Source organism: Odocoileus virginianus, chromosome 2 (assembly GCF_023699985.2).
Source record: "Odocoileus virginianus isolate 20LAN1187 ecotype Illinois chromosome 2, Ovbor_1.2, whole genome shotgun sequence".
Lineage (NCBI taxonomy): Eukaryota > Metazoa > Chordata > Mammalia > Artiodactyla > Cervidae > Odocoileus > Odocoileus virginianus.
This window is the reverse complement of record NC_069675.1, coordinates 73,406,439-73,467,386: the sequence shown is the minus strand read 5'-3', so window position 1 is coordinate 73,467,386 and position 60,948 is coordinate 73,406,439. Positions and strand designations below refer to the sequence as shown.

Below are 60,948 nucleotides of genomic sequence, written 5' to 3'. Positions count from 1 at the left end.
CCCACATCATGGCTGGCATGCAATATATATGAGAATAACAGAAGCAGAAGATATTAAGAAGAGGTGGCAAGAATACACAGAAGAACTGTACAAAAAAGGTCTTCACAACCCAGATAATCAAGATGGTGTGATCACTCACCTAGAGCCAGACATCCTGGAATGTGAAGTCAAGTGGGCCTTAGGAAGCATCACTACGAACAAAGCTAGTGGAGGTGATGGAATTCCAGTTGAGCTATTTCAAATCCTAAAAGATGATACTGTGAAAGTGCTGCACTCAATATGTCAGCAAATTTGGAAAACTTAGCAGTGGCCACAGGACTGGAAAAGGTCAGTTTTCATTCCAATCCCTAAGAAAGGCAGTGCCAAAAAATATTCAAACTACTGCACAATTGCACTCATCTCACATGCTAGGAAAGTAATGCTCAAAATTCTCCAAGCCAAGCTTCAGCAATACGTGAACTGTGAACTTCCAGAAGTTCAAGCTGATTTTAGAAAAGGCAGAGGAACCAGAGATCAAATTGCCAACATCCGCTGGATCATCAAAAAAGCAAGAGAGTTCCAGAAAAACATCTATCTCTGTTTTATTGACTATGCCAAAGCATTTGACTGTGTGGATCACAATAAACTGTGGAAAATTCTGAAAGAGATCGGAATACCAGATCACCTGACCTGCTTCTTGAGAAGCCTGTATGCAGGTCAGGAAGCAACAGTTAGAACTGGACATGGAACAACTGACTGGTTCCAAATAGGAAAAGGAGTACGTCAAGGCTGTATACTGTCACCCTGCTTATTTAACTTATAGGCAGACTACATCATGAGAAATGCTGGGCTGGAAGAAGCAGAAGCTGGAATCAAGATTGCTGGGAGAAATATCAATAACCTCAGATATGCAGATGACACCACCCTTATGGCAGAAAGTGAACAGGAACTAAAGAGCCTCTTGATGAAAGTGAAAGAGGAGAGTGAAAAAGTTGGCTTAAAGCTTAACATTCAGAAAACTAAGATCATCCATCCGGTCCCATCACTTCATGGTAAGTAGATGGAGAAACAGTGGAAACAGTGGCTGTATTTATTTTTCTGGGCTCCAGAAACACTGCAGATGGTGATTGTAGCCATGAAATTAAAAGACATTTACTCCTTGGGAGGAAAGTCATGACCAACCTAGAGAGCATATTAAAAAGCGGAGACTACTTTGCCAACAAACGTCCGTCTAGTCAAGGCTGTGGTTTTTCTAGTGGTCATGTATGTATGTGAGAGTTGGACTATAAAGAAAGATGAGGACCGAAGAAGTGATGCTTTTGAACTGTGTTGTTGGAGAAGACCCTTCAGAGTCCCTTGGACTGCAATAAAATCCAACCATTTCATCCTAAAAGAGATCAGTCCTGGGTGTTCATTGGAAGGACTGTTGTTGAAGCTGAAACTCCAATCCTTTGGCCACCTTATGTGAAGAACTGACTCTTTTGAAAAGACCCTGATGCTGGGAAAGATTGAGGGTGGGAGGAGAAGGGGACGACAGAGGATGAGATGGTTGGATGGTATCACCGACTTGATGGACATGGGTTTGGGTGGACTCCAGGAGTTGGTGATGGACAGGGAGGCCTGACGTGCTGCAGTTCATTGGGTTGCAAAGAGTCAGACATGACTGAGCAACTGATTTGAACTGAACTGAATGAGTAAAATCAAACACATAACAAATATTTTTTTAAAAATCTCTGTGTGATCTTTATAGAAAGCTTTTCAATAGAGCAGAAATTAGCTTCACATGATGAAAGAACTAAGACCCAAGTAGGTGAAATGATTTGCTTAGCAGGAGTAAAAGGGAGAATCATGAGCAAGACTGTGGGCTAGACCCAGGTCTCAGTATCTCCCATCACCAGTCCTGTATTCTTTCAATTCTATTTTGTTGCTAGATAAGTTGCCTGAAATTTGTGTTTTGTGCTGCAGTAATACTTTAGGGATCTGCAGTATTGTCTTGAGCCAGATATAGGCCCTTGATGTCATGAAGTGGTAATTATTGCAACATAGGAAAAAAAGAAGTGCACTGTGTTTTTGGAGGCTTGCTCCTTGTTATTAATTCAGGTGTTGAAGGTTGTGACACTTGTCATCTGAAAGATAATTTTCCTCAGATTTAATAATCGCAGTTAAGTCTCAGATTTGATTTTAATTTCAGACCTTGATGTCATGAAGTATTAATTATCTCCATTACCTACTGGTAATATTCCTGCAAACATGCACATGTTTGATTGGCAGGAATTTTTATTAATTTACAAGGATGAACTCAATTAGAAGAGCTCAGTTATTGGCACAATTCCACTTACCTACCTGCTATTTCAAATGGAGTAAAATCCTAGCCAACTCCGAATTCCGAGCATAGAGGGTCAAATTGTGTAAGAAGTGTAGCTGACTCTAGCAGAGATTGATTGACATGTATTTCATTGTCTGATCTACCCGAGTTTGCTTTAAAATAAGTGAGAGAGAAACCTTTGGGACTAATTAAGATTCTTAAAGTCAAGTAATGAGAGATATTTTCCATGTCTACTTGGCTTTCGCCCCTTCTCCATCACCATGCCTAGGGTTTTTCTTGGGGCTGACACAGTCATACCTCATTTAAGGAACTACATTTGTTTCCACAGTGCTTTAATCACATACAGTGAAAAAATTCTTATGAATGCTAATATTTTATGTTAAGTGAATGATTTTCTCTTAGCTACCCACCATACAGCCAAGCAGTAAGGAAAAACTGCCTCAGTAAAACGACATGTCGTCATTTGACAGAGTAGGAACCTTGGGATTTGAGGAAGCCAACCCTGTGTCCTATGTCACATACAAGAGTGCAACATAGTTTGACTTGGATAAATTCCTTCCAATGAAATGAATATTTATGAAATTAAGGAAAAGTGATTTAGCTTGAGCTTGATTCTTCAACATAAGAATACAATAGGAATCATTTCTTGACCCTCAAGTTGAAGCATATCTTTGCCAAATGACTTTGTAAGAACTGCATTCTGGTTCCACATCAGCAGAGAAAAACCCTCTGTTTAGTTTTGGGGAATAGCAGGGCAGAATAATAAAACAAAGAAAATTCCAACAACGCCTTTTACTTACATAGCCATCCCCTAAGGGCTGTAGCTGCATGGCATGCTTCCACAGAACCGAGCCATACAACCTTAGTGCTCAGAAAGAAAAACAAAAATAATAGTAATTCAGTCCTGCTCAGTCAACTCCAGGGCAAACTGGGGTTTGGGGAATAAAGTCCAACTACAGTAAAAATGCTGTCATAGAGAAACCCAAATCAATTTAAAAAGAGAAAGGATGACTGTTTGTGATTTGGAACTAAGGCAAACAGCATATTTTTACTTGAAATATTTGTCTTCAGAATTATTTTAGCCTCCTCCATAATGAAAGGACCCAAACCATTTTCATCCAAAGGAAACTCTGTAGGCCTTTCTGAAAAACAGCACACGTCCCTACCAGACCTTTTCAAGACCATTCAAGATATCTAAAAGGGATTTGCTGGAAACCAAGAGTCTCTGGCCCCTGAACACAGTCTTGCTCTCCTCCATTCCTTCCTGGTTTCTGTCTGCTCCCTCTCCTGGCCAGACAGCTGCTCAGGCCTATCAGATACTGGTCAAGAGCTCCGTGGGACTCGGTGGTCAGCCCAGCAAAAGAACATGTTCAGGGCTGGATATATGGTGATATATGCTTCTCTAAGGTCTTACAATAGTCAATCACTACTCAGGTAGTCAAATTCAGTTTTACATTTTGACTCTATCTTTACCCTCTATCTTGCATGGGCAGTATCCCATCTTTAGCCTGTGTTTGATTTTCTGGAACAGTGCTGTCAGAAATATAATGTGAGCCATGCACGTCATTTTAAACTTTCTAGGAGCCATATTTAAAAATGAAACAACTGAAGTTAATTTTAGTAGTATGCTACACTTAATATAGGCTTCCCTGGCGGCTCAGTTGGTAAAGAATCCATCTGCAATGCAGGAGACCCAAGTTTGATCCGTGAGTCAGGAAAATCCATGGAGAAGAATATGACAACCCACTCCAGTATTCTTGCCTGGGAAATCCCACTGACAGAGGAGCCTGGCGGACTATCACCCATGGAGTCACAAGAGTTGGACACAACTTAGCAACTAAACTACCATAATATCTAATAATGTTATCATTTTGTGATATAATCCTATGCAAATTAATATTGCATGTTTTACTACTGTTAAAGGTCTTAGAAATCCTATATGTATTTTTACACTCATGGCATATCTCAGTTTATACCAGCCACATTTTCACACCCTCAGTAGCCACATGCAGATGTGATTAGTAGCTACATTACTGAACAGCAAAACTTTGTAACAATGGCTGTCAAACTTGGTGCCTGAACTAGCAACATCAGAATCACTTGGGAGTGCTTTGTAAATATATGTTTAGTGGTCCCCAACCCACTGAATAAGAAACTTCAGAGGTGGGGCCCAGCAATCTGTGTTTTTATAGACTCCCATCGACTTGTGATTACTTGTGAAAATTTGAAAACCACTGTTCTAAAAATTGAGGAAAAACCATTGTACATAGAGTGCTTAAGAAAGCTTTATGGAGAGAAATCATTTCCATATCATATTGCCTCACTGTATATATAGTCCACAAAAATAAGTAAATAATGGAGGCTCTTCATAATTTACAGAAAAGTAAATGGAATTCATAATAGCATTTTTTCATGTTAATCCTCTTCCACCCATAATTTTTTAAATATTGGTGCTACAGCATGGGTCTCTGTTTTGAATGAGAATCAAGTCCAGCTCAAGAGCAAAGAGGGCTTCCCAATAGTGGTAAAGAACCCGCTTGCCAATGCAGGAGACATAAGAGACACTGGTTTGATTCCCTAAGTCAGGAAAATCCCCTGGAGGAGGGCATGACAATCCACTCCAGTATTCTTGCCTGAGGAATCCCATGGACAGAGGAGCCTGGAGGACTCAGTGCCAGGGGTTGCAAAAGAGTCATCACAACTGAAGTGACTTAGCATGCATGCAAGGGCAAAGAACATCTTGGGCATTTGTGAAGTGAGTGAAATTGGACAGGGTCACACATGGAAGGATGGGCCTGCCAGGTCAAAGCTTTTAGAATCGGTCTTGCAAAGAATGTGGTACTATTTCCATTCTAGTCAATAGTTTCTTGCTCTCTGCCTGACACTAGCTTCCTCAAAGGGGCAGATTGTCTCCTGGTGAACGCAAACAGTTTTGTTTACTTTGGGATAATTGCTTATTTTGAATAATATATACTGTGCATAAGTAATGAGTGGAGCACAGTGAGCAAACATTCCTGTCTTCATTGCCTCCCATTTACGCATTAGGGAAGTGATTCCGGGGTGGACAAGCCCATCAGCCCCACAAAAGTCCCTTTAGTCTTTACACTAGCACATTAGCATGGCGGCCACAGTCTCTGCTGGGCCTGGGAGTGGCCGGCTTCAACCTGCTGCCTTGTTTACTAAATGGAATCAGCAGATAATTTCACGGTGGTATAGACAGCATGAAAATCCAGCTTGGGATTCATAAATCCTGCCTCAAACTTGGCCGGTTTAGACACAGCCTGCCCCCTCAGCCCTGTCGAATTGGAAGCTACACAATCACCCCAGGAGGGAGGTGGATTTGGGGGAAGAGAAAGCCAGGCCTCGTCTCCTCACCAGCCCAGGGAAGGATGCTGAGGGCTTTGGGACCAGATGAGTGGGAAGAGAGGTATTAATCACAATCCACAGTCAGTGAGTGAAGGAAATGCAAGTCAGAGGGTGAAAGACTGCCCCAGTCCGAGAACAAGGGTCACTGAGTTCGTACTGGATGAGCCTTCACCGGCCAGGTGTCTCAGGCTGAGAACAGGCTACATTCACCCCCTGCTCCACACTTATTTTTATTTGGGTATTCTTGATTAAAATTCTCATCATTCAGGGCATGTCCAGAGGTTTAGCTGAAAGTGCTAAATTTGGGAAGGAGAGAGGAGTGAGGAATAAGGGCACTGAAGGAGACCCCCGTGAGAAGGGAGAAATCTCACACTGACTGAGCTCCTAAGGTGTTTGGGGGGCTCCCTTCACTCTGTTTTGGGTCTTCGACTCTCCTCAGTTTTCAGTATACAGGATGTTTCCTGTGTGCCTAAAAATTATAATTCCATGAAAAGCCTCCTAGACCACGTGAAACACACCCAGAGAGACACACAGACACACACCCCTAAAAAAGAGATGAAGCTATATGTCTTTTTTTCTTTTTACTGACTAATTTATTTTTGACTGCACTGGGTCTTTGTTACTGTGTGCGGGCTTTCTCTAATTGTGGGGAGTGGGGGCTACTCTGTGGTTGCGGTGAGTGGGCTTCTCTTGCTGCTAAACACAGGCTCTAGGGCATGCAGGCTTCGGCAGCTGCAGCACTCGGGCTCAGTCGTGCTCTCAGGCTTAGTTCCCCTGCGGCATGGGGAATCTTCCCAGACCAGAGATCAAATATGTGTCCCATGCATTGGCAGGTGGATTCTTAGCCAATGGGCCACCAAGGAAGTCTGAAGCTATATATCTTGAATCTATATTAATCTGTTAGGCAAAGTTTCCCAGTTATTTTCCTGAAAGTAAAATTATTTATTAGCCAACATGAGTCACTTTTGCTGGAGAAGATGGATGACTTGAATGGATGACTTCTTAAATGACTATGGACCAAGTGGCCACAAGAGGGTCATCCTCAACCAGCAATGTCTGGGGATCTATTCTGTGTGCTCACTGCATCCTCACATGCTCTTTCTTCTGTTGCCTGTGTGCTGGGAGAGAGAATTCTCTGGTGTATTTTCTTATAAGTATGCTAAACCTATAGGATCAGGCCATGCTTATGCCCCCTTTAACCTTCATTACTTCTTTTTTTCAATTAAAAATTTTAGAGCTGTATAAAAATTTTAAGATAAGAATTGCACATATTTAAGGAGTACAACATGATATTATTGTGTACAGCATGGTGACTGTCATTAATAATACTGTATTGTGTACTGGAAATTTATTAAGAGAGTAGATTCCAAGTGCTCATACCACACACACACACACACACACACACACACACAGAATGGTGACCTTAATTACTGTTCAAAGATCCCATCTCCAAATACAGTCACACTCTGGGTTATGTCTTCACCATATGCATTGGAGTTGGGCACACTCTCTGTGATAGAGTATATCCAAGTGTTGAGCTGCAGGTAGATTTGAAGGGAGCATTATTCCATAGAATGATGATAATAAACATTTATCTGGTGCCACAGTTTCACAAATCTGAGTGATGAAGTATAACGACATGAGATCTGCTGACTATGGCAAGTGATTTCCAGTGGGAAATGCCTCCATCTGACCACAGAGAAAAGGCTGCTTCAGACTGGATTTTAGAGTTTCTCTCCACTCTGTCTTGGGATCATGTCTTATTGATCATGTAAACCTTTCTAGGAGAAGCATCATTAAGTCCTAGCAAGTCTGCAAAACTCTAATCATCAGGGAATGTATTAAAGGTAACAGATGAAGCTTAAAAGAGAGCATTACCATTCTTACAGAATCTTGGATAAATTACAAAATTCGATTCTGAGGGATTCAAGGGAGGATTGTCATATGCCTAATGGGTACTGAGCACTCATCTTTGTGGTAAGGGAGCTTTCACCTTGCCTCCAGGGGACAGAGTAAATCATGTATGTCCAAATAGGGTTGTGCAGTTCACAGGCAGTACATTTGTCTGCTTTCATCTGCCTGGATTAGAACGAGTGATTGACTCGTTTACACAGCAGTGGGAAACAGTGAGAGTGTCTATAGAAGACTGGAATTACTGCCCAGATCTGAGTGCAATAGACAAGGAAGAGATGTGGCTAGTGATGAGAAATGATGGATTCTAGAATTAAAAAAAAAAAAGTATTTATTTAGAAAATGCTCACTTTCTGCAGAAAGGTTAGTTTAAACATCTGAGTTAATGTACTGTAAACTGTTAAACTATTTCCTAAACAAAGGGAGTGCATAAATGGCACATTGATTGTTTTTGGTGGGTGCATTGTGTGTTTTGGGTTACAGCTTGTTTGTTACTGAAAGCAAACGGTAGCGGTGTGATGGATTTGCCTATGTGTGAAATGGATCTGCAACAAGGGAATCACAAAACGTTTACACTTCTAGACATGAGCACTCCCAACGCAGCACAGTCTGCCTTTCCAATTTCATCCAACTGTGATGGAAGGAAGAAAAAATTCCATAACATCAATGTGCACTTAATTGTCAGAGAGAAATAAAATTACAAAGTTTAGTAATACCATAAAAATCTGTGCTGTTATGCAAGAACCTAAAATTACATGCTCTCTAAAGGAAAATCATTATACTACAGGGACTCACAAAAGCTTTCCAAACAGAGCTGCATAATCTCACAGTTAAGAGCAGTTACTTCTGGTTGAAAGAGACTAAAAACAAAAAAGCAATCACTGTCAGGTTGTAAGGGTGGATAAATGCAAGGTGACTTTGGGTCATTCTGCTGTTTCGAGCCTGTGGAGTTAGGGGTGCCAAGGTAAGGATAATTCATTTTACAAGTATAAATTTAAGCTGTGTCTTATTTGATTTGAACTCCAATTAGTACATTCTTTTACATTCTAATAGATGGTTCAATCTTCTGTTTAAAAAAGCAATTGGATTCCCTTAAAGGTAGCTATAATTTAGGGGGAAAAGAAAGAGAAACAGCACAGATAATTAGCTCCTGTAATTTGGGTGATTTTCCTAAAGGTGGGTAGCTTGAGTCTTCCCAGTGGAGGAGGGCAGGTGGAAGAAAGGGCACTGGGTTTTGTAAATGGATCCTTCGCTTTAGAATCTGGGCCTTGTTTTGTTCTATACAGGGTGATTAAAGCAAGAAGATGTAGGATGACTTATTGTGGGCCTCCAGGTAGAGGGAAAAGTAAACAGGATTTCAAGTTATTGCTTTGAGTTTTTCTTCTCTCTGCCTGTTGAAGGTGGGTCTTCAGTGTTGGGATGCTAGGACTTGACCTGCTAGAAGCAGCACCACTGTGAGCTGAGCTATGCAACTTACAGAGGTGCCAGCACCATTCCTGTGGGGCAGCCTGGGATCCCAGGGTCATAATCTGTTTCTTTGAGAACATGTCCCCCTTGGGTCGAAATCCTTTAATCAGTGCAAAAATACTGCCCTCTGCCCCCAGCCCAATGCACTGCCACATCTCTGACTTTTTCTCCTTGATTCTTCCTAGTAGGCAGTATGGTTAAGTGGAAAGTGAATGACTTGTGACTAAGGCTACCCTGATTTCCAGACTCCACTTGCTAGCTATGTGATCCCAGGTGCAGTTTTAAACATATGTGAACCTCAGTTTTCTTCTCTGTAATTTGGAGGTAATAATACTTACATCATAATTTTATTGGAATTAAGAAAATTGCATGTTTGTTTCTTTCATCTTGGCAGCAGATTTCAGGCTTATGGGCAATGAAAAAGTTAACAGAAAAATGAGACTCAGTTCAAGCAGAAGTGAATAGAAAGAAGAAAATGCTAAATAGAAACAACAATGATGTTTAAGTCCAGGTTAATGCAGAAATACAAGCAGAATTGCCAGTTAGTATAAATATATCTCATGCCATTTTGGGGATATACTTAGACATTTTAAGGTTCCTTATCTGAAATTTAGATTCAACTGGAGGTTTTGAATTTTATCTGGCAACAGTAATCACAAAGTGTCATGAATATGTGGCAAAAAGGATGTGTATCTATGTGAAGGTCACTAGGCAAGGCTAATAATGCACATGGGGAAACTGCTGACTGATTATAACTGAGTTGGAAAGGCATTACATGAAGAGGTACTGCTGAGGTTTTGTAAGAATCAGGTTTAACTAATCATTATGATGTGTTAGCACTTAGCCAATCAAATAATAAGTAACTGCTACCAGATCATAGTTATATTGTGTTTAATCAGCAGTTAATTTCTTGTAAGAGGTTACCATTGTTGATATGTTCTATTTAGTTACATGATGGATGTGGTTATCTTGAGCTGGGTATTTGCTGCTTAGGAAGAGAGGAACCACCACCTTCAGGGTTTACTGTCATCAGAGGAAATGAAACAGGGGGAGAACAAGCCAGTCACCCCTAGGGCATTGCTGGACAGCACAGGAGAGCGCAGACTCCCAGGAGGACAGGTCCTGAGATACTGAAGATACTCAGCCCCTGGGGCAACCATGGGGTGAAAAGGGGGGCCTGCCATAACCTCTCTCCTGCAGGGACTGGCACGTGTATCTTTTCTCTCTTATAGTCCTCTTTGTTTTTTTCTAGATTTAAAGTAAAGCACAGTCTGAATGCCAGCCCAGATTGCCCAGGACAAACTGCTTTGGAGATTTGTACACTTACTTTCTGCTGGCATAGCTTCTGGCTGAGACCATGCCCTCATTAGAGACTGCTGCTAGTGCCAAGGGAGCCTGGGTCTCTTTGGGACGTTGCTTTGCCACTTGCAGTACAAAGTGTGCACATCTTTTCTGATGTGTCATAGTCATTAAAATTTTATTTCTTGGCCTTTCTTATTGATAGAAAATAGTATCTCATTATTTTCATTTGCATTTCTCTGCTTGCTAGTGAGTTTGACAGCTTCTTCTTACGATTATTAGTCATCTTGTCCTCTTCTTCTATAACCTATTAATGTTTTTGGTCACATTTCTATTGGTTTTCCTAACTTTATAGACATTGTCTTAAAAGTTTTAAGCGTGACACCTATTCTCTCCCTGGTATATTTCTCTTTCTAATTTGTGCCAATGTTGTCCTTCAATGAACTGAAGTTCTTAATTCCTGTGTAACCACATCCATTAATATCCCCACATTGCATATGCTTCTGATATCTTTTTTAATTGAAATATAATTGATGTACAATGTCATGTTAGTTTCAAGTGCACAGCACAGTGATTCAGTTATGTACACACATACACACATGTGTGTCACATATGTCCCACATATGTGTGTGTGTGTGTGTATATATTCATTTTCAGATTCTTTTCTCTTATTTGTTATTAAAAAATACGGACTATAGTTCCCTGTGTTATGTAGTAATTCCTTGTTTGTTATCTATTTTATGTATAGTATTATGTATATGTTAATCTCAACCTCCTAATTTATTCCTCCTCTGCCTTTCCTCCTTGGTAGCCATAAGTTTGTTTTCTATGTCTGTGGGTCTATTTCTGTTTTGTAAATAAGTTTGTCTTTTTTTTTTTTAAATTCCACATGTAAGCAACATCATATTTGTCTCTGTCTAGCTTACTTCACTTAGTATGATAATCTCTAGGTCCATCCATGTTGCTGCAAAAGACATTATTTCATTCTTGTTTACGGCTGAGTAACATCCCCTTGTTCTACAAAGCTATAGTAGTCAAAACAGTATGGTGCTGGCATAAAAAGAGGCATATAGATCAATGGAACAGACTAGAAAGCCCAGAAATAAACCCACACACCCATGATCAATTAGTCTATGACAAAGGGAGCAAGAATATACAATGGAAAAAAGACACTCCTTTAATCAGTAGTTCTGGGAAAACTGGACAGCTACATGAAAAAGAATGAAATTAGAACATTCTCTAACACCATATACAGTAATAAATTCAAAATTTATTAAAGACCTCTATGTATGACTAGATACTATAAAACTCCTAGAGGAAGAGATAGGTAGAACACTTTTTAACATATATCTCAGTAATATCTTTTTGGATTTGTCTCCTAGAGTAATAACATTTTTTTAACATGTTTTTCCCCCACTCTTAGATATCACAATTATTTTTCAACATTTTTCTATCATCTGCTTAGATCCCCATCCAGCATTTAGTTCCTTTTTTACAATTAGATTAAATTAGCTCTATTTATTTTTCTAGCTTTTTTGGAGATAAATTATTTTGGCATTAAATGCTGTGTAAGTTTAAGAAGTATAATATTATGATTTAATATATGTATATATTGCAAAATGATTAGAACAATAAGGTTAACCAATCCATCACCTCATATAATTATGTATATATGTGTGTGTGTGTGAACTTGTAATATCTCATATTTAGATTTTTAATTCATCTGACTCCACCTTTGTATGTGATGTGAGTTAGGGCACATGATTCTATTTTCCCTTATTGTGAGTTTCCATTACATTATTTCTGTAAACAATATGTTTTCAGTTTTACTCTTTATTGATTAAACATGCTATTTCTGAGTGCTATTTAACACATTGGTCTATTTCTTTCTCTCTGGGCTAACAGAAGTTTACTTATTTATTTATTTTTTAGTAAGTCTTAGTAACTGGTATAGTTAGTATTCTCTTATTGAAATAGCTATTCATGGGATTTTATTCTTCCAGAACATTTTTTGAATAAGTTTCAAAAATCCCTAAAAAATTCTACCTTAACATTTTAATATAATTGTTTTTGTATTAATACTTATAGTGTAATTTGGAGCATTTTTCTATTTTGTGAGACTATTTGTTTAAAATAAGACTTAACTTTTTTCACAGAGACTTGATAGAGTTTACCTATAAAACTAGTTGGACTGAAATTTTTTAGGGAGATTGTATTTAACTACTATTTCATTTTTTAAATGTTTATATAATACTGAAGGTTTTCATTTTTTTTTTCTCCTTAAGATATTCATTGTAGGAGTTTATTTAATCTAAGATTTAGTTTTTAACTACTATGCTATTTTTTAATATGTTATTATCTGTGTCCTTCATGATTTATTCTTTTTAATACATATATATTTTTAAACTATCTTTTTTTATTGCATTATCATATTAGGGCTGTGCATTATGAATGTTTTCCAAAATTCAATTTGGAATATTATTTAACTTTTCTGTGTTTATAAATGCCACATTTATAGGCATTTATAGATTGAAATCTATCCTTACATTTCTTTTTTCTGATTTCTTTGACTTTATCTTTGTTCGAACTTCTTGAGTTTTAATCTTAGCTCATTTATAAAACATGTGCTTTCTGATCATTGTAATTAAATCTGGCACTTAAAATCCTAAAAATCCATTTAGTTTTCATTGTCCAGTCCTAATTTTTTCATAATAGTCTCTCTATATATAGGGTTATTTACCAGCATGAGATTTTGCTTTCAAACCCATGGAATTTTTAAAGTTATTTTTGTTATTAATTAATTTTTTCTTGAATTTTGGGTGTAAAATCTATTATGCATGATATTTATTTCTGTTTTCTTTTGTTCTCACCTTCATTCTTTCTTTTCATCTTATTCTTTTCTTTATCTACTTATTACTTTAAGAATTTTAGTTTTCCTATTTTTTTAAACACAGTTATTCTAAATATTGTATCTACACTCAAAAAGAATATGTACTCTGTTGTTGGATGCTGAATTCCAAATTATCCCATAGATTAATTAAATTTATTTGTTTTATTATCTAGACTTTTCCATATTTCTGTTTATTTTGCCTTCTAGGTCTATCTATTTCTGAGAGTAGTGTGATAAAATCTGCAGCAACTATTGGTAATTTGTCTTTTTCTCTCTTCAGTCTTTCCCATTTTGGCTTTATATATTTTGTGATTTTATTGTAGAAGTGATAGCTGTTTCTAATGGTTTTATTTCTTTGATCAACTGTACTCTTTACCAATATAATCAGCCGTGCTATCTCTGTGGAGTTTTTTGTCTTAATTATATTTTGATATTAAGAATACTTCCTCAGATTTCTTTTGGTTAATATTTTCATATCTTTTTTCCATCCTTTATTCTCACCTTTTATTTTATTTGCAAATATTACAGATGTTGTACTGTTACACAATTTTATTTTCAACCTGAGTTTTTCATTGGTGAATTTAATCCAATATTATTGTGATTATATTGGCAATTTTTTGGTTATATGATTTAGTATTTTCCCTTTAATATCCTTCCTTTTTGTTTACTTTGGTAAACACTTCTTACTTTAAGTTTTCTTGTCCTAATTTCAAAATTACACACTCTACTTTTGTTTTTACATTAGAAATCTTTAAATAAAGAATCCTCATGTTTATATCCATATTGATTTCTTAAATTTATTATTACCTCTATTCTTTCCCTAAAAAATCAGCAAGTTTTGAACATCCTCGGGGCCTTTTGGCCTTTTCTGCCCCTTTATCTTCATGAAATTTTAGTTCTGAGTTTATTGCAAAATGTGGAGCACTATAGATTTTGCCCTTTTATCCTTGTTTCAAGAGGTAACTTTAATCTGTGCTAGAAAAGTTAATCACCCTTACTTCTCATATGGGTTGCTGCAGCCCAGGGATATACTTTTCACCTTGTTTGATTGTTTCACCCGAGAGTGTTTTCTAAGTGTTTGTATGGCAAGTCTTCTGAGGCTTATATGCCTGGGGATATTTTTCTCACCCTCGCATTTTAATGGTAATTCTGTTAAACAAAGAATTTTAGGGTCTGATGTCAATTTCTGCCTGTTGAGTGTTTCTAACAGGTGTAGGTGTGCGTGTTTTTTCACCTTTCCTATCTACCACTCTGGGCTCTTTCAGTCCAAGGTCTCTCATTGATAATTCTAGGAATTTTGTCTCCATTCTTTTTTGCAAATATCTCCTTTCTTTAGTTTATTACTTTTGTCTTTTGAAACTATTCTATTTCTAGCCTCTGTATTCCCCAGCTTTTCTCTTACATCTTCTAGTTCTTTGTCTGTTTTTGGTGTCTTCTGAGAGAACTCTTTGATCCTTCAGCTTGTTCACTCACCCTTCAGCTGTACTCATCTCTTTTGGTGATTTAAAAAATTTTAGCTACTCTATTCTGCACACTTAATATTTATAACTTTCTTATAACTTCTTGCTCCTGCTTTATGTTATAGTACATTCCCTTCTATTTTGAGTTTATGAACTTATAATTGTAGATCATCTATTTCAATAATTTTGCTTCATATAGCATATGTTCTTTGGTTTGTAGTCTTTCTTGAAATAATGATTTTGCCCTGTAGGTATGTGAAAATTGGGCATGTCAGCTCATAGTTTCCTGAAGGTCAGTTATCTCTTGTGATAATGGACACGCACAAGTTTGAGCCTACCTTGGCAATCTAATGGGAGAGGTGAAAACCCTAGGCACCTGTGGTGGACACACTTTTAGGTCACCTATAATAAGTCTTGTTCTTTTATAATTTCCTCTTCTTCAGTGCCAGCAAAGCCTCTGACTTGCTTCTAAGCAATAGACCTTGGCAAGGGTGATGGACTATGTTTCATTATATATAACTTCATCTTTGCTGGCTAGAAGGAGAGATTCTCCTGCTGGTCTTGAAGAAGCAAGCAGACCTGTGTAATTGCCTCTGGAAAAGGCCACGTAACAAGGAATCAACAGGCAACCTCTAGGAATGGAAAGCAGCCCTTCCTGACAGCCAGCAAGAAAATGGGAACCTCAGTCCTACAACCTTCAGGAGATTATATGAAACCACCTGAGGGAGACTGGAAGCATATCTTTCCCTAGTCAAGCCTCTGATGAGGCTGTAATCCCAGTTAGCCCTGGATTGCCTCCTGATGAGAATCTAAAGCAAAGGGCCCAGTTAAGCTATGGGCTTTCTGACCTACAGAAATTGGAAAATGATGCATGCTTGATGTTTTAAGCATATAAGTTTGTGGCAATTGGTTAAATAGCAATAGAAAAACTAGTATATCTTCAATTCTCTGTTGAGTACTCCTGTTGGCTCCCATACCACCTGGCTACACTTCTGGACAGATTTTGCCTTTAAATGGTTACAGGATATAAGTATTGGGAGGAGGCAATTGGTTTAGATTTTTATTCAGTAGCTGAAAAAATTTGAGAGAGATGGAATGGATGTCCCCACATAATTAGTAACCACCTATCTATTTTCATTTTCACCTCTTCTAAGTTTTCATCATATTCTTCATTTATAGGCAATAGTCAGCTTTACTAAAATATTTGACTATACTTATTTCCCATATTTCCCATAGCATAGTATAGGATTAGTTTCTTGGTATTTTCAAAGAAGGATTTTATTACTCAACAAATAATCTGAACTCTAATTAAAAAAAAAACTGTAGATATAGAGCTCTTTTTTTAAACACTTTGAAAATGTTAGCCTTCTGTTGATAGTGAAAAATTTGGTAACAATCTGAAACTTTTTTGTTTAACATAACTTCACTCACTGGAAGTATTTAGAATATTATTAAAATATTCCCTATCACACATGTGTGTGGATCTTCCATTATTTATACTGTTTTGTACATTTTAAAGTACTTTCTCTTAGGTGTTTATATTTTTAAATCTTGAGAAATTCTGGTGCGTTATCTGTTTCCACTTCTTCATTTGTTTTCTTTGTGGTACTGTTACAAATGGTTGGTGATGTTATATTTTTATCATCTATGTTTATTAACTTCTGTGTTTTCCATTACTTAATGACTTTCTGCTGCCTTCTAAATAAGTTCCTGTGTCTGATTTTCTGTTCACTCATTTATTTTGTGGCTCTATCATTTCTGTTAATTTGTCTATCATTTGTGATTTTTAAAATATATTTATATTATTATAGCCAAAAAATCTATTTGCTTCTTATTTATAACTGTTTATTGCTGCCTAATGTCATCAACACATCCTATCCTAGCTCTTTTAAGAGATTCATTCTATTTACTCTTTAAATGTTAACCTCTGTTTTCTGTCTTTCTCAATCACAGTGTATACATTGTTCTGTACATTGATATTCTATTTTAAAAATTGTACTCAGATGACTTCTTAGTTTTCTCTTTAAGCTCATATACCTTAGCTAGTCATGTTTACCAGAGGATAAGAGCTTCTGTTCATCCTGGTGAATTTAATGCTGGATAGCCTGATTTGCTGTGTCACTACCAATCTTTTATTCCTTTCAGGAAAACCCTGGGACTTTTCTTAGTATTTCTTTCTCTTGGCTGTAACTGGCTATACTTAGGGTTTAGAGCAGAAGATGGAAATACTCAGCAGCTGCCATTTTACAGAAACTTTTTAATCCATTCCTCACTCAGCCAGGCTTCTGCTTTGCCCTGTTATCTTGGGAACAGAAAAATGCTTAGCATAGTTTCTGCAATTCAAGAGCCTGGTTTGGAAGTCCAGCTCTGCCACATTCTAGCTGAGGGAACTTGGACAAGCTTCTCAACTTCTCTAGGCTTTGGAATCCATATAAGTAATGTAGTCTATTACTATTCACTGACTGCTACCATTGCTATGATATTTTGATAAAATAATGTGTATAAAGTGATTAAGACAGTACCTGATACAAGGTAGGGCCTACTAAATATTTGCTATTTATATCATTACAGTGTCTAGCTGTTGTATATGTTCAGCAAATGTCATCTATTACTGTGTCCTAGTTACACATATCCAGAGAGACCTATCTGAATCTTTGCACAGGTTACTATCAAAAGGTACCCATTCTTCAAATCTCGAGGATTCCTGTGTGCTTCCTGCCTTGACCTACACCTCTTTCCATCCTAGTGATCTGGTATTTTTTTGACAGGGGGCACTCTTTAGGCAAGAGTATGAGATCAAATGTTGATGGAATGGAAACAATATTTAAAATCTGTAGTATCTTATATCCATTATTTCCATCCTTTAAATCTTTGCCTCGTAGACAATATGTGAACTGACTTCTCTTGTATGCACACAGACATTCACAGATTTTAAAGAAGTTTTACATTCATTATCACATTTAATTTTGCATGACTTCAAAAAACATAAGAAACACTGAACCTATTTTCAAGAGGAAAACAATTCTCAAACTGATGGAGAATAGGAACAAAATTCCAACAGGTTGAGCATAGTGAACCTGAAGTCAGCCCAGTTGTTCTAGCTTCTTTGAGCACAGTCCCCCCTCCACACAGTTTGCAGAGGGGCCCAGGAAAAACAGAAACCTAGGATTTCTTCAGGAAGTGGATGTGGAAATAAAAGTGAATGGAATTTTAGATATTCATGATTTTGTCCTATCCCATTATACATTGAGCTCCGGGTCATGGCACACCCTACCCTTTCAGTGAAGAGGCCTCCTTATGCTTTTATTTACCCTTAGCTGATTGGGGTTGGTGCTGGGCACTACAAAGAACATCAGGTTTCAGAGTCTCTTCCTGTAGTTCAAGCTCTGACCAAAGCATCTAAAAATGTCGACCCTGTGAATCACTTACAGTATATTGTTAAGACTTTTCAGGAGCTTTGGGAAATGAATGCTTAAATTTACAATTTCTCAGGTAATAAGAATGAATCCTCAGAGCTAAACCATTCTGTTACCATCGCATAAGTTGACCTATTAGATTTTATACACAGTTCACAATAGAGTGTTCTATCTGTTTACTAGAGAGGCAGCTTGTGAACTTATGCCAAGCAAACATACTAGTGACCAGAAAACGTGGTACATATATGCAATGGAATATTATTCAGCTATTAAAAAGAATGGAATATCATTTGCAGCAACATGGATGGACCTAGAGATTGTCATGCTGAGTGAAGTGGGTCAGAGAAAGAGAAATGTCATATGATTTCACTTATATACATAATCTTCAAAAAGAAAAGTGATGCAAATAAATTATTTATAGGATGGAGACAGACTCATTGGAAAAGACTGATGCTGGAAAAGATTGAAGAGGAAAAGAGGAGACAGAATGAGATGGTTGTATCGCATCACTGACTGCATGGATATGAGTTCCAGCAAACTCAGGGAAATAGTGAAGGACAGGGAAGCCTGGTGTGCTGCAGTTCGTGGTATCATAAAGAGTTGGACATGACTTAGCATCTGAACAACAGACTTAGGGAACAAACTTGTGGTTCCCAGCAACTATCCCAGTAGGGGGAGGGATAGTTGGGGAGTTTGGGGTTGACATATATGCACTGCTCTATTTCAGTGGAAAACCAGCAAAGGACCTATTGTATAATACAGGGAACTCTTCTCAATATTGTGTAACAAGATAATTGGGAAAATAATTTGAAAAAGAATATATATTTCCTTGGTGGCTCAGGCAATGAAGAATCCACCTGCAATGCAAGAGACCTGGATCCAATCCCTGGGTCTGGAAGATCTCCTGGAGGAGAAAATGGCTACCCACTCCCTTATTCTTGCCTGGAGAATTCCACAGACAAAGGAGCCTGGTGGGCTATAGTTCATGGAGTTGCAAAGAGTTGGACACAACTGACTGACTAACACTTTCAACTTCAACTTTCATGTATATGTGTGTGTTTGTGTGTTAAAAAAGAAAAAACAACAACAACTCTGTGATGACCTATATGGGAATAGAATCTAAAAACATAAAAGAGTGGATATATGTATATGTGTGACTGACTCACTATGCTATACAGCAGAAATTAGCACAACATTGCAAATCAATTATACTGAAACAAAAATTTAATTTAAAAATGTGTATTGAGTACTAACTCTGGCCCAATCTTATGTGAAACATTGTAGAGGAGACTAAAAGGGAATAAGACACATGAAGCAATTAGTGAATATGTATATGAGAAATCGTGTTTCTCAATGCATGTGACATGTACAAGAAAGTCAAACAAGGTATAGCTCATAACCCTGATCACTTAGTCAACAGCTTGTCACATGTAGTCATCAACGCATATTTGTAGAATAAAGAAGGCAAGATCAGGGTAGGCAGATATTTGTGCTTGTGTCAGGCTTTTTACAAGAGATATGATCTGAGATATTTTCAAAATACATGGGGGAAAGGGCAGACATCCTAAGTGAGGTACAGACATAAAAGCAAGAAGAGAGTTTAGAGAGGAGAAAGGTGGAAAATGTGGGAATATCATCCATTATTAGAAAATAGACATTGTATAAAGCCCCATTAAGTTTACAATAGTCACATAATAACCTCCTAGAATCTTTAAGTCATATCTCCTCCACTTTGATATTTGAATGAATAACTAAGTCTTTTCATGCTGGTAAAATATGGTCATTTCTTTTTTTCTTTTTATCTCTTTTCTGTCTCGCTCCTTTTATTAAGGTATGATTTATGGCCCAGAATGTGTTCTTTTTTTAAAAAAGAAATGTTGATGATATAAGGTTCTTTCATCTTTATTGTATATGATTTTAAAGTTACATATGGTTAAAAAAATCAGAATGAAGCACCTGAAGCGTTCATTGATGGACCAATAGGTAAACAAAATGTGGTATATACATACAATGAAATGTTGTTCAGCATTTTATAAAAAAGAAAGTAACTTCTGACACGCTACAACATGAGTGAACCTTGACAGCATGCTAGGTGAAAAAAAAGTCACAAAGACAATATTATATGATTCTACTTACATGAGGTACCTGGAAAGTTGTCCAGTCTCTAACTCGTGTCAGACTCTTTGGTAACCCCATGGACTGTAGCCCACCAAACTTTTCTGCCTATGGAATTTTCCAGGCAAGAATACTGGAGTGGGTTGCCATTTCCAAATAATCAAATTCACAAAGACAGAAAGTAGAAGGGTGGTTGTCAGAGACTGGGGGAGGGTGGATGGGTACAGAGTTCACTTGTGGACGATTGCAGCATTCTGGAGATGGATACGGTAATGGTTGCACAACAACATGAATACACTTAATGCCGTAGAACTGTGTGTGTATCTGTCTGTTAGTGGCTCAGTCGTGTCCGACTCTTTGTGACCCAATAGACTGTAGCCCACCAGACTCCTTTGTCCGTGGAATTCTCCACGCAAGAGTACTGGAGTGGGTTGCCATTCCCTTCTCCAGGAGATCTTCCTGACCCAGGGATGGAACCTGGATCCACAAATCTGCCCACAAATTGCAGGCACATTTGTTACAATCTAAACCACCAGGACAGCCCAACAGACAGTAGAGCTGTACACTTAAAAAATAGTTAAGGTGGTAAATTTTTAAAAAATTTACCAGATTAAAGCAATGGGAAAAAAAATTAAAAATCAGAATAGTATTCAGAGAGAAAAGGTTATTTTTTAAATTTACATTTTATTTCAAATGTTTTTATTATTTTAGGACCAGTTTGATTTTCTTAATATACTTTATTTTTTGGATAAGTTTAAGTTTTAGCAGTATTGAGCAGAAGGGAAGCATGTGGGTGGCGGGAGGTCTGCTTAACGATCTCCAAGAGCATTTCAGCCAGAGCCCCCTGGTTTATTCACGTCATCTCACTGGCTTTAACTGATGAAAAGTGTCTGAGACAAAACACAGGTAGAAAGCCAGGGCTGTTGTAAAATCGTTTGTTGATTCAGACATTATCGATTCAAGCATACAATGTGTCTGATACAAATTTTTTTTTCTTTTAATTGAGAAAACTGACCACTTCATTTGACAGTGTTTAGGAAATGTGTGTATACACAGTGTCTGGATGCAATCTGTAAAGATTTGGAAACAGAATGAAGGGAAGGCTGGAGGTGGCCCTTTAAACTTGGGGTGTATTTTGCCAATAACAATAAGAGTGGACAAAGGTGCAGAAGCATTCTCTTTTTAGTTTAAGCATTGTAGCATGCACCCATGGCAGTTTACAGTGACAATGTACCCAGACTGGGTTCCCCCCCCATCCCACCCCACCCGCCGAGTCCTGAAAAAGGTTGACTCCAGGCCTGGAATCTCTGCAGTTTTTCATGTTCTGGAAAGAGAAGAGAAGAGAAGGTATTTTGCAACTCAGCCTAGTTGTTTCTTAATGTTTGGAGAGAAATATGTCTTCTTGTACATTGTTTTTTCAGTTGAAAAGAAACAGACTTTCTCATTGTACTGAAATGCCTCTTCCATATGCTTACTGTATTTGCATCTGAGCCCAAAAGGAGTACAAAGATTTTGTTCCCTGATTATTCTCAAGCTCAGAAATTAGGGTGAGCCACACTCCTAATGGGATTCCAATGAAAATTTGATTTGCGGTAACTAGTGGGGAGCACAATAAAACTCTCAGTGTAGAAAGACACGATTTATGCTCTCTGTTGACCTTGATTTTATGTCCTAGGGAATAATCATCTTTGACATTTGTAAACGGCCCTTCCTACCACAGTCCCCCAGGTCTCCCTCATTCAAGAGCTGCTCTCAGAATGTCACTTTCCTACTCAGTGACATGCTAGTGTACCACAGTGGGAGGCCAGGACCTTCAAACAGGAGGGAGCAGCATGATGCGGTTAAAGCAAAACCTGAAACATATCCCTCAGGGAAGGAAACTCTGGGGTTCAGAGTTCCTGTGCATGTAAACTATACTGCCAGTGTGTGTGGCTAGTTGGGGAAATGTGCTTTGCAGAGCAGCTTCACTCCAGGGAAATTGGGAAGGGTACCTTTGAGTGATTTCAAGCCTTTGGGAAGAGTCCCTTGAAACCTTGGTTTAGGTAAGCTTCAGTGTTGTTGGTAGGAGACCAACAGACTGTGGACCATAATAGGGCCAGAATTTCTCAAAATTATAACATCTTGAACACACAAATCAGACATGGTAACTATTTCCAGTAGTTCTATTTTGGGAGCAGCTTCCAAAGTGATGAATACAAATGACAACTATCATTATCCTAGCTTATTCATGGAATCACACTGTCCTGGGAAACTACAGTTATGGAAATCAAGGGAATATTGCTTAATATTACTATTAATAAATTACATGCTAGAGCAGCAGTGGCAGTAGCTGAGCAAGTTGATGCAACAGAACAAGTGTTCACATGGCTTCATATTTCACAGAACTCAATCTTACTTTTAAGTAATTTGTGATAAAAGATGTCCAATTACAATTTTGCCTTTCACATACCTTGAATTATAAAAATTTAACCAAATGCTAGCCAATTCATAATGCTTCAAATATGTGTATGTGTGTCTCTCTTTCCTTCTATCTCTATCTGTCACCTATCTATCCATCCATCCATCCATTTCCCTTCAGTTGCTTTAACTGAACAACCAAACTAGAATTATCTACTTTTAGGAACTCATTTTTTTCACTCTACAGCTCTTAAGATGGCTCAACTATTCTCTCTTGCCTGTGGTTTCAGTGTATGGAGAAAGAACCAGTTTTCATCTTTTGCTCAAATTCTCCAAGTTTTTAAGGAGGGAAATTCACATTCTTTTTTCTTTTAGAAAAAGCACTCTTTAAGGATGTCTTTTCCACAACTTCTTCTAAATATGAAATGTGTACCATTATCCCCCTTAAAATTTCTAGTCAGTACCAGTCCAGATTTATAGCAAAGTTTGATTTGAGACTTAATGAATAAATCCAAGCATCTTATATTTTGTTATACTACAGTGAACACAAAAAATTGTTAATTAAAAGAATTAAAAGCATGTTAACTGCATTAATATTTATACAGTTCAATTAATTTTAATACCTGAATTCAGAAATTTATAATCATTTTAACTTAATTTGATTCAACTGCTTTTTAATCTTTGAAGGTATTTTTCAGATTAATGTTACTGTTTTAAAAATCCTGACTAATTGAGACAGGTCAAGTTGCTCATCTGATTCTATACTGTGCCATGTTTGGGATTTGGAAAGGCTAAGACCAGTATTTCAGAATCCAGTGCAATGACTGTGCATGGCAGATACTCCTTTTTTCTCTCCAGTATCAACAGTATTTATGCAGCTTATAGTAAGCATCTTATTCTGCAAGAGAAGAAGTAATCAGACAAATAACTGATGCTAGTTTTCTCTCTTACATCCTGTTGAAAAATACATCTGATGCCCTAACACTCTCACTGGAATACCTGTGGTACATTTGATAAAAAATCTCTTCTAATAATATATCGATTCAAATCCAAGTATTCCCCCTACCCATCTCACCCTCCCAGTATGGCTCTAAAGTTAAAAGTAGAGTCTGAGACCACAGATTAGAAACACTCTTTCAAACCCAGATGATGTTTATGGTCTTTCAATGAGAAGTTAACTTTAGTATAAAGCATTCATTTGGAATGGATCCTCCCAGGTTAAAAATTAATAAATTAATGTATTCATTCCATTATTTGCTACACAATTATAGCCACTTTTAGATTCTAGTTATGAAGTTCTAATAATATCAAAAGTGCAAGAAAGATTAATAAAGAATTTTCTGCTCTTAATGTGTTAATGACTTCAAGTATGAGGTAGAAATGTAAACATGCAATTAAAATCCAGTGAAATAACTTCCACATCTGGTCAAGATGGAGTAAAAGGAAACTGAATTTATCTTCCAAATACTCAAAAGGTAGATAAAGTATATGCAAGAATTACTTTTTCAAGGTGTTAGACCTAAACTTAATTATAACAAAATCATGTTGAATGTGAATGGTTGAAAAATCCCAATTAAAATGCAGAGATTATCAGTTTGAATAAGACCCATTACACTTTAAATATAATGACATAAATAAGTTGAAAATAAAAGGATAGAATGAGGTATATCATAATAACATTAACCAGAAGAAAGCTCTAGTAGCTGTGTTAGCATCACATGAATTTGACCAAAGAGCCAAACAAATATTATTGGGGGAACAGAGGTTATTTCATAATGGCAAAAGGATCAATCAATTCATTGAGAGGTTGTAACAGTCCCAAACATTTATGTTCCAAAAAATAGAGCGTCAAAATGAACGTGTAAACATGATAGAACTGAAAGAGGAAATAGACACACCACAATTATATTTAAATGTTTCAGTATTCCTACTTCAACAGTAGATTTTAAAAAGTAAAAAGAAAATCATTATGTATATAAAAGATTTCAATAATGCAATTATATTAGAATTATCCATGGAAATAGAAGCAATATATATGTGTAGATATATAGAAAAGACTTACCGTGCGTGATTGGCTCACACAGTTATGGAGTCTGGAAGTCCCATAATCTGCCATCTTCAGGATGGAGGCCTGGGAAAGCCAGTACTCTAGTTTCAGTCCAAATATAAAGGCTTAAGAACCAGGGGAGTTGCTAATGGTCTAAGTCCCATTCTGAAGTCAAAAGGCCAGAGAAACAGAAGTGCTGAAGTCCAAGGACAGGAGAAGCTGGATGTCCTGGTTCAAGCAAAGAGCAGCTTTGTCCTTTCTTCAACTTTTTATTCTATTCAGGCTGTCAATGGATTGGTTGATGCTTATCTGAATCGAGAAGTCCATCTTTCAGTTCAGTTCAGTCGCTCAGTCATGTCCGACTCTTTGCAACCCTGTGAATCGCAGCACGCCAGGCCTCCCTGTCCATCACCAGCTCCCGGAGTTTACTCAAACTCATGCCCATTGAGTCGGTGATGCCATCCAGCCATCTCACCCTCTGTTGTCCCCTTCTCCTCCTGCCCTCCATCCCTCCAAGCATCAGGGTCTTTTCCAATGAGTCAACTCTTCGCATGAGGTGGCCAAAGTACTAGAGTTTCAGTTTCAGCATCAGTCCTTCCAATGAACACCCAGGACTGATCTCCTTTAGGATGGACTGGTTGGATCTCCTTGCAGTCCAAGGGATTCTCAAGAGTCTTCTCCAACACCACAGTTCAATAGCATCAATTTTTCAGTGCTCAGCTTTCTTCACAGTCCAACTCTCACATCCATACATGACCACTGGAAAAACCATAGCCTTGACCAGATGAACATTTGTTGGCAAAGTAATGTCTCTGCTTTTTAATATGCTGTCTAGGTTGGTCATAACTTTCCTTCCAAGGAGTAAGTGTATTTTAATTTCATGGCTGCAGTCACCGTCTGCAGTGATTTTGGAGCCCCCCAAAATAAAGTCTGACACTGTTTCCACTGTCTCCCCATCTATTTCCCATGAGGTGATGGGACCAGATGCCATGATCTTAGTTTTCTGAATGTAAAGCTTTAAGCCAACTTTTTCACTCTCCTCTTTCACTTTCATCAAGAGGCTCTTTAGTTCTTCTTCCCTTTCTGCCATAAGGGTGGTGTCATCCACATATCTGAGGTTCTTGATATTTCTCCCAGCAATCTTGATTCCAGCTTGTGCTTCTTCTAGCCCAGCGTTTCTCATGATGTACTCTGCATATCAGTTAAATAAGCAGGGTGACAATATACAGCCTTGACGTACTCCTTTTCCTATTTGGAACCAGTTTGTTGTTCCATGTCCAGTTCTAACTGTTGCTTTCTGACCTGCATACAGGTTTCTCAAGAAGCAGGTCAGGTGGTCTGGTATTCCCATCTCTTTCAGAATTTTCCACAGTTTATTGTGATCTACACAGTCAAAGGCTTTGGCATAGTCAATAAAGCAGAAATAGATGTTTTTTCTGGAACTCTCTTGCTTTCTTGATGATACAGCAGATGTTGGCAATTTGATCTCTGGTTCCTCTGCATTTTCTAAAATCAGCTTGAACATCTGGAAGTTCACAATTCACGTATTGCTGAAGCCTGGCTTGGAGAATTTTGAGCATTACTTTACTAGCATGTGAGATGAGTGCAATTGTGCAGTAGTTTGAGCATTCTTTCGGATTGCCTTTCTTAGGGATTGGTATGAAAACTGACCTTTTCCAGTCCTGTGGCCACTGCTAAGTTTTCCAAATTTGCTGGCATATTGAGTCCAGCACTTTCACAGCATCATCTTTCAGGATTTGAAATAGCTCAACTGGAATTCCATCACCTCCACTAGCTTTGTTCGTAGTGATGCTTTCTAAGGCCCACTTGACTTCACATTCCAGGATGTCTAGCTCTAGGTGAGTGATCACCTCATTGTGATTATCTGGCTTGTGAAGATCTCTTTTGTACAGTTCTTTGTTTATTCTTGCCACCTCTTCTTAATATCTTCTGCTTCTGTTAGGTCCATACCATTTCTGTCCTTTATTGAACCCATCTTTGCCTGACATTTTCCCTTGATATCTCTAATTTTCTTGAAGAGATCTCTAGTCTTTCCCATTCTGTTGTTTTCCTCTATTTCTTTGCATTGATTGCTGAGGAATGCTTTCTTATCTCTCCTGGCTATTCTTTGGAACTCTGCATTCAAATGGGAATGTCTTTCCTTTTGTCCTTTGCTTTTTGCTTCTCTTCTTTTCACAGCTATTAGTAAGGCCTTCTCAGACAACCATTTTGCCTTTTTCATTTCTTTTCCGTGGGGATGGTCTTGATCCCTGTCTCCTGTACAATGTCACAAACCTCCATCCATAGTTCATCAGGCACTCTGTCTATCAGATCTAGTCCCTTTAATCTATTTCTCACTTCCACTGTATAGTCATAAAGGATTTGATTTAGGTCATACCTGAATGGTCTAGTGGTTTTCCCTACTTTCTTCAGTTTAAGTCTGAATTTGGCAATACAGAGTTCATGATGTGGGCCACAGTCAGCTCCTGGTCTTGTTTTTGCTGACTGTATAGAGCTTCTCCATCTTTGGCTGCAAAGAATATAATCAGTCTGATTTCGGTGTTGAACATCTGGTGATGTCCATGTGTAGAGTCTTTTCTTGTGTTTTTGGAAGAGGGTGTTTGCTATGATCAGTGCATTCTCTTGGCAGAACTCTATTAGCCTTTGCCTTGCTTCATTCCGTACTCCAAGGCCAAATTTGCCTGCTACTCCAGGTGTTTCCTGACTTCCTATTTTTGCATTCCAGTCCCCTATAATGAAAAGGAGCTTCCCCACGTCCGAGGTCAGGGACGGTGGCCAAGAGGAGGAACCCCACCTCCAAGGAGAGGCTGCTGTGGGGCGCAGGATGGCTGAGAGGAGCTACTCCATGTTCAAGGTCAGGAGGGGTGGCTGTGAGAAGATACCCCTCGTCCAAGGTAAGGAGCAGCAGCTGCGCTTTGCTGGAGCAGCCGTGAAGAGATACCCCACGTCCGAGGTAAGAGAAACCCAAGTAAGACGGTAGGTGCTGCGAGAGGGCATCAGAGGGCAGACACACTAAAACCATAATCACAGAAAAGTAGACAATCTGATCACAGGACCACAGCTTGTCTAAGTCAGTGAAACTAAGCCATGCCGTGTGGGGCCACCCAAGACGGACAAGTCATGGTGGACAGGTCTGACAGAATGTGGTCCACTGGAGAAGGGAATGGCAAACCACTTCAGTATTCTTGCCTTGAGAACCCCATGAACAGTATAAAAAGGTAAAATGATAGGATACTGAAAGAGGAACTCCCCAGGTCAGTGGGTGCCAAATATGCTACTGGAGATCAGTGGAGAAATAACTCCAGAAAGAATGAAGGGATGGAGCCAAAGCAAAAACAATACCCAGTTGTGGATGTGACTGGTGACAGAAGCAAGGTCCGATGCTGTAAAGAGCACTGTTCCATAGGAACCTGTATTGTTAGGTCCATGATCAAAGCAAATTGGAAGTGGTCAAACAGGAGATGGCAAGAATGAATGTCAACATTCTAGGAATCAGCAAACTAAAATGGACTGGAATGGATGATTTAACTCAGATGACCATTATATCTACTACTGTGGGCAGGAATCCCTTAGAAGAAATGGAGTAGCCATCATGGTCAACAAAAGAGTCCGAAATGCAGTACTTGGATGGAATCTCAAAAACAACAGAATGATCTCTGTTCGTTTCCAAGGCAAACCATTCAATATCACGGTAATCCAAGCCTATGCCCCAACCAGTAATGCTGAAGAAGCTGAAGTTGAACAGTTCTATGAAGACCTACAAGACCTTTTAGAACTAACATCAAAAAAAAAAAAAAAAGTCCATCTTTAGTCTGTCGGTTTTGAAAGTTTTCCAGAAACACCCTCATAGATATACCTGATGTACATAATACTTCACCAGTTCTCTGGACATCTCTTTACCCAGTCAAGCTGATGCATAAAATTAGCCATCACAACAGTCAACCAACCTGAAGTTTACAGAACACTCCACCTTACAACAGCAGAACATGCTTTCTTTTCAGATGCACATGGAGTATTTACTAGGGAAAAGCATATTCTGGTTTTAGATAGGTCTGATTAATTTAAAAGAATTAAAGTCATACAAAATATGGTTTCTGACCAAAGAAACTAAATCAGAATTCAGAAATAGAAAGATCTCTAGAAAATATCTAAATATTAGGAAACTCAATACCATGCTTTTTATAAGGTATGTCAGAAAAGGAGCAAGTAAGAAATTAGAAAACATTTTGACCTAAATGCAAATAAAAGTACAACATATCAAAATGTATATAAATAAATATACACATAATTTATATATAAAGTTTAAGCAATAGAAGAGAATTTATAGTGTTAATATCTCTGTTGAAAAAGAGAGATGTATAAAGTCAATGACCTTAATTTCAAACTTAAGGAACTAGGAAATTAAGAGCAAACAAAGTGCAGAGTAAGTTATAAAAAGAAAAAGGATGGAATACATATTGGAGCAGAGGTCAGTATACTAGAATACCGAGAAAAATAGAGGAAGCAATTAAAGCCAAATGTTTCTTTCTTTCTGGTCCTTGAAAAAATTTTCAAAATTGACAAATCTTTAACCAGACTAATCAGAAAAGTAAAAGAAAGGATACAAAATTGTCAATATTGGATTTGAGAGAAGTGACATTGGCACACATTCTACACATATTAAAATGTTAATACAATAATATTTTGAACAACTTCATGCCAATGGTTTCTACGACTTAGAATAAATGGACACATTCCTTAAATGACTCAATCTAGAAAACCTAATTGAAGAAGAAATATAATAGCTCTATCTCAACCGCAGTAATGTGATTTCTACTAAAAACATATTACTAAACAGAAAATTCTACTCCCAGTTGGACTCGTTGGTGAATTCCACTGAACATTTATAAGGAAGAGATACTGCCAATTCTACAAAACTCTTCCAAAAAGAAGAGAGAACAGCTCTTAACTCATGTTTTAAGGCCAGAATTACCCTGATAAAAAGACCAGACAAAGATACTGCAAGAAAATAAAGCTGCAGACCAATATTCTTTGTGATAACGATGCAAATATTATTAAAAATAAATATCAGCATACTGAATTTAACAATATATAAAATGAATAACACATCACACATGTGACTAGTGGGTCATTCAACTCTGGTTGGAAAGACAACCATCATATTGTTTAATATCCTGAATCTGTGTCTGTAAGATTACACTTTGCTTGATATGAGGCTTACATAAACATTATCACTTTTCCACTACACTTCCCTCTACCACAGAAGACCCTTTAAGTATTAGACACCCAACAACTTTCTTCATTTCCAAAAGAGTGGGAATCAATTGTCATGGGCTCTCTTTTCCATGTCACTATCAGTTTTAGCCTCCTTGGAGCTAATTCATTTCTTAGGGAATACGCCTCTTTCCTTGGAAATAGTCTTGCTAGTGTCACATGCAAAGATTCAACCATTCTTCTGATATCAGCATCTCAGACTAACTCTCTGTATTCTTCCTCTGGAGATAAGTCATTATTTTTTAAATATTCAACTTTCCAAAAACTGACTCTGAATATCTTAGCCTCACACATGCAACATTTATTAAAATTGCTGAGACATTTAGTGTTGAATATTCTTGAAATTGCTCCAGAAAAACATGCTGGGCTTCCATCTTTTTGTATCATGCATTCTTGTGGGTTGTACACTGAGATATTTTTTTCCAGGTAACATGCTTTAAATGATATAACTTTCTTTTATCTGTGGAAGATTTGTCTCCAGTTTGTATTAATGCTTCACTGTGAGTATTACATTCTAGGTATTCTTATTTCTATTCCATTGCTTGGACTCACCAACACACCTATCCTGAAATGTTGCTTGTGGCGCTTCTTGCCTCTTTTTCCTTTCTCTCTGGTCATCACATGAAATGACATTATTACAGTCAACATAAAAGATCTGTTCCTGTGAATCATAGGCACTCAGAGAAGTCCTAGTCCTCCTTTTCTTTCATCTTGAGTCTAATTCTTCAGAGAGTCAGTTAGAAACATTAAAAAAAATAGGGCATAAATTTGGGATCCCTGTATTTTAGGGGCTCTAATTTCTTGTAGTCCATAAATAATATTTTAATTGTCATCACCCATTGTGTTTCAAAAAAGAAAATAGAAAGAGTTGACAAACACACATCCCTGTATACACAACTCACAAACATTAATCACATATGTGATGCATTAGCCAAATATGTAAAGGAAAGGTCATAATATCTTACTAAACTGCTGTACTAAACACCAAGTTCAATTCATAGACACTCAGTTGTATCTGAACCCATTAAAATGTGGCCATTTTGGAATCACACCTCATCAAATATCTCTACTGTTAAACTGGAAGAGAAAAATCTTCTAATTTTCATAACTTTATATCTTCCTCTTCAATGTATTTTCCAGTTAAGGAATTTAATTGTTATAAGAAGAAGTGGAAGGATTTTTTTTAACTCTACTGCTAAATAACAAGACACTGACAGGGTGACTCATTATAGGAATCCATTAATCTCAGCTGAATAGAAAGATCCAGATGGAATCGAGAGGAAATGGGCTATTCCTTTCCAAGAGTTAGCATAAGGACTACTCAGCTCAGGGTGGCAGATTTTATATTTAGTTTTGGCTAAGGAAGTATAGGTCACATTTTATGTTTCTTTGGAGGATTACTAAAGAAGTCAACACTGTAGAGACCATTTTCTTTCTCTCAATTCCTAAGGATAGAAAAGCAATAAAAATCTCTTAAAATCTATTTTAAAAAGTACACAAATATTTTCAAATTATTTATAGTATAAGAGGGACAGTAATTTATAGGGACCTCAGATTTAGCACATGCCTATACACATACACATCTCAAACCTTTTTTTCCCCTATAAAATATTTGCTGATTCCCTAGCAAAGTTCTCACAATAAAATTTTATAGCCTTTCTTTAAGAGAATTGAATCTGCCGTACCCAAGATTGGCAGTTTCATCTTCTCATGAGGAACAAAGGGTCTGAGGTAGGTTTAATGTAAACAAAATACTGTTGGGTTTGATACAATTTGGTTGAAAGCTTGAATGGTTGGTTTCATTCAGAATTGCTTGGGCAATCACTTAATCTCTCTGAAACTCTGACCTGTTATCTGCACATAAGGAGAATAACAGCTGATTCAGTTTTGTGAGGATTATTCTAGATAACATCTATAAACGACTAGCCCCTGCTTGATCCTTATGGTAGATACCCAAAGATACCTACCTAGCCTTTTGTTTATTTTTCCATTTTTCCATCACCGATGGAAAAGAACATGAAGCTGAAAGACTGAGCCTTTGAATGAAAAATATTGAGTCTCTGAAAAGCAAGATTTTTCAAGGTGTATTAAATCAGTTTTCATCTCCTGGAGGTAGTAGAGATCATTGAAAGGATAGAGAGTTATTATAAAAGAGAATTGACTGCTGTATGGAGGAACTTAAAAGGCTGATGGTAGTGAAAGTAAAGTGAAACTATTAGGTGTTCAGTCATGTCCGACTCTGCAACACCCCAGACTATAGCCTCCAGACTCCTCTGTCCGTGAAATTCTCCAGTCAAGAATACTGGAGTGGGTTGCCATTCCCCCCTCCAGGGGATCTTCCCAACCCAGAGATCGAATCCAGGTCTCCCTCATTGCAGGCTGATTCTTTACTAGCTGAGCCACTGGCAGGAAAGGAAGGAAGAAAGGAAACAGGATGTTGGGTTTTCTGTAGTAAAGATGATTGAGAGTTGAAGGACTCTACTATGATTATCCACTAAGCCCTGTGCATTCTGAGAAAGCTGCAGGAAAGTATCCTATTCCCTGCTCTTCTGTTTTTCCACATCTGGTCTCTCAGACCTATTGCAATTCTTTAGATAGTGATCCAGGCATGGTTGGTGGTCCTCACAGGGCAATTCTGACTAGTAGTCTACTTCATGCTAATTCAATAGTCTACTTCATGCTAATTCAGCTAATTCAGCTACTTCATGTCCAGAAACATCTGAATTCAGGCTAAGGGAAGAAGTCTGAGTTCGGTAGATAGTGGACAACAATACCCTAGATGCATTAGTCATAATCTGCTTAAATAAATATGCATAATATATGCATAAAATCATGACTTTGCTCTATGCAATTCTAAAGCCATTCTAATACCAGAAATATTTTAATATCAGAAACTGTTTACCAACTTCTTCTCCATATACACATCTGCCAAAATCCTCTAAGCACACTTACACTGAGCACAGAACCTGTTCAAAGCATCGCTGTAGATTCTATTGAGAGACAGTGAAAAAAAAGAAACCTTGATAGCTATTCAAAATATCTGTAAGAATAAGTTTCCCCACATAATTCAGTCTTATGTCCGGTGCCAAACAGAATGCTGTATACATCATAGGTGTTCAGTAATATTTGTAATTGAATAGAGGAGCCTCTTTATGTTATTTACTGTTATTTACTCAAAATCGGTTCTACTTAATTCACCTAGGCATATATGAAAACAAATGAGCTTCCCTTGTGGCTTACCTGGTGAAGAATCTGCCTGCAATGTGGGAGACCTGGGTTCGATCCCTGGGTTGGGAAGATCCCCTGGAGAAGGGAAATGCTACCCACTCCAATATTCTGGCCTGGGGATTTCCATGGACTGTATAGTCCATTGGGTTGCAAAGAGTTGGACATGACTGAGAAACTTTCACTTTCATGTATGAAAACACAATCTTTTCCATTCTCATAACTATTACTGAACAAAATAGCTAACATGTTTGAATATACATAGATGCCAAGTACAGTTCTAAGCAAGTACATTCTTTATCTCACTTAATCTTTATCCCACCTCTGTATGGTCACAGCTCCTTTTCATCCTACTCTTCTTCTGCTTTTTTTTCACATGATGAAATAGCCGAGGCACAGAAATGTTTTTTAACAGAGATCCACTCTGCAATGTAATTTGTAAATCAAAATAAATTTTAATAAAATTCATCAAAAATAAATTTTTAAAACTTAGGTAAATACACAATGGCTTCAACTCATTTATTTTCCAGCTATGCTTATACATAAATATATAATAAATTGTCCAAGATCACTATAAGAAGAAGAATCTAAATTTGAGCTGAAGCAATGTACTCCAGAGCTAGTACTCCTAATTTAAGAGTTTACTTACATATTTTACCTTATTTAATTTTTAGCCCTAGAGGATATTTATCATTGTCTTCAAACTACTGTGTATTTCCTGCCTTAAATATGTCTCAGAACAAGTCACAATTGCTTGTGCTCCTGAGTTTAGAGACTTTCTGAATTTTAGGGAGGAGACTGAAATCATGACCACTGGGAACAGATGTGCCCATGAGATGTTTCTACAACCCAGAAATCCAGCTTTCTGAGGGGCAAAGGGAATCTTATAATTCTGGAGATAATATGCTGGAAGAGAGTAAGGGAAAGCTAGGGTTTGGGAGAGGAGCTTGTAAAAAATAGAACAATTTCATGGCAAATAGTAAGGAAGAAAGTCGGAGCAGTGACAGATTTTATTTTCTTGGACTCTCACATCACTGCAGACAGTGACTGCAGCCATGAAATTAAAAAATGCTTACTCCTTGTAAGGAAAGCTATGACAAACCTAGACAGCATATTAAGAAGCAGAGACATCATTTTGCCAACAAAGGTTTGTATAGTCAAGGCTATGGTTTTTCCAGTGGTCAAGTACAGATGTGAGAGTTGAACCATAAAGAAGACTGAGCAAAGAAGGACTGATACATTCAAACTGTGCTGGAGAAGACACTTGAGAGGCCCTTGGACTGCAAAGAGATCAAGCTAGTAAATCCTAAAGGAAGTCAACCCTGAATATTCACTGCAAGGACCGATGCTGAAGTTCGAACACTTTGGCCATCTGATGCGAAGCACCAATTCACTGGAAAAGACCCCGATGCTGGGAAAGGTTGAGGGCAGGAGGAGAAGAGGATGACAGAAGATGAGATGGTTGGATGGCATCACTGACTCAATGGACATGAATTTGAGCAAACAATGGGATATCGTGGAGGACAAAAGAGCCTGGTGTACAGCAGTTCATGGGGTCACAAAGAATGGGATACAACTTAGCGACTGAACAATCACAACATGTGAAAAGGAAAATAATACAGTTGTGAGGGGAAGAGCATGCAACCAAACCAACATAAAACCTTCTAGATAACAAATGCTAGTGAGTTTGTTAAGTGACAGTTTTTTCAGAATGCATAAATTGTATGTTTTGCCTCCCACATGCAGATGGTATAACTTTTAATTACTGAGAAGTTGATGTAGCAATATTAAAGATAATGTTTGACTTTTAAAAATTACCTGTCACTTCACCACCCCAATAAAGCAATTACTTTCATTGGCTATGTGTATTATATATAGTCTATGTGAAAGAAACAGCTCCCTGTCTACTTGTACTAAAATAGTGACATAAATATTTCCATCTTCCAACCTAGTGTAGTTTTAATAATTCTGTCACACCCCATCAGTAAATGTAAGGTTATTATTGGACAGTTTGGCTATTTCTAATTTTTTTAACTATTGTAGCTGATTCTGCAATAAGCATTTTGATTTATATAACATTCTGCTTCCACTGAATGATTTCTTTAGGATAAATTCTCGTGAAAATGATGATGATGACTGGATTGTTTTTGCTACAGACTAAGCACTTAGGTTTAATTTTTTTAATTCAATGTATTTTAAGCGTTCTTCCTTCTTTTATTTGCTCTTGGGCAGATCCACAATATATACTTCTTGTGCGAGACCAAGAGATAAAAATTCAAAGGCAAACTGTTGTCACAAAAGACTTTCTGAGACTAAAACAGAAATGAAGAAGAATCTAAAAGAAGTTGCACTTTTTTATGCTCTTGCTTCCACCATAATGCATTCCTCTGTTTATTGTTTCCCCTTCCACACACACCTGTCCAGTAACCTAGATGCTCTTGGACAAGAAGAAGGGGATGCTGAGGCTCAACTCTAGCTCTGAGGATATGAAACAGACTAGGTGCACAATGTGGAAGTCAATGGATGATGGAGACTGGATGGATGGGGCGAAACCTTTTACTTTCGAATTGTCCTTGTTGAAACTATGATTTCCTTTGGGAATTTTGTCACGTATTCTACCATTATCCCTATGTTCTCCTATGCAATCTCCCCTTTTAACTAAAACACAATCAATCAGTCTATGTATTATAGGAGAGACCTACCCATCAATCTGTTTTCTCTTGTCCCAAGATAGTATCAATGCATACTCTTTTTATTAGTTGGCTGAGTGAATGTAAATACTTCAGTGAAGGACTAAGAGAAGACCTCAAATATGGTGGTGCCACAAGATGGAAAGAACTGGAATTCTGCCTGATGAAAAGCCAAGTGGATTGTGTACTGAACAGGAAAAGTTAAAATTTTACATAGCCTCCTGCTCGTTCTGCCTCTGTAACTCAGCTTGCTCCTTGTAAAATCTGGATCACGTAGGTCACACAGCCTCAGAAAGTGGGGGCTTACAATACTAGGAACTGGAGCTTATCTCACTCACCCTTGTCCTGCTCTTTGCAATTGCCCAGCTCCTGCAAACCTGCTTAATCATGCCTGTCCGTGTAAAGGTCAGGCATCCCCAGCCCTTTCTTGATTGCTGTTCCCGCGTGCATGAAACCCCTTAGTTTAAACCAGCCTGTTAACAGCTAGTGTTGCCCACTGTAGCCTGTCTATAAAAACTCTGTAACCCCTTTGTTCAGCCCTCAGAGCTGGGAGTGTTAACTCCTCTGGGCCCGCCAGCGTAATAAACCTGAGCTCGCCAACTCTCCGAGTCTGGTGCTTGGTTTCTCGAGTACTGGTTTCTGCAACACTAAGAGTGGGAATGTGCCTGCAATGTGTTACACTGCAGAGCTTGGAAGTTGCTAGTTTCTGTAGCTGGGTATTCCCCGTCCTAACAAATACACTTTCCATAATGATGATAATAAATCCACAGGACTTTACTGAGCACCTCATGATTCTCATCATTAGACTGGATAGTTGAACACAATCTTTAAGGGACTCAGAGTCTGGAATTGAGACTCTGGCTTTGTTGCTGTGAGTGTGGAGGGCACAGGACTGTAAGCTTCTTTGCCTAATGAGGTTGTCATTTATTTTCAAACTACCTGACGAATCTGGGCTGTAGTATTCTGAATATAAATTGACAATTCTGCTTAGGGAAAAAGGCTTGGCAGCCTTGTTCAGAAATAAGTCTTATTCTAGGAAGTGTCTTTTTTCCTTTAATATCAGCACTCTTCAGTGCTGTTACACGGCCAAAGTGATTAGGTGTTAGGAGTGTGGACATGGCCTCCAGATCATTAAACCACCCGTTTTGCAACATGAATAATCTGAACTCAATATCTGTAATGCTGTGAGAGATAAATGACTGTGAAATCCCCCGTGCGTGGCTGTTCAGATGGGACCCTGGGGGAAAGCCACCTCACTGGGAAAGATATCTGCCTGAGGTGATTAGGCTAGAATTTAATTTTATTTAAATGTGTGAACACTTTTAATAAGGCTCTCGAGGTATTACGAAGTTTGCCGAATCTTTATATTTGAAAAATGTTTTATTTTGCTCGATAACATGTAGAAAAGCCCTTATTGTGATTAGCATTTGAATAGGAGGATCATCTTAATACTCTTGTTATTAATATGACAGATTTGATTTTCCCAAAGGTGACAATTGAACCCAATTCTCAGATCAGTTAATCCATGTATTTATGTGAATTGAACTTTTTCTACCTTGTAATTTGGTTCTGGAGTACATTGGATTTTTTTTCTGCCCTGTGGGGTTCATGCACCAATTTAAATACCTAAGTTAACGGCCTACTTTTTGCTTGAAAGGAAGACTTAGGTTTCTTCCTTGAGTTCTGATCCTTGTCCACATGCTTTATGCAGGCAACAGACCTTCTGTTTTGTCATTTGATTGCTCCTAAACCTCTGTGAAGATACATTTGCTTCAGAGATGGAAGTTTCAGATTGGTCCACAACTGTTTTTAAAGACATTTGTAATTTAATGATGGTATCTGAGCACTAGCTGATGCCCTTTATATGGAAATGGAAAATAGAGCCTAGGGGAGGAGGAAGATAAGATGATTTTTTTTAAACTTCTCTTTCTATTCATCTGTAGTGCTGGACCCCTCAAGTTCCCTCTCTATAAGTGTATCACTGGTTCTTTCCTTGCTAAAAGTAGTCCTGCTTGTTTTCATGGTCCTTGGCATTTCCTTCCATTGATCCGTGATATGTTACTTCCTCTTTCTCCTGTGACCATAGTCCAGATCAGCTGTGAGGCCGAATCCATGGTCCCAGAGTCAGCGCTGTGTGCTATGTACTGCTCAGTGCATATTGGCTCTCAGAATAACCACATTCAAGCTTTGTTTTAGAAGTCACGGGGCATGTGCATCTCCTTCTGAGTACAGCAGGAGACTATGAATCCCTATTGCAAGTATGTGTCAGATATGAGGCTGGAAATTCAGATTCTTGAAAAATTCCAAGATCTCTTTCATTGCCATCCATTTTTGTGCCTTATATATTTATCCAGGCTAGCTTTCACTTGAGTCAGTTACACTTAGCCAGCATTTCCTCTCCAGTAAGTTTCCAAGAGTCCCACATTTCTTTCTCCTGATTTGTTGTGCAGTATTTTTTCTGTACGTACTAATATACTTACTCCATAGGGTCACAAAGAGTTGGACATGACTGAGCAGCTGAGTTGAGTATACTTACTACTCTGCAAATGTTCCCACCTTTTTCTCTTCTGGGACCGTTCACTTGGTTGCTGTTCTTCTCTTGGTTGCCTGAATCTTCAAAGCGCACTTCAAGCCCCACCCTCTCCAAACCAGTTGTAGAAACATGAAACCTCCTGACAAGTGGTTCCCAGCTACTCTGGGAACACATCTAGGAATGTAAAACACATCTAGGAATATAATACCGAGATATACTCATTACTACATTGTTAAGAGGGCTTCCCTGGTGGTTCAGTCAGTAAAGAATCCCCTGCAATGCATGAGACACAGGTTTGATCCCTGGGTTGGGAACATCCCCCATAAAGGAAATGGCAAGCCAGTCCAGTATTCTTGTCTGGGAAATCCCATGGACAGAGGAGCCTGGTAGGCTACAGTCTATGAGGTCACAAGGGTAGGACATGATTTTGTGACTAAACCACCACCTTCACCACATTGTTAAGAACCAGAGTGTATCAGAGGGTTCAAGCATTTACAAGATAAGCTCAGATCAGGAAATGAATTATGTACTAGCAAATCTGTATTCTAATCCCTCTTTAGTAACTAACTGGATGTATGATCTTGGGAACCTTAATTCTCCTCTGTGCATTTCAGTTTTACTTTTCTGCAAAAAAAAAAAAAAAAATTGGGGGTTATATGAGTGAACTGACTATCATGTAAAGTTGCTATTAGAAAAATCCATTTTTTTATAATGTTGGAATAATGGCATTTTCATATTACTAACCAGACTTTGATTAAAAATCACAGTTGTGTCATTAACTTTGATAAACATAATAAAGCTATTAGTTGATGCAAATTAAAAAAAAAACAAGATTGGCAAGGAAGTATGTGTAAACTATACTTGAAAGCCATTCTTACTATTTTAGAGCCATACCATGTATTCATCCTTTAAATATGACATTTCCTCTTATTCTGACAGCAAACAACTTTTCTGTCCTTACATTTTTGTTTTCAATGAATGGTTTCCTGCTATGCCTGTATATCAAAATGAAAATACACTTAAATATAAAATTTACCAGGAAACTTGTATTGGAAGACATGGTACAAAAATTCTGTGGGTGTCATGTTAGTAAGGGCTTCCCAAGCGGCACTAGTGATAAAGAACCTGCCTGCCAATGTAGGAAACGTAAGAGCCATGAGTTCGATCCCTGGGTTGGGAAGATCCTCTAGAGGAAGGCATGGCAACCCATGCTAGTATTCTCCCCCGGAGAATCACATGGACAGAGGAGACTGGTGGGCAATAGTCTAAAGGGTTGCAAAGAGTCGGACACAACTGAAACGACTTAGCATGCACTCATGTTGGTAGATCAGGGATTTTCCAAAGGAAATGATGGCATGTCATTCAACTATGATGGAGGACTTTACACAGTGCAGGGTATCACTGAGAACTGTTGGTTTGAATATCCCAGGAGTTGAAAGTTAATGGTTATACTTTCTATCTTGTCTTGGGTTGGTTAAATCTCCTTGAGAAGCATAAAGCAGGAGAATTGGTGCCAACATGATAGCTGAGTGAAGAAGTGGAAATTTTTTGCAGTAAAGATTCAATAAAAAGTGACCCTTCCAAACAGCCAGCAGCAATTCTGCTGGGCATTTGGAGAAGTGGGTGGATCTAACTTTTAAACATCAAAAGAAAAATTTTTTTCTTCTAGGCCAGTCTGAAGGGAAAGTGAAATTGCCTTGCTAGGGCAAGAGAAGTAGGCTCACAGGCTGCTGCTGACAAAGACTGCTAATAGGCTGCAGCTTTGTCACGTCACACTGCCAGCATCCACCCCGTTGCTGACAAAGACATTGACCTTTGGTAGACTTGATTCTCTAAAATAATGAGGGGGCAGGAGAAAATGCATTTGCATAATGTAAAGAGTGTCTGTGTTACTGCCCAAGAAGGATGTCATGTAGAATAAAAATGCGAAGCATTCTGTCCTTCCTGACTAAATGCATGACCCTAGGGTAAGTCAAAACCAAGGTACAAAACTCTCAGAGAATCATTTAGGTGCAGATGTGTGGTAAAGTACCCGCTTACTAATGCTGGAGACAAGAGATGCAGGTTCCATCCCTGGGTCGGGAAGATCCTCTGGCAGAGGGCATGGCAACCCACTCCAGTATTCTTGCCTAGAGAAGCCCATGGACAGAGGAGCCTGATGGGGTACAGTCCATTAGGCCGCCAAGAGCTGGACACGACTGAAGTGACTTATTACACATGCTTGCATGTTGTGGCAGTTTTCAGTCTTATGGGAATCTTGGATGCCCTTCTCGGTACAGAGGAAGGAAACTGATAGCTAGTGCTTTGGTGGAAAGAGTTTGGAATTAAAAGGCAAATTGTACTTTTACATTTGCTTATTATGATCCTTGGCATATGTCATTTGTTCTTTCTGAGTCTCAGCTCCTTATGTATAAAATGGGGACAATGTTGTATGTGGGATGAATAATGTAACAATATAAACATATATTTTAAATTGTGATGCACAGATTTTAAAAATCATTAATGTCACAGGATCAAATGTTTATGCCATTTTAATTGGAGTCCTCTGAGAAGCTGGCACAAAGAAGGGTTTAAATATGCATCTGATTTACTAGTGGAAATGTCTGTGCAAGGGCAGGTATGGAGGGAGTTGAGGAGAACTGATTCACCTTGACGCAAGGTGACCTTCAATGAAGAGAGAGGTGGAGAGGAAGTTTGGGTGAATGTGTCATAGATTGCTGCACAGTCTACATTTTGGCAAAGCCATCCACAAGTCTTCAAGATAAAACATGGCTCTGAGGAAAGACCTGCACCTCCTAGCATAACAGGGAAGAACAGAATCTGACTCTAGGTTGGATCTGTTTCTTTAGCTTTGAGTTTTCATTGCTTTCACTTCGGTAGTCATGGAAAGGATGCTGTCTATACCTGTAAGCATACATAATGGGCTGCATTGGGGAACCCTGCCCCCTCTGCCTGAAAGTTAAACTGAAGTGCCTTTGCTTAGCTCAGAGGGAAAAAGTCTGACCCTGCCCACCTGTGAATAGCTGCAGAAAAGAAGAATACATCCCCTCCCCATGCTGGCCAAGCCAGGAGATATTTTGCAAGACCAATGGCCTTTTTAATTTACTTCCTTCCCTCCTCCGTGTGTCTGTTATATAAAAGAAACTGGCATCCAGACCCCAATGAGATGGTACTCTAGGTTGCTAGCCTGCCATCTTCTCAGACACCTGGCTTTCTAAATAAAGTTGTTATTCCTTGCTTGAACACTTGTGCAGGGAGCAGATGGAGCTTGGATTCAGTAACACTAGGAGTGGGTCTGCCTTAATGTCTTGGTCAAACGCAGTCAGTGACCGAGGGAGACTTAGTTTTGAGGCAAAAACAGTGATGATTACCAAAGCTCAACAACTGTGTCGGTTGTGCTTCTGTTTGGACATCTAAGAGCATTCTCATGGCTGCTGTGGGTACTTTACATTCAAGGACTTTTCTCAGAAGACTATACCTGGATGATGGAAAGATACCAACCATGAAGTGATGTGGGGCGCAGTTGTGGGCAGAGGGGATAGGTACCACAGAAATTCCAAGATCCAATGAGCCCTCCGTAAGATCAAGGAGGCCATTAGGGCCAGAGCCCTGCAAGGAGCAGGGGAGAGTTGTAGGAGTTGATGCCAGAGAAGTGACCAGAGACCGGGTAATGAAAGGCCAGATAGGTCAGGTGATGAGTTTGAGTTTTTTAGCATAAAATGCAAAGCCATTATAGTGGTTTTTAGGCAGGTAAAAAAATTTAAGGATTATTCAGTCTGACATGTGTAGAGTGGAGGAAAGGAGGCTAATTAGAAGACCTAGTCCAGGTGAAAGAAGCTAGGCCAGGACTTGGACTAGGATAGCAACAGGGAAAGTGGAAGGGAGGTAACTGACCTAGGATATATTCTGGAAGTCTGGTCAAAATGACTTTGCGATAGATTTCCTAGAGGAGGAAAATATTATTCAAGGGTTATGCCTTATCTTTGGCTTTAGGACCTTTGTGAATAGAATTATATTTATTAAGAATGGCAGAGTCAGGGAAGAACAGATTTTGAAAGAGGGAAAGCCACACTTTTTGAATTGGAAATGTTTAGCTTGAGACACTTAACCGGCATACTCATAGCATTTGTAAAAAAAAAAAAAGTGTTAAGAAGGTAACTAGAACTATAGTTTGGAACTTACAGGGAAGATGAGATCTGAAGATTCAGTTTTGGGAGTCACCGACAGAGGAACTGTATTTAAATCTTTGGTATTAGATAAATTGGAGAAGGCAATGGCAACCCACTGCAGTTCTCTTGCCTGGAGAATCCCATGGACAGAGGAGCCTGGTAGGCTGCAGTCCATGGGGTTGCTAAGAGTCAGACATGACTAAGCGACTTTACTTTCACTTTTCATTTTCATGCATTGGAGAAGGAAATGGCAACCCACTCCAGTGTTCTTGCCTTGAGAATCCCAGGGACAGAGGACCTTGGTGGGCTGCCATCTATGGGGTCACACAGAGTCGGACATGACTGAAGCGACTTAGCAGCAGCAGCATTAGATAAGATTCCATATAGAAGAAATACAACTAGAAAATGGAAGGTGTTATAGGACCAAGTCTTGGAGTGGTCCAACTTTGTTGTTGTTCAGTCACTCAATTATGTCTGACTCTTAGCAACCCCATGGACTGCAGCACACCAGGCTTCCCTGTCCTTCACCATCTCCTGGAGCTTGCTCAAAATCATGTCCATTGAGTCAGTGATGTCATTCAACTATCTCGTCCCCTGTTGCCCCCTTCTCCTCTTGCCTTCAATCTTTCCCAGCATCAGGGTCTTTTTCAATGAGTTGACTCATCACATCAGGTGGCCAAAGTATTGGAGCTTCAGCCTTAGCCTCAGTCCCTTCAATGAATATTCAGGATTGATTTTCTTTAGAATTGACTAGTTTGGTCTCCTTGCAGTCCAAGGGATTCTCAAGAGTTTTCTCCAACACCACAGTTCAAAAGCATCAATTCTTCAGCATTCAGCCTTCTTTATGATCCAACTCTCACATCCATACATGACTACTGGAAAAACCATAGCTTTGACTATACAGACCTTTGTTGGCAAAGTAATGTCTCTGCTTTTTCATACACTGTCAAGGTTTGTCATAGCTTTTCTTCCAAGGAACAAGTGTCTTAATTTCATGGCTGCAGTCACCATCTACAGTAATTTTGGAGCCCAAGAAAATAAAGTCTGTCACTGTTTCCCCATCTATTTGCCATGAAGTGATAGGACTGGATGCCATGATATTAGTTTTTTGAATGTTGAGTTTTGCAAGTCCAACTTTGAAAATTCTAGACATAATAAAAACAGAACAGACTGTAAGGGGGCAGCCAATGGAGAAGAAGAACCGGTAGAATATAGTGTTATGAAAAAGCTGGAGAACCCATTTCATTGAGGAGGGAGAAGTCAGTGATATTCCATACCACTTTGAAGTAAGAAGATTGGAGAATTAGCCATGTAATACAAAAGTAGCTATTATCCCTCTGATGTCAGCCATTAAGGTTTAGTGATTGGTCAAGAGTCATGGTGTCAATTGATGGCAAAGCCAGGAATTATGTGCAACTATTATTATAGGTATGTATATGTTTATGTTCATTCATTACCCACGCCTTCACACATGCTGTGACTGATCACTCTATGTTAATCATACTGAAGCTTTAGTCTTATATCTTGGACTAAATTGGAAGTTCTTCAGAGAAGAGAGATACATACTCAGTGAGCTCACCTTCGCATCTAACACAGGACTCTGCTCAAAGAAGGTGCTTGGAGTTTGCAGTAGGTTGGGCAAGAGTTGTGATTCGTGGTGATACACCATGTTAGAAATACAGGCAGAAAGACTGATAGTCAATAATTGCCATACTACTCGACTTGTGGATATTTCTTCTCACTAGAGAAAAAATATGTTTCCCTGGCCCTTTCCTGCTTCCAGTGTGTCCATAGGCCATTTCTGAAACAAGCAGACATTGACTACAAAAACGAGATATTATTTGAGCCTCCTAAAACAATTCTTTATTCCCAAGTTTTCAAGGTAGAGTTTTGGAGTACAAATGTAACTTAACTTTGTGACAGAATGTGATCTTTAGACACATTTGCTATTTCAGGGTTCAGTTCACTTGACCTACTATTCTCATAAAATCAGTGTTTTATAGCTAGTAGTTACCAACCATGGAACTGTAATTGTGATTCTTTAAAACCAATACACTTGTGGAGTCTAAAGTATTTTTGCTGTTTGAAGAGTATAGAGACAGAGCATGCATCTATCCATACAGTGGTATTGCTTTGAAGGTGAATCATTTGGTTTTCCATATGCAGACTTGTCTTATTATCTGTCAGTGGAGCCCCAGGTGTAAATGCTGACCAGGAATTTATTTATTTTGCTACCATTTAGTATCTGAAACAGGTGTTAGTGGTTTGGAAATGAAGGATGCATCATCTGTGCTTCCATAGTCCATCGATTCTGAGACAGCTAGGACCTAAGGGAGTTTGGCCTGGAGAAAACACTGGTGACATGAGAACTGTCAATAAATATTTGATGTGCTGTCATGTGGAACAGGAAGCAGGCTTGCTCTGTTTGGCTCCAGCAGGCAGAACTAGAACTAATATATGGGAATTACATGGAAGCAGATGTGGTTTCCAGATTAGGAAGAACTTTCTAATCATTCAAGTTGCTTAAAATTGTAGAAGGCGATTGCCTGAGGCTACCACTTCTCCATTGCTTGGGGTCTTAAGGAAGAAAGTAGATTTCTTTGCAAGGCTGCTATAGAAGAGTTCTTACATCATATACTTGCTTGGAGTGCGTAATCTCCAGTGCAGCTTCCAGGTCAAAAGAACTGAGACCATGTGAGGTTGGGGAGTGCTGTATGAAGTGGGGGCACCACTTGTCCCTGTAAAGTACACTCAAAGTACCCCATGACCTGGGTTATCAAGTTGGAAGTTCTCTCATGCAGATTGAGACATCCTCAGAAACAAGTTACTCTTGGTTACATATAGTGTTTTGGTCCTCTGTTTGTTCACTCTTGCTATGTTCTTATCCCTTCTCCTCTAACCCTGCTTCCTTTTGCCCTCCCCCATCTCAAATCTTTCTAGCATTCTCTCTGGAACCTCATTTCTGCAGTTTCTATATTCCTAAATGTTTGACTAAGTAGCTCCTCTGGTTCCTCCAGTAACAAATACACAGCTCTATCCTGAGTCTTTTGTTTGACTTGCCTTCTTCGAAAGTGGAAGATTCTTATTTCTTATAATCCATGTGTCATATTTTGGGGAGATGGATTCTGGTTTTTTTTTCATAATTTTCATTTTAAATCATTTCTTTTTCACTATTCTGTTAAAAGCTCCCATCCTATGAACTTTTTAAGGAGTGTTATCTTCCCATCACTACATTACACTCTCTTATTCATTTTAGCAACTGACTCACAGTCTTCCTCAAGTTCTGCCTTTATATGGAGGACACCCAGTGTGCCTTTAGACAATGTATCCAGGATTTAGGCTGCTTATATTCTTGAAATTCTCATCTTCCATAAATTTTACCTCTATTCTAATTCAGGCTATCTACTCCTATGTTCAAAATTGTACTTTTTCAATTCCTACAATTGCAATTACTTTTAAGCATTTTATGGAGATATAATATACACACATAATATGTACATATCATACATGTATAGTCTTGGTGAGTTTTCTGAGCTACACACAACTGTATGACCAGTGTAAGATCAAAACATTACTAGCATCCAAGATATCCTTCCAGTCACTACATTCCTGAGAATAACCATAATCCATGTCGAATTAGTTTTTGAAATTTTTCTAGTTTTTATAAAATCATATATTTTTGTGGCTGGCTATTTTTGTTGATTGCTGTGTTCGTAGGCTATATTGATATCATTGCATGTAATTAACTCTCATTGCTCTATAGTATTCCATTATATGAAAATGCCAAAATATGTTTATCTGTTCTACTGGCAGTTGGGTTTCAATTGTCTATTTCAATTGTCTGTTGGTTTCAATTGTCTATTTCAGATACTGTTGATGTGAACAGTTGGATACATGTCTTTTGCTGAACATGTATTCTGTTGGCTGTACATCTGGGAGTGATTCATGTAGTATTCATGAACTACATGTAGTATTCATGTAGTTTCCCAGGTGATGCTAGCAGTAAAGAATATCCTGCCAACACAGGAGATGCAAGAGACTTGAGTTGGATCCCTGGGTCAGAAAGATCCCCTGGAGGAGGAAATGGCAACCAATTCCAGTATTCTTGCTTGAAAAATTCTATGGACAGAGGAGCCTGGCAGGCTACAGTCCATGGGGCTGCAGAGTCAGACATGACTGAGCATGCGTGCACTGAGTATGCATGGGTGTAGTATGTGCATATTCAACCTGTGTAGATTCAGCCTGTTTAGAAACTGATAAAGAGGTGCACTAATTCATGGGAGAATCTCCAGTTGCTTCACATTTTCATTACATCTTCATATGTACGTCTTTTCTCCTCCCACCACCCACTGTGCTGGCATACCATTGTGGCTTTGGTTTGCATTTTGGGTATCTGTTCGTTACTAATTTCTGGCTTAATCCCATTAATAGTCACAAACTTTACTGTGAATGATTTCAATATTTTGAAATATAGAGTTCTTTATTGTCCATATTGTCCAATGCATAGTTGATTTTGGCAAATGTTCTACCTGTACTCAAAAAAATTAAAAAAAAAATTCTGGTTTTGGGTGCAGTGTTATATGTGTGTTAATTAGATCCAGTTCATCAACTCTTCTGTTCAGATTTTCTATATCCTTGCCAATTCCTGTCTCTTCTTTTATCAGCTATTGCAGGAGGTGTGTTAAACTCTCTTATTCCACTGCTAATCAGTCCAATTCTCTCTCTCTCTCTTTTTTTTTTTTTGGCCATGCTACACAGCGTGTGGGATCTTAGTTTCCTGACCAGGGATTGAATTTATGCCCCCTGCAGTGGAAGTCCAGAGTATTAACCACTGGACCACCATGAAAGTCCCTAATTCTTCTTTTAGTTGTAGCAATTCTTGCTTTGATTTTATTAAAGCTGTATTTTAGAGATAAATAGATTTAGAATTGTGCTATTTCTGTGGGATTGCTCCATTTATACTTGTGATAATCTGTATCTCCAGGAATGTCATTTTTGCCTTAACCTTCTTTTTTGTATATATATATATATATATATATATATATATATATATATATATATATATAACTTAGTGCATGTGTTTTTCAAGTACATTATAGTTAAGTTAAATGTTTGATTTTTAATACGATCTGACAATTTTAATATTTCAGGGGAGTATTCAGTGAAGTAAACCATTTGAACTTCATGGAATTACTGACAGTTTCTCACTTTAATGAAAAGTGGAAGTGTTAGTTGCTCAGCCATGTCCGACTCCTTGCAACCCCATGATCTGTAGTGAACCAGGCTGCTCTGTCCATGGAATTCTCTAGGCAAGAATACTGGAGTGGGTTGCCATTTCCTAGTTTACATTATTTTCATAGTATTTTAATTGTTACCTTAGGGGTGATGTTGCTGGCCAAAATCTTGGCTTTCTTTGCCCACCTGTTGCAGAAACCAGTACTCGAGAAACCAAATACCACATTCGGAGAGTTAGAGAGCTCAGGTTTATTACGCCAGCGGGCCCAGAGGCATTAACACTCCAAGCTCTGAACCCCAAACAAAGAGGTTACAGAATTTTTATACACAGACAGGCCTGATTAAGTGAGTTTGTGGGTTTGCAGGGGCTGGGTGATTGCAAAGAGCCGGACAAGGGTGAGTGAGATAAGCTCTAGTTCCTAGTATTGTGAGTCCCCACTTTCTGAGACCTATGTGAACCAGACTTTGCAAGGAGCAAGCTGAGTTACAGAGGCAGAAGGAGCAGGATTATGTAAAATTTTAGGGAGGCAGAGTTTGCAAGAAATAGAAATGTGGCTTTAATTCTCAGAGGAAAGAACACAGTAGGTCCATGCCTCAAGAATTGTGGTCCCTCACCCCACCTCTATGAGGAGTCTAGGTGCTATATAAGATAAGGGCTCACAGTCTGGAGTCAGTCATGAGCAACAAAGGTGTTAGGGTCTTGATTTCTTCCTCTTGCATCGTTTCAAAGACAGTCACAGGCTGGAGTCAGAAACCCAGTAACTGAGTCTGGCAGTTCAGTGGCTCTTTGGCCTTCTTTCTGATATGTCACTACAAGGGTAAGGGTGTTGAAATGATAAACACCAGATACAGGATGTATTTAGCATAGTTGTTGTTCAGTCACTCAGTCATGTCCTCATGGACTGCAGAACCCCGGGCTTCCCTGCCCTTTGCAGTCTCCCGGAGTTTGCTCAGACTCGTGTTCGATGATGCCATCTAGCCATCCCATCCTCCGTCATCCCCTTCTCCTTCTGCACTCAATCCTTCCCAGCATCACGGTCTTTTCTAATGAGTACAGAGTCAAAGGTAAATAGGTGTGAAGTGTAGCTCCTGCCGTATTAGGGGGCAGAAAAGCAAACTTAGTTACAAAAATACTAGGACTGTTCAGGCCTGCTCACTGTTCTCTTTATCTTCTTTGTTCTCAAGAAAAAGAAAGAAAAAAACTCATTCCTCTTTTTCTCCTTTTCACTGCAACAGTAACAACATACATCTTTGACTTATTAGAATATAATAAAAATCATTGGTTTTTATCACTTCTTGATTCATTTAAAATTCTATAAAATTTTTACCATTTAGCCTTTTCCAACTTTATTATTTCTGTTTGGCATTACCTATGCATTGTAGCTCTAAATATATCAGACACGTCACATGACAATGCATTTACTGTTTTGTGCCATCAGTATTCACTTATATTTAGTCATGTTTTATCCTTTTTATCCTTTCTGGTGTTCTTCTTTCCTTCTCACATTTTCACTGTTTTCATCTGGGAATATTTTCTTTCTACTGAAAAATTCCCTTTTATGTTTCTTTTAGGACATGTCTTCTGATGGAAAAGTCACTCAACTTTTATTTTTTTGTTTGAAAATAGTTTTTACTCTGCCTTCATTTCTGAAGGTTACATTTTGCTAGGTAACCAATACTGAGTTGACAGTTGTTTTCTTTCATCACTTTAAAGATGATTTTTCATTGTTTTCTGAGTTCCATTAATTCTTTTGAGAAGCCTTATGTTTTTGTCAGGTAATGTCTTTTTTTCTCCGACTGCCTTTAAGGTTTTTTTTGTTTGTTTTTTGTTTTGTCTTTGGTTCCAGAAACTTTTCTATAATGTACCAACATGTGGTTTTCTTTTCATTTATTCTGCTGAGGTTGTTCAGAACTTATTGAGTCTGCAGGTTGATATCTTTCAGTAGTTTTGGAAATTTTTCAAATGATATGGCTTTAGATACTGCTTTTGCCTTCTCTTTCTTCTTCTTATGGAATTTCAATTACACATATTTTTGACACAAATCTCCTATGCTCTTATTTGATATTTACATGTTTTATTCATCCTACACTTCAATTTATATTTTTCTATGACTTGTTTTTAAGTTCCTTAATCCTGTATTTTTCTGTGAAGAGTCTGCTCATAAACTTATCTTTCATTAAATTCAGATACTATATTTTTAAGTTCTAGAATAGATATTTAATCTGTCTTTAAAATAAATTTCAACTTTCTGGTAAAACTTACTTATTTTGTCCTTTTCCATTAGTATCTTTAAAATATTACTAACATTTATTTTATAATCCCCACTTGTCAACTTTGTTATCTACTTCAGACACTGGAATACTTGTTTTATAAAGGGCTAGACAGTAAAAATTTTAGACTTGTTCACTTATGTGATCAATCTCTTTATTACTCAACCTACTATTGTAACATAAAAGCAGTTATATATGATACATAGATAAATTAATATGGCTACATTTCAATAAAACATTTTTATAAAAAGAGACATTGTCAATATATGGCCATAATTTATCTATCTCTGATCTGCTCCATCTTTGGGTTGGTTTCTGTTATATCTGTCTTTGTTGGTTAGTTTTGCCTCTTTATATATCTAATAATTTTTGATGATATGTCAAACATTGTGAATAAAGGAATTGCAAAGGCCTTCTATAATTATGTTTCAGCAGGGATTGTTTCCTTCTTTTGCAGACAGAGAGGATCTGATTGCCTCAGTTCAGCCAAGGTTTGAGTTGAGCTGTGTTGGGTTTGATTTTAGCTTTAAAGAGATTCAGTCTAGTTCTGGTCTGCTGTTGTTCCTATGGATTTATTACCCTAAAATTTTTATTGAAAACCTTGTGGATATTTGTCTCCTTTGTCTTGAAAACTGCAGAGATTTATTCTTTACTTTCAGGGATTTATATCTTATCTCTTTTGCCTCCCACCTTAAAACAGCTTCAAAGTTTGGTAATGTCTTAAGAAGTAGAGTGGCAATATTTGTGGTAAACTGCTTCCTTTGGAAGACTGTTTTTTTCTTAGTAAAATAATATGTGGATAATTTCATTCTGCCTTTTAAACTGTTGACCTTATACTCCCATCCTCCATTCAACCCTTATATTTAGAAAATATTTTGTAGAGAAAACAAATCATGCCTCTGAATCCTCTTAAGTATCCAATCTAGGTTCCTACCCTTGTGTCACCGCTAAAAGCTTTACTAGTTATTCTTTCCCGTAGTGTTATTCTTCTCTTTGACTCAATATTTAGTATATATCCAGATCTGACCAAATGCCCCAAGAAACAAAATGAATGGCAATCATTACCAGCTTATTTTAAGATAGTCTCATTCTGGAATTTTAGTTCACCTAGTTCTTATTGCTTTCACAAACCATAAACAGATATCTTTAAAAGTATAGTGTATTTAATATTTACCTAGGCTTGTAAAACAAATGTATACTTTTACATTGTTAGATTATTAGGTTAATTAGGTTAGATTATTAGGTTAATGCCTCTGGAATTTTGGACTGAAAAACACATGACTCATACATGTAAATGAGTACTAGAAATTTTTACACAACTTAAGTAAGTTGCATTGTATATGAACAAACCTTTGTAAAGCTAACCTAATGATCAAAATAAGAAGAGAGCAGATTAGTATTTGTTTAATGATTTATTCCTTCATTCATTCAGTCAGTCAGTAGGTCTTTTACTTACCAAATGAATATATGCAGAGACTGACCTAAGCTATCGAGTATCTTGATGAGCAAACTTGAACAGAATTCTCCCTTCATGAAGTTTAAGTTCTGATGAGATGACAAATATATTTTCACATGACTTTTGGCTGTTTTAATATGTGAATTACTCTTTGTATATCTTTCTCACTTTGCTACTAGGTTCTTCATCTTTTCTAGTGATTTATGATATATGTGAAGTCTTTGTGAATTATTATTTCTCCACTCTGTGTAGGGATTATTCTTTAAAAGATCTTCTATATGCAAAGATTAAAAATGCCAAGCACCTATCTTTACTGCTGTTGCTTTTATGTTTAAATCTTGTATTTGAATACTTAGGCATAATTATGATAATGATCCAGATTTCTCTCCCCACCCAAATGGCTAACCAGTTATCCCAACATAATGTGTTAACCGTATTACTTTTACTCACTGACTTGAAATGCCTTTATTATTACCATATACTAAATTTTGATGCATACCTGTTCTTTTTTATGTCTATTTTTTAGGATCTTTTCATATATTTAGATTACCATAGATTTAAATATCTGGAATGATACTGTATTTGATTCAGAATGATAGATACAGAAAGAGACAAAAAGGAGAATGTGAAAAGGACATTTTCTAGGTGTCACTGGCTGAGATATTTCAAGTAATGATTAAGCTAATAACATGAGTAAGGAAATAGAGGTGTGAAAAGGCATGGCCTGTATGACTGGAGATAAAACTGGAATAGTATGACATGTTATAGAGAGAAGGATCTCTTTTTTGCCCTTTGTCAGATAACTCAGTCACTGTAACAAACTATCCCAAATATTAATGACCTAACACAATAACAATTTAATTCTCACTGAGGAAAATTCCAGTGTGAGTACTTTGGAACTGTGGGTCAGCTGGTTCTCTACTAATTGGTGAATTTGGCAATCCAGGCTTCTTCCATCCTCTGATTCCAGGCTCTGACTCTGCTCAGTTATGGTGAGAGAGAGAGTATATGGAAGAATACAGTGAGTATTTTAGGAATCAGAAGAAGAAGAAGACTACCCCTGTGACTTTTTTTTTAAATTTATTTATTTATGTATTTTTTTTGACTATGCTGGGTCTTTACTGCATCCATGGGCTTTCTCCAGTTGCAGCAAGCACGGACTACTCTCTAGTTGGGGTGCATGGGCTTCTTGTTGCAGTGACTTCTCTTGTTGTGGATCACAGGATCAAGAGCATGTGGGCTCAGTAGTTGTGGCTCATGGGCTTAGTTGCCCTGGAGGCATTGGAATCCTCCAGACCAGGGATTGAATTGTGTCCCCTACATTCAGTTCAGTTCAGTTCAGTCGCTCAGTCGTGTCTGACTCTTTGTGACCCCCTGAACCGCAGCACGCCAGGCCTCCCTGTCTATCACCAACTCCTGGAATCTACCTAAACTCATGTCCATTGAGTTGGTTATGCCATCTGATCATCTCATCCTCTGTTGTCCCCTTATCCTCTTGCCTTCAATCTTTCCCAGCATCAGGGTCTTTTCCAATGAGTCAGCTCTTCGCATCAGGTGGCCAAAGTATTGGAGTTTCAGCTTCAGCACCAGTCCTTCCAATGAACACCAAGGACTGATCTCCTTTAGGATGGACTGGTTGGATCTCCTTGCAGTCCAAGGGATTCACAAGAGTCTTCTCTAACACCATAATTCAAAAGCATCAATTCTTCTGTGCTCAGCTTTCTTTATAGTCCAACTCTCACATCCATATACGACCACTGGAAAAGCCATAGCCTTGACTAGACAGACCTTTGTTGACAAAGTAATGCCTCTGCTTTTTAATATGCTGTCTAAGTTGGCCATAACTTTCCTTCCAAGGAACAAGTGCCTTTTAATTTCATGGCTGCATTCACCATCTGCAGTGATTTTGGAGCCCCCCAAAATAAAGTCAGTCACTATTTCCACTGTTTCCCCATCTATTTGCCATGAAGTGATGGGACCAGATGCCATGATCTTAGTTTTCTGAATGTTAAGCTTTAAGCCAACTTTTTCACTCTCCTCTTTCACTTTCATCAAGAGGCCCTTTAGTTCCTCTTCACTTTCTGCCATAAGGGTGCTGTCATCTGCATGTCTGAGGTTATTGATATTTCTCCTGGAAATCTTGATTCCAGGCGTGCATCTTCCAGCCCAGAGTTTCTCATGATATAATCTGCATATAAGTTAAATAAGCAGGGTGACAATATACAGCCTTGATGTATTCCTTTTCCTATTTGGAACCAGTCTGTTGTTTCAGGTCCAGTTCTAACTGTTTCTTCCTGACCTGCATACAGGTTTCTCAGGAGGCAGGTCAGGTGGTCTGGTATTCCCATCTCTTTCAGAATTTTCCCCAGTTTATTGTGATCCACACAGTCAAAGGCTTTGGCGTAGTCAATACAGCAGAAATAAAGCACAGGAGCGGCTGTGGGGAGATACCCCACGTCCAAGGTACAGGGCAGCAGCTGCGCTTTGCTGGAGCAGCCGTGAAGACATATCCTACGTCCAAGGTAAGAGAAACCCAAGTAAGACGGTAGGCGCTGAGAGAGGGTGCCTTTCTCAGAGGGCAGACAGACTGAAACCACAGTCACAGACAACTAGCCAATCTGATCACAGGACCACAGCCTTCTCTAACTCAATGAAACTAAGCCATGCCGTGTGGGGCCACCCAAGACGGACGGGTCATGGTGGAGAGGTCTGACAGAATGTGGTCCACTGGAGAAGGGAATGGCAAACCACTTCAGTATTCTTGCCTTGAGAACCCCATGAACAGTATGAAAAGGCAAAAAGATAGGACACTGAAAGAGGAAGTCCCCAGATCGGTAGGTGCCCAATATGCTACGGAGGTCCCCTACATTGGGAGGTGGATTCTTAACTGCTAGCCCACCAGGAAAATTTACACGCACGTGTGATTCTTTAAAATTTAATAGAAACTACAAAATGAAATTAGAGGGCACACACATTGTTAGTACGTTTTGAAAGTGTCAATATCAGTAGATTTTAAATTACTTTGTCAAATAGAGATGAAAGTTTTTAAATTCCTACTCTCTGTGTCTACATTTATATCATTGTGGACCAGTAAGAAACAATGGACAGACAGTGCACCACAGACTGCCTTTAGAGTGGTGTTAGCATATACTCTTTTGGCCTATTGTCCAGAACACAATGACATCGTCTCAGCCTAAATGCAAGAAAGGTTGGGAAATGCTTTCTCCTGTGCTTAGAAAAATGAAATAGATTGGTGGGCATCTCATCCATTCCTGCTACGGAGTTCCAATTAATTTAAATCAAATTTATTGCATTCCTTGCTTAATGTCCCTTCCTGGGAAACTGTTGCCTAAGTAGTACAATCTGAATACCTTAGCATGACAAATTTACTCAGGATTTGTTGTGTTTACATAACTTTGTTGTTGTTGCTGTTTTTGTTGTTTTATTAAAGCACTTGATACCCTCTGCTGTATGTACTTTTTACATATCTAACTTTCCCACTAGAACCCAGGGCTCCTGCATTGCAAGCAGACGCTTAAACTGTCTGAGCCACCATAGCACGTATGGTGGTGCTAAACTAGTTTAGTTTAGTTAGGTGGAACTAGTTTAGTTCCCACTAAGCTATTACACTTTTACTGTCTGAGCTATCAAACTATCAAACTTTTACTGTCTGAGCCACCATAGCATGTACGGTGGTGCTAAACTTGTTTAGTTTAGTTTAGTGGAACTAGTTTAGTTTAGTGGAACTAGTTTAGTTCCCACTAAACTATCAAAATCAAAGTCTCTCATTTTTACAACACCATCTAATAATGCAATATTTAACGCCTAGAAAACTTTTAATAAATGTTTGTAAGCTGAATTAATTAACATATTTACTATGGGTATTTCCCTAGTGGTCCAGTGGCTAAGACTCCATGCTGCAAATACAGGGGATCCAGGTTCAATCCCTAGTCAGGGAATTGGATGCCACATGCTGCAACTAAGATTTGGCACAGCCAAATAGATGAATATTAAAAAATATATATTAAGCATGATATTATTTGTTCTGTTTTATTATACAAAGGTTCTTCTATTATCAAATTGAAGGAAGGATTGACCAGAAAGTTGGCAAGACTGGAAGTATTATTATTAGTTAGGAAATAATTTTTAGTAATCTAAATTAAGTATGTTAAAGGTCTTAATTAAAAGATCATGGAGATGAAAATAGGGAGCAGGAACAACAAAGTTTCTGGAGTTTGAGTAAAGAGGATTCCTTCACTGATTGGTGATGCAGAATGAAGAATGACTTAGATTTCTAGTTTGTAGGACTAGTTGCATTTGATAGCAGCAACATAGAGGAACACAGGAGGATGTGTGAGTTTGAATGGAAAAGTACGAGTAATGAGCTCAGTTTGGGTCATGCTGAGCTTGAGATCCCTACAGAATAATGCACAGTAGTTTCTATGATCTTCATGTTGTAAAGTCTGTGTGGTTCTTTGTAAACCAAAGAGAAGAACTATTATCATAATGACTTGTAATATATTTCCTCCACTTCAATATGAAAAGCTTCCTCAAATTTTAAAATACATTGGTTTGAAAGAGGAATTCTAAACTCTAGAGGGGAGCTATGGTTCATGGCCCCTTTGAAGGGTGGAGAAGGGGTTTAGAACAGGCGTGTTGAGAAGCTGATCAGGCTGCATTTCAATGCTCCCCTCTAGTCCTCTAGAACTAGAAGGGGGGAGTTTTTATTCGCCAGCCTATTTTCCATAGACTGCTTTCTTCCTTTTGCCAATCTCCATCTCCACCCACTCCTACTTCTCATATTGCCTACACTGCCTCCCCCTGCCAATTCTCATCCTGAATCCAGTGTGCGCATTCCCTCCCTCCCTCACCCCTTAGCTCTTTGTTAGCCCTTCTGTTCTGCATGCTGTGAGCTGTGCTTAGTCACCCAGGCGTATCCGGCTTTGCAACAGCATGGACTGTAGCCCACCAGTCTCCCCTGTCCATGGGGATTCTCCAGGCAAGAATATTGGAGTGGGTTGCATGCCCTTCTCTAGGGCATCTTCCCAGCCCAGGGATCGAACCTAGGTCTCCCACATTGCAGGAGGATTCTTTACCATCTAAGCCACCAGGACCTATGATTTTACTTTGCATTCTAGATATTTATGGGCTTGCCTATTCCCACTAGGAGATCATAAAAGTTTTTTTTTTTTCTCTATTGCCTTTTTAAGGGAGAAACCATTGCTTAACTATGTATAGCTTGCTCTATCAGAATATACACTGTGCGAAAAATGTGATGTGCCTCAATGATTATATTTGGAATTCATCTAAATTGTTCAGGAATTTATTGCCTAGAAGGCAATTTCAGCTGAGACTAAAGAAGAGCCAATTAGACAAAAATGATGGGTAGTTGAAGGTAGCTGGGAGATTACATCTTCTTAGTCTTCTGTTTCCATGTGAGCATACTTCTCATGGAGTAAATAATCTCTTTTTGCCTCTTACACATTTCTTCTGGGCAAGAGAAACATGTTATCCAGTTAGTGGATTTTGAAAAAAAGAAATGAGTTTGAATAATTCAGTCTCAATGTGCTTGGATTCATGGTTTTGTTTGTCGGTCTCTGACTCTCAGATACCTGGCTCCAGAGAATCTGCTTTCTGATTTACTCTCCTGCCATGGGATATGGTTACTGAGTCAGGATCTTTGGCTTCAAGGGAGGCCTGGAGTTGTACATGGCTTCGGGGATGGGAAAAGTATAGTCTGATTTGGTGAGGGAATGTTTCTGGGCCCGTTTTGTCACTATCCAAAGACCAGTTCTCTCATCAGCTTCATCAGAATTGAGGTAGTCATTTTCATAATCATCTCCTGTTATTGTCTGTCTTTCTATCAGGGTATAGTTGCTTTTCAGTGTTGTGTTAGTTTCTGCTAAACAGCAAAGCAAATCACCTATATGTTTACATACATCCCCTCCCTCTTGGGTCTCCCCTTCACCCCACCCCCCCATCCCACCCATCTAGGTCATCACAGAGCACCAAGCTGAGCCCCCTGCATTGTACCAGTTCCCACTAGCTACTTGTTTAACACAAGGTACTATATATATGTCAATTCCAATCTCCCAGTTTATCCCCCCCACACTTCCCACCTCATGTTCACATGTCCATTCTCTACCTCTGTGTCTCTATTCTCCCCCTGCAAATAAGTTCATCAGTATCATTTTTTTAGGTTACATTTTTTAAAAAGATAAATAATAAAGAGCAGGAAAGCAAAGCTAAAAGAAACAGCAGCTCTAATTTATTTCTCTGTGAGAGTCTCAGGTCTCCTTAAGTGTTTTCCTGTTTTGGCTCTTCAAATCCAGCCTGAGCTAAAAAGAAGAGGTATGATAGATGCTGTTACACACATGCATAGTTCCCAAAGACCCCAGTAGGGTAAAGACCAAAAGGAAGCAAAACTAAAAGAAGATAAAACAGGAGAGCTGGGTTCGATCCCTGGTTTGGGAAGGTCCCCTGGAGAAGGCAATGGCAACCCACTCCAGTATTCTTGCCTGGAGAATCCCATGGACAGAGGAGCTGGGTGGACTCCAGTCCATAAGAGTCGGACACGACTGAGTGACTTTCACTCACTCACTCACCATTTTTTTAGATTCTACATATCCCGTATTTTCTTTTTCCATTGGTTTCAGAGGCAGAAGAGGGTCTGTGGCAGGCAGAATTGTAAGCTGACCTCCAAGATTTCCCACTCACTTCCTTTGTATATGTGGCACAGTTTACCTTAGATTAGGTGATAAGGGGACTGTGTATGAAGGAACAGAGGAGGTATTCAGGGACTGAGAGAAACCACTGGCTGGCAACCAGCCAGGAAGTAGGGAAGTCTCACCAATGAGTTATGCCAACCAAAGAATGAGCTTAGAAGGGGATTTTCTCTAAGAGTGTCCATATGAGAATACAGCCCTTGATTTCAGCTTGTGAGAGTCTAAGCAGAGAACCCAGACCTTTTGTGTCAGATTTCTGACCTATAAAACTAGGAGCTAATGTGTGAGTGTTATGTTAAGCTACTAGTTTACACGTGGATAATCTTTAAGAAATCAAAATCTCTACAAAAAAGAAGATTCTGGGACAATAGGGGGTGATAGCATAATTTTTGAATCTCTGCAAATTCACCTCTAAAAACAAAAAACTGAGAATGTAAAACCAAAACCCATCAACAGCATTTACAAGAAAACTAAATAACAAGATCATTCTCTGTGAACTCCAAATATAAATGCTGCTGCTGCTGCGGCTAAGTCGCTTCAGTCTGTCCGACTCTGTGCGACCCCATGGACTGCAGCCTACCAGGCTCCTCCGTCCATAGGATTTCCCAGGCAAGAGTACTGGTGTGGGTTGCCATTGCCTTCTCTGAAATATAAATGGAGAGGACTAAACCAGAGCTCAAACCTACCTGGTATCAGGCCAGACTGGGAGGAACTTCTATTATAATTCTCAGGCTGTTTTTTAGTTCAGTCTGCTACAACAATAAGTCCCCCGACACTTTCATCCAGTTTTGCTATTTAAAAACACGAGTATATCCTGGTTTTTGTAACGATTTAGTACCTAAACATTTAGCTTTTCTGGGTTCACTGGTTTAAATCAGCCTGCTCTGAGTTTTCCCTGTGACAGTCTCAGATTGGAGGTGTTTACCATCTGTTAGTCAGTTATTCCTGTCTGTTTGCCCTGCATTTTCTAAAACTGCGCTGCTGTTGTTTTGTCACTCTTTGTCTTTGTGGGTTTATGCCTTTTAAAAAAAATCCATTTACTGAGACTGTGTTGGCGTTTCAGGGAAAGGTAAGATAAATGCATTTGTTCAGTCTCCCATGTTTTACCACATGTTTGACTTTAACATTTAAAGAGCAAAGAGACTTTCAATAGATTTGCCCCCAATGATAGGGAGATGGCAGCACTCCTTCAGAGCCCCATTCTGCACGGAATACGTCTATATGAAGCATGCTTGTGTCTGCCTACTGCCAATTATTTGCTTCTTAACAAAATGACCTTCTAGAAGTATTCCACACACTTGTTGAGAAAGATTTCTTAAAGGTTCGGAAGGACACAAAGTCCTTACATTTGAAAAGGAGAATTGGTGGGGGATACAGATGGTGACAGGAAAATTCTGGTCTTTCTTGCATAGAATATGTTTATGCAATGGCATATATTTATTATTAAAACTAAAATAATTACACAGATAGATTTAACATTGTGGTATATTTTTCAGCAAAAGATAGAAAAGAAGAAATGTAGGAAGGATGGAAAGAAGGAAGGAAGGAGAGAAAAAAGGGAGAATTCCTTGATAATGCAGAGCTACATTTAGGTACCTCAATAGTCAATAGTGATGATGACTTAGATACCTCAGTACTTTGTCAACAGCGATGATGATGTTGACAGGAATGATGATGGCCACCATTGCCTTTCATTTTACTTTGGATTTGAATAGCATTTGGGCTTTGCAGTTCACTGCCTGGATGCCCTGCTTTTTCTCTCAGTTCTAACTAAGCTTTGCTTATGCTTCTTTGTTAAATACCAATGAAATTCATAGATCTTTGCCACCTTAAGCTGTAAGAAAATTCAGTGCAAAATCCTGGCTTATATAACTTTGAATTCAGACCTTGACAACTAGACAGGATTTATCTCATGCATATGTATTAATTTTAAGTGCTTTTCTGTAACAGTCATTTGACATTTAATATACCATAATTGTATTATTAAATTTAAATGCATATTTGCAATTCTAAAAGCACTACTGAACTTTATGGGTGAAAAATACGTTCTCCTTCACCTTGGCTCCTTCTCACCCACCGACTCTTCTCTAGGCTTTATTATCTCTGCTACCCTTACATTGATTGGAGCCCCTTCTTTAATTTTCTCAACATCAGATTCCCAATTTCCTATCTTTTCCCACTTCCTAACAATCTCTCCCTGGTCAGGGTATTATGATCCCACATGCTGCACACTGATGGCTAAATAATAAAATAAAATGTAAAAAAGCAAAACAAAGCATCTCTTCTTATACATTTAAAAAAGAATAAAGTGCTGCCGAATATCTAGCTCTCCACTGAAAACTCTTGACTTTGACCTTGACCTTTTATAATGGCAGGTGTCAGTGGGGTCTTAGCCCTTCTTTCAACATCATCAATTTTGTTAGAAATAAACCAAGACTCAGAGAAAGTAAGTCTTGGATTAACCTCATCTGTGGCAGAGCAGACAAAGAGGCCCTGGTCTATGACTCCTTCCCTAGTGCTCCCTATTCATCCCATCAGCTCTAGCCACACAAAACATCTCGTGGTGAGTTCCCTGAACGTGACCTTCGATTCTATGGCTATGCACTTACATCTGCTCTTCACCCTGCCAGGTACAACTTTTCCAACTCCCCTGTAGAGTTAAGTTTTATTAATTCT

The 60,948-nt window shown here is 38.4% G+C and overlaps 1 long non-coding RNA gene across 1 annotated transcript; it reads left to right on the top strand.

The window, feature by feature from the left end:
- The first annotated feature begins 8,312 nt into the window (after positions 1-8,312).
- LOC139029906 (uncharacterized) lies at positions 8,313-36,469 on the top strand. The gene is made up of 3 exons (XR_011482193.1): positions 8,313-8,546; positions 27,420-27,647; positions 35,426-36,469. It is a non-coding gene; the product is annotated as an uncharacterized lncRNA (long non-coding RNA).
- The last annotated feature ends 24,479 nt before the right edge of the window (positions 36,470-60,948 follow it).